Raw genomic sequence first — 60,948 nt, forward strand, 5'->3', positions numbered from 1 at the left:
CCTATTCAGAGAGCAAAAATGGATTTTCTGCAGCTTTGTACCATGAAGAGAGTGCATTTCTGTATCCATTTTTTGGTACAAAGTTATGCTATTTGAAAATCAAAGTAAACAGGCTTATTGCTTTCTCAATTGAGCAAGAGGATAGACGCCGCTCAGGGTTCCACCAACGGTAACTTCTCGTCTTCATCTCTGACCACTGCATGGTCATCGCCGTCCATGACCGACCATCAATATTTTTGAACCGCTTGCTTTTGCAGATCTCCTCCGCTCATCTGATGTGGTATTACTCTTTTACTTTTGCAAATCTCTCCGTCTGTTTCATTGTACTCACCAGTAGAGGCACAGTCCATCTTCTACAGATCGACCATTCACTACTCCCAAATTTGGCCTCCATACATCTATACATCCTCTCATTATTTCTCAACCCGGAACCCAAAGTGGTTGCATTGGCAGTCCATTTCCCTCGTTTTTCTTTATCTGGAATTCAAACATCTGCCCAAACCATTTGCAATTATTCATGTATTTCAGATAAGGGTGTTTGTCTTTTGTAGGATGTAGATCTGTTTTCCATTTGGATGGTTCCTGTCTAAACTCTAAACCTCTTTCATATTATGTATTTGGGATTTCAGTGATTTGTTTGTTTGTTTTTTTTTTTTTATGTGTAGGTTTAGTCAAGGTTTCTATCCGTTCGTTTGCTCACATTACATCATACCAAACACCAACAAATTTGTATACATATTTGCATCAATTGAAACAAATAACAAGAATACAAAATCGGTGAACCCAGATTGCATTCATTAACCAGAAAAAATGCATTTATGTGCTCTACATATTTGCATTCGCGTTGCAACCAAACAAAGTCTAAACATTTTGGGTTGATCAATACAAAGTGGTGAGGGACGTATTGTCACATCATATATGAATATCCCTTGAGCTAGAATAATTGTTGTCATTGCTGTTTCTTCGAGAAATGTCGAAAGAGCCTCTCACATATGCATTTTTAAGGTGTGTTGTTTCAAATATAAACATCTTCAAATAACAGTTGTATCTTGTAAGTAAATTTGTATTGATCAACCCAAAGTGTCAGGTGGAAATAGCAATGGTAGCAAAGACAACCCTACTTACAAGAATCATCTATTACATGGGTAGATCTAGTCACAAGATTTACCTAAAATCATTCCACACTTAAATCTCTATTATTTTACATTCATGCTTATTTTCTATTATTTCCACCTACATGAAAAGGATTCCAAATACAATATCTTGTAGCTCTCAAGGAACCATTCAATCTAATAGCTTAAGCTGTTAGGTGAGGTCCATGACCATGAATAGGTTTTTATTTTCTAACACGTCTTCACACAAAATCCCATTAGACTTGAAGGGTAGACAAGCATAGGCCTATCTATACCTTGTGTTAAAACTTAATTAATTATAATGGAGGCGATGGGGATTAAATATTATACCACTTGATCAAAAAACAAGTTTTGATACCATACCACTTAATCAACCTTGGCCTCATTCATTTTTCAATAAATGGTGGGGGGAATTGGTCAACGGGAAAGTGATTACCATTGACCAATAATCCCATCTCCCAAGTGGATAAATAACTTTCCTACTTAGAGGAAAAATTTATCAAAATGTTATAGGACAAAATTGTTCCTTCTAATAATGATATTTTATGAGTAAAAATAGTCATTGTTTAACTTACATAAGAAATAAAAAACATAGGTAAGTGCACTTGCCTAGGTAAATAATTTTCCAAAAAACAAAGGGTACCCTAATAGCTTAAGCTGTCAAGTGAGATCCGTGATTAGGTTTTTATTCTCTTAATTATGTCTAACATTTTTCCTCATATGACAATCATTGGTCCATCCAAGCAAGCAAAGCAAGAAAGAGTGTTAATAAGCAAAATTAGGGGTGGCAATTTTTCGCCCAACCCACTGAACCCACCCAACCCACCCATTTATTTGGCAGGTTGGAAATGGGTTGATCACCCATTGGGTCAATTTAAATGGGTTGGGTTGTGGATAACCATTGGGTTAACTACTAAAGATATAAATATTAATTCCTTAGCCATTTTTTGAAATTTTCTTCGTTTGAATGAAATAATTTATAATTAATGCATTAATTTTCCATTAATTATTTACTAGAATTATTTGTCTTGAATCAACACACTTCACCCAAATTGACATAAATCCAAATCAACTTGACCCGAGTCTGGACCAGCTTGACTTGGTCTAAATATGAACAGACCCGATTACCTCAGTTTGGTTTGTTTGGGTCGGTCAGTCCAAACCAAACTTGACCGACCCAGGGTAGACCAATCCAAGTCAACCCAAATTTGGAACGGTGATGAGCGGGATGGTTCGGTTCAGTCTGACCCAAAATTTGCCTCGCTTGCTTTGCCCGGTTTGGATCATCCAATCTGACTCGTATCTGTTAACCTAGCCCTGAATCTGAACATGTTTGATTTACTTCTCTTGACCCGCTTTGGGTCAGTCGGTTTGGTCCAAAACCCATGCATAAACTTGATATGGGCCAATCTAAGTCAATCCGCCATTAACTGAACCGGTCTGATCCGATCCAATCGGATTGATTCGGATCTAAATGGTTCAACCACTTTTGATGTGATTAGCTCAAAGACAATCCAATTAGATAGTTCAAGTTGGTTTGACCGGCTTGAACCTAAGTGGTTCGATCAAACCCAAAACCCAAACATAATCAAATGGCTTCGCCGCTTGTGTAAAAATAGCATGCATAATGTGATTTAAACCTTCAACACTTTTGTAAATAGCAACTACTATTACCCCCAAGCTATGACCAACTTATTTATCAAGAGGGAGTTAGTTTTTTGTTTTAAGTACATAAATATAAGATTAATGAGTTTGGACGGGTTGGATTAGGTTAAAGTAGGTTTGGGTTGAACCCAACTCATTTAATTTTATATAATTGGATCAATAATGGGTTGACAGGTTAGATAAATTGGATTGAAGCTCAACCCAAACCAAACCCAACCCAACCCACCTAATTGCCACCACTAAACAAAATACCTCATAAATATTAATTTTCATGAAAAAAATCAGGATGGCTGATTTGTAAATCAAACAGGTCATATGAGATTCATGTGAGTTACTGGACATAGCCATCATATATATCAAGCATTTTTCTCAAAGAAACCTAACCAACATTTAAGTGTGTTCTGGAATTCTTTATCTAAATCCGAATTCCTTCTATTTCTATTTAGGGGTGATCCAAATTCAATCCATGTATAATTGAGTGAAATATTGATCCATCCTATCCAATTCGTGATTCGATCCGATTTAAGTGAATAGGTTTACAGGCTCAGTTGGAAAAGAGTATAAATACAAACATGTAAAGTGCAAAACCTTGGAAATTGTATTGTAAATCTTGTATTTGCACTATATATATTTATATTTATACTCTTCCCAAACTTATTCTTAAATGTTGCATTTTTACTAAAGAATGAATCATTCAAGTTTCATATAATTTATTCTATAAATAATGTATAATATCATTTTCTGCTTAATCCGATTTCGATTTGAAACTGAAAAAAAAAATTAAAAATGAACAAATATGATTCAATTGGAAACAGAATATAAGACTAAGTGAATTAAACTACTTATATCCGATTCCATTTGACCCACTTGCAGCCCTAGAGGATTCTATTATTAATTTGATCGAGTCTCGAGATCTGCAGTCATATGACTGATGACTCTATCCACATTCTTTGCACGACCTCGCACTTACTGCATATATTAAGAATTTAAAATATTGTGGGAGCTGCTATATAATCTGGCTCAGCTGGCTTTCCACTGAATTTCAGCTATAGTTTCTAGGGTGTAACTTGGTCGGGCCCAATCTGAGCCCAGACCGATTCAGCCTGTAATTTTACTTCAGTTGGGTTTAGATTTTCGGTTCTCAGGCTTGGTTTGGATCTAAAAAGTTTGGGTTTTTTAATTTTTTAGGCTGGGTTTGGTTGGAATGTAGATGAATCGGATTAGATTCGAATCAAGGTATATCCAAATTCGATCAGTATGATTGGATCTGATAGATATTCATCTGAATTCGAATCCGATTCAGAAGTTGGATATTTGGATATGATCCGATCAATTTATTTTCTTTAAAACTTAGTAAATTATTAAAAGAAAAGTAAAATGTACCGATTTAAATAGAAAAAAACAAAAAATACAAGTATTTTTTAATTATTTTCATTATATATATACATGTTTTTATAAAAATAAATAATATAACAAATTTTAAAAAATATAATATAAATAATATATTTATAAATAAAAAAATAACATATATATATTATATATATTTACATAAATAAATATATAGCATGTATATATCGGATCGGATAGGGGTGATTCAATTTCTGATCGAATCCTATTATCCAATCTGATACAAATATCCGAACTGGGGTGATCCGAATTTGGACCAAATAGGATATGAGCTCGGATCGGATCATGGTCCATTCCATTTGCATCCCTAGGGTTTGGGTCTAATCCTTAAGTAGTCTGAACCCGATGTGACCTTATCTCAACCAAAGTCCAGCCCAAACCCTAAGGATGTAAATGCTGGTTAGGTTAGCCAATCACTTAGTTAGTATGCACATATGTGCATAATTTTTTAAATAAGTCATGCATTTATGCATACATGTATACCAATTTTTGGTGTAGTGTGATTGACCAACCTAAGCCCACCTAGGCCTAAGCCCAACCTAAGTGCATCAAATTTTAATATGGACTCAGCTCAAGTTGGATAGTTCAGGCTTGACCTCGAGCTTGGTTCAGGCTCAGGCTTTAGGCCCAACCCAAACAGTCAAACCATTAGACCCTGAAACTTGTCACTTATTCAGTTCCATTTTGCATCTAGTTTAGAATTTCCCCCAAAAGCATTGATTTAATTAGCGAACTACTGATCCAAACAGTTAAACCGCTAAACCGTTCAATCCAAACAATGATTTTCTAGGTCATTTTTATTTTTTAAAATTTTAAAAAATCACAGACTAACTGTTTGGAGTGAATTGGTGAACCATTCAACCCAGAAACCAGTGGACCAAGTGGTTCCGATTTTAAGTCGGTTTTTTAAACATTGATTAGTATTTAGTAGCATTAGGGTTCATAATGCTGTTAATTAATAGTGTTAACCGTAAAAAGTGGATTCAAAATCTTTTTTGTCCAAAAAGTAGAAAAATGAGGGATCCGAGACCATAGGAGGTGTTAATAGTTCTATTCTTTTCTAGCGCGGACCCATGCGATGCATGGGCTTTGTCAAAAGAATTTAAAGCAAAAGAAGATAAGAGTTTAATTTGGATGAGCCCTATGGCTCAACCAAAGCTTTTGCTCAGATTGGGCTTGAGTTTTAGAACTTCAAGTTGGTCTTGGGCCAAAATAACTCAAGCTTAAAGCCTAAACTCAGGTTGGGATTGAATTGAGGTCCTGGGTGGCCCAACCCAATCCAACCCAATTTGTACCCACCCAACATTTTGTAATATACATATCTGCATGTTATCAATCTATTCTGCCCAAAAAATTGGGCAACAAAGCTCAACAGGCCTTACCCAAGATGTTGGATTAAGCTCAAATTAGGCCTGGGTTGGTACATTCAAGCTCAACCCTGAGTTGGGCCAAGCCTAAGCTCAAAGTTTGAAAATTAGGGTTGGGCTTGGGTTGACCCTCAACCCAACCCAGCCCGACTCACCCAAGTTGCACCCCAATGAGCATTGCGACTCTCCTAATTGTATTATATTTTATTTTTATATTAAATTGTTTTAACTTTTACTAAATTTTTATTTAGTAGATTAGGGGATTTTAAATTAATAATAATTAAGTTTAAGACTAATAACTTTGTAATTTTTTAAATTTTATTAACAAATTTGCAGTATCATTTTATTTTTTAAGTGAAATATAAATAGATATCAAAATATAAGATTTAATTTTTAAGCTAAATTTTTCTTACTTTTTTATTGTTTTATTAATAAACATGAATTATTTAGTAATTAAGTTAAAATTACTTAACTAATTATATAATTATCTTATTATTTAGTTAATATTTTTAATTATATAATCACTTTCTAAGTGAACTAAATATGTTAAGTTAATTAATAAAAGTAAGTTAACTAAATAAAAGTAGTTATTTGAATAACTTGTATAGGTTAGGCATACACAAATTTAACTAATAACTAATTAATTAATCTTAGTTAATTAATTTAATTTAATTAAGGGTGATTGATTCTCAAGGTTATTCCATTAACTTTATTTTTACATTTTATTAGTCATATATCGAAATTCAACTTAATTTAAAATTATTAGCTTTAATGTTTGTTAAGAGAAACAAATCTTATTTCTTTTATTATTGTTATTCAGTTTTATTTTTATATTTAGTATTTTTTGTACTTTAATTATAATTTTTACTTTTTACTATTTATTTTCATTTTAATTATTATATGATTACAATTTATTGATAAAAAACATTAAAAATAAAAAATTACTAATCAATATTATTTTATCATTTTTTACTCATTTTTTTTATTTTATCAAGAAGCAATTTCATTTTTAATATTAGTTTATAGTGGAAATTTTAATTAATAAACTTTATAATTTAATTAGACTTTATTATGTTTAATTTTACTATTTTATTTTATAATCAGCATTTTTTATATTTTTGGACATTTTCTACAAATTTATGATAATTTTAGAAAAATTGAAACATTATTTTTGCTGATATTTATTAACGATTTTATTAAGTAGTTAATTATTAAGGGTCAATATATTTTGCCATGTCAGCACATCTCTCCTCGCAAGAAACTCCATTCTAATTTTTGGACATTTTCTACAAATTTATGATAATTTTAGAAAAATTGAAACATTATTTTTGCCGATATTTATTAACGATTTTATTAAGTAGTTAATTATTAAGGGTCAATATATTTTGCCATGTCAGCACATCTCTCCTCGCAAGAAACTCCATTCTAATTTTCTGTTTTTTTTTTCTATTTTCTTTTTTGTAATCCACGTAATTTCAAGCTTTTTAGCAACCAACCAAATGAGTTTGCAATTTATTCATTTAAGACGGTGGGAGAACACCAAACGTTTCATCTATGTAACTTTTTCGTTTACAGTCGTGAAGATCAAACTTCTTTCATTGAAGCTTCCTAACACAAGTTCAGCACCTTCAGGAGACAGAGAACACCTTCTCAGTCTTAGACGTCCAGCTCTCACACGCTCTCGGCCTCAGACGTTCAGCTCTCACATCCTCTTAGTCCCCAACAGAGAACACGTTCAGGAGACCAAAAGGTTGAACCATCTCAGCCACTTTTTCTATTCATTTTCATTCTTTTCTTGCTTTCTCTTCTCATCTCACTCTTTTGTTTTTCACACAGGTTTTCTTCCAACTTCTTTGGTTTCATACATTGCGAACATTGCAGGGGTTTCGAACGTTTTCACCTCCTTTTTGGATTGAGCACGTCTTTTTTGGGTTGAGCAGACGTTTCAGAGGTCATGGATGTTTTACCTCTTCCAAACGATTGCAAACAGCAGGTAGGAGGCCAAACGTATTTTTTATTGTGAAAAAAAAACAAGATTTAACCCCAAAAAAATAGTAAAAACACCCAAAAAGCTAATCGGGTCGACTCATGGCCCGCATGACAGTTCGGGCGAAGAAGACGACCTACACGGGTCAGCGATGACCCGCTTTCGAAAAACCCTAATACAAAATGACGAGTCTACCCGATCCGGTCCATACGCAGTACGGGTCAGCTGGACCTGTGCATTGTACAGGTCTAATTTGTGTATTACATACGTTGTTTAATAATAATAATAACAACTTATGTTGTCCGATCCGAGGTGTCCTGAACCAAGATCGTAGTCGGATGATCCTACCAATTAGCGAAGCCGAAGTAGAAGGATGAAGTCACACAATAAGAACTGAAACAAGGAAATAGTCAAAGGCCCGAGGAGTTGTTCCCCGGGTAGGCACTCCAACACTCAAGTTAGTCAAGAACGGTGTGTGGTCCGGCCAAGTAGTTGAGAGCAACGTGCTGGTTCAAGTAGAGGCAGAATAACAATATGGGTCATGAAGAGTCAAAAGTCCCTTATCTTGAGTGAGGATTACCTTCTTATAGCCGATGACTCGTGTCCTATTCGGATGTGGCTTTCGAGATTGTCGAGATGAGGTTATCCGTTGGGGTCTTCGGGATAAGTCCTGATTCTTGGTGGAACTATCCTACTTATCTGTTCGGAGTTCTCCTATCTTGGTGGCGCTTATCCATCTTACGTGGTGCTGACATGGCCGAAGTGATAAGGCATCCGCGAAGGTGACACATGGCCCCGGGGACCAGTTCAACCATAACCCAAACACCACTCCCTTAATTCCAAAGTCAAGGAGTATAGTGCTTGGCCGCGGTGTAGTGTGGAAGAGCTCTGAGGTCTTCAGTTGAGGAACTCAAGCGTATATTTATGAGTTGGGCGGCCCGAGGTGCAACTAGTTTTTTGGGTGAACCGGCCAGTTCGGCCTCTATACCATCACCAAGATGGGTCAATAGGAGTACCATTACGTTTCCTGAGGGCATGAGCATGAGAAGGGTGGCTGCGTCATTTTCGTCTTCCCAAGTTGTCAAAGGGTGGTGTTTGATTTATGCCATTGATTTGCTTCGATCTAGAACGTTGAAAGCCCTATAAAGAGGAGTGGAGAGCATTTCCACTTTGCCATTTGTGAAGGGAGCCCTAGTAGAGCTTGGCAAGAGGTAGTCTTCGGCTCGGTGTTGCTTCAATTTCACGGTGCAGACTTCCATAAAATCTAGTAAGATGTCTTCTTCCTCGTCCACTAACTCCTCCCGCTCATCTTCCTTTCCTTTTTCCTCTTCTTCCCCTAGTAGTGGGTCTGAGCCGAGGTCTCTCGTCAAGGCTGCCGCGCTCGCTATCTGTGAGGCTGACGGCCAAGGGGCCGAGACTGAAGAGTTTGAGGCCTTTGATCTTGAGGGGGCCGCGGATTGGAAGGCTAAGGTTGAGTTGTCAACTAAGGAGGGGGCCGATCTCCCTCTGTGGGCTAGTAGTCGGTTTGGGATCACTTTGTGTTGTCTGACGCTCGGGGACTTGGCCCAATTCAAAGTTCTATAGTACATACCAAAGGAGTATGAACTCAGGTGTTCAAGTGCTGGTGAGAGTGCCACCTCGGCTCGGCCAGGCAAGCTTTGTGTCTACGAGCATAGCCTGATAGCCGGGCTAAGGTTTCCTTTGTGTGAGGGGATCATTGAGGTGTTCAGGTGGTATTGGGTCCTACGTATATAGTTGATGCCGAACTCTTAGGTTTGTGGTTAGTCCCCTCTGTTACTATTCGGTCTACGACCTTGAGATGACTCTGTCAATGTTCACCAACTTCCTTCAACTAAAGCATCACCAGTAGGGGTATTACTATTTCTCAGCCCGACAACGCAGTAAGGTGTTGGTTGGGGCCCATCTTTCAGTGAAGTGTTGGAAGCGTTTATATATATAGTTTATAGTAAATGACATATAATGTGCATATAATTTTATTTTATATATTATATAATATAAAAGTATATATAATACATATTATAAGCAATGTTTTTAAAACCAGACTGAACAGGAAATTATTATGGCTCCAATTCTCGGGTTGAATGGTTCTTAGATTCTTGGTTTTCGATTCAATGGTTTTTGGTCAAAAAGCAATTTTGGGGTAAAACAGAACTGGCCAAGTGACGGTTCCCAATTTTTTCGGTCCGGACCGGGTTTGAAAACCATAATCATAAATATTATATTATAATATTAATATTAGGCCCAAGCGCGACTCTAAATTTTATCAACCTAATACTCGCGTAGGCCCAAGGCCAAAATTTCTGGGTTGGGTTGCCCCTATCCAAACCCATAAAGAAGCAATGCTATTTACAGTTTACTACTGTTTACATTTTTGGCTTCTTCCTACAGACATGACGTTATTACCGAACTGTACCAACTATGAACTACAATTTGAGAGTATGACGTCCGTTGTTGCCACCTACTGAACTTCTAGATTGTCTGAATCTGCATTTGCACCAATTAGCGATATGGACAGTTGGACACTATTGGATGCCCTCACGCGTGAGACCTGGTATAGTGGCATTGCATTGTTTTGTGTTTTTAAATGATTAATATAAATTTGTGAAAAAATTGTGTTACCACATCATATATAAACTAGCGGAGGTTTGCAAAAGTTAAATTATTATATAGTAAAAAAAAGAATCTGCCAAAGGTAACTTTTTTAATTAAAAGTTTTTAGAAAAAAATATTTATTTAAAACAAGTAGAAATTTATGGATAATAATATATTTAATAAAATAAAATAATAATTAAATAAATATTTTAGTTTTGAAGTCAATTTAATATAAATAAATCAAATTTTGGGTTTAGGTCTAGTCGGGCTTTAGACTTTATATGGGTTTAGGCTTGGGCTCAAGATCTAGGCCCGATGGTCTAGTAGATTGGTACTGTTCAGGCTTAGGTTTGAGCTCAACCCCGGGGGTAGAAATAGGGGGGGGGGGGTATACCAATGGTTCATGATGAGGGAAGATTTGGCCTGACCTCTTGACCACCCAACACGTGGAAACAACCGAGGGTGGCCTGGCAGAAGCAACAGCTCGGCACGATAGTAAGCTCAAGGCGCAAGCTCCGAGAGGAGGAACCAGTGGTCTGAGCTCTCCAAAAGGAGCCCGAACTCTCCCAAAAGGAGCCCCAACAACCCGAACTGGCCCACCCCAGGGCAGCTCAGGCCACACTTCTACCCGAACTCAAGACTTCACCTCGCACGCCACTCCAGCACTTCGTCTCCAAGCCGCCGAACTGAACAATCGTACCTAACACCAAAGGAGTCCGTATCCCGAGGCGGCACACCTGACTGACTTAGGATCTGACGCTTGACAGCCGCACTTCAACGGCCACCTGCCACCGCCACCTCCAGTCACAGAGATGGCTCCAACAAAGAGAGAAGTGGTGGTTGTCTGCCCCAGCAGAGGCGATGACACCCAAACTGGTAGAAGTGCAGAGGTAATGATACCCAACCTAACAGGAGCCTGAGAGTGAGTGCGCGAAGTGGTTATAAAAGGCCCTCTTCCCCCCAAGAAGGAAGGTATGTGATAACTTTGCGCCATCTGGTTTTTCATCTTGCCTTTGAGGAAATACTAACTTGAGTTTCGGAGCACTCTCACCGGGCTCCTCCCCGGAGATTACTCACTTTCTTCCCCGTTTTAGGCACCTTTTACTCAAGTCAGAGGCAAGATCGTTGACAGCTAGGACCGACTGGATTGCACTCCATCAATTGACGCCGTCTGTGGGAAACGCTTCTAAAAGCCTCCCTCTAAAACTCTTATAGCACCTATTTTCCAAGAAACCCCAACACCCATGGCTTCTTCCAGCAATGCCGAACGTAGCACGGGGATGAACGCCACTGGGGAACAACCTCAAGCCCCCGTGGTGTGCATCAGACAGTTCACCATCCCCCTTCCGATGGATGGGATCCCCAGTCTGAATGCGCCATGAGCAGTGGCGCCCGTGAATTTTCCCGTCATGAACGTCCCCCTTCCTCCCTCTGTTGGAACCACCTTTGCTGAACCAACCATTGTTCCCCCAGCAACTAGCTAGAACTAGCTTGATGAACTGGTGCATGGCATGCGGGCCATCCAAGCCCAAATGCAGCAGTTTCAACAACATCAAATCTACCAGCAGTAGATGTTGCACCATGTATCCTAATACCACTACCAGCAATAGTTCCCCCAACTGCTTCAAAGTCAGCTCCCACCTCGGCACCCCGCCGTTAGGCGAGCCAAGCCCTCCCCTCAAGGCGGGTGCCCCCACCAGGAGGCTTCCCAAGCTCGGGTCCCCTAGGCTCGAAACCCCTCTAGAAGCCAGGCTTCATCCCCCAGCAAGAGAAAGAGAGCGGCTGCCTCCGCCTCGCCACGCACCGGTGGACCAGGAACCCGATCCATCAAGTCAGGATCACCTCGCTGCTTTCAGGACGGGCCCCTGCACACCAAAAACCGGTTCAGCACCTTAGCCACGGACCACCCCCAGCAGTCCAGGCCCATGGAGCTCGGGAGCACCGAGGCAAGCTATGCCAACGCCGGGCCTTCCAAGCAATAGAGGCGCCGCCGGCGAAGCCGTCGAACTGCAACCCGCATCCTACCCGAGCTCCGAGGTGAAGAAGAATCAAGCTTGGAAGAGGTAAAGGCTGCCCCAATCCTCTCGGTCCCTTCCCCCTATCATCAGAACTCCTTGCAGTTCCTATGCCCAGAGACTTCAAACTCCCCCCACTCGACAAGTATGATGGGTCCTTTGACCCTAGCGACCATGTCGAGGCCTTCCAGTCCCAGATGCACTTGGCTAGGGCCAGCGAGTCCTGTATGTGCGTAGCCTTCACTACCACCTTCAGAGGAGTGGCTTGCACCCGGTACAAGAACCTAGCCTCCAGGTCAGTAAGGAGTTGGGCCTAGTTCATGCACGTCTTCACTGCGCACTTCGTCACCAGCAAGCAGTGCCCCCGGACCGAGAAGAGCCTCATCGGCATGGTCCAGAAGGAAGGAGAGCCCATCCACAGCTACATCAAAATGTTTAATGTCGCATGCCTACAGATCCCACGCATGGACCCTGCAGTTCAGCTCACGGCAGCCAAGATGGGGGTAACACACAAAGAGCTCAAGTGGCACATAGTGGCCAAACAACCCACGACCATTGCTAGGTTCCTTAAGCTCACGGACAAGTTCATGCGAATGGAGGAGGAGATCAACCAAATGACCGGGGGCGGGTTTGAAAAAAGGAAGAGAGAAGAACTCCCCAATCAAGGCGACAGTCGGAAGGATCCAACTCGGGCATCGAAACCAAGCCAGCCATTCCAAGCTCCCATGGCAGGTCGGACATACTACACGCCCTTGAACACGAAGCGGGTTGAGATCTTGATGACGAGAGGAACCCAAACGAGAGGAACAAAAACTTGTACTGCAGTTTCCATAGAGACCACGGTCATAGTACCGAACATTGTAATAAACTACGGAACGTGATAGAGGGACTCGTCCGTTGCAGGTACTTGAGAAATTTTGTACAGCATAATAATAATAATAATAATAATAATAATAATAATAATAATAAGACAAGTCGGCAAAGGGAGCACGGTAAGGATGCCCCCGAGTCCAGCAGCAGGCTGGCCGAACCGTCGCAAAGACAGCCTCCAGAAGAGAGGCCAGTTCGGGGAACCATCCACGTGATAGTGGGAGGTTCGATAGTAGCGGGTTGTACTTTGGCAGCGGCCCGGGCGTCAGTTCGTGAAGCTGCTTGGGAAGAACAGAACCCTCCGGAGAGGCCGAAGACGGAGAAACCGATTTTCTTCATGGAAGACGATGCGCGAGGGGTCCACTACACCCATGATGATGCACTTGTCATAAAACTAAGGATCAACGACTTCGAAGTCAGGCGCGTGCTTGTTGATTCAGGCAGCTTGGTGGACATTCTCTTCAAGTTGGCGTTTGACCAGCTTCAGCTGTAGAGAAGCGAGTTGAAGCCCGCAAACACTCCTCTCGTGGGCTTCAGCGGAGAGGAAGTCAAGCCCCTCGGGAAAATAACAGTACCAGTGGAATCGGCACATGGCTCTGTGCGGTTAGACTCAACCACGATTTCCTGGTGGTCGCAACCCCCTCGCCATACAACGCCATAATAGGGCAGCCAATCACTCATGTCCTACGGGTAGTGGTCTCCACTTACTACTTGGCAATGAAGTTTCCTACAGACTTCGGTGTGGGAGTAGCGCGGGGCGACTAGCTTGAGTCCCGCAAGTGCTATGTTGCCACCCTGAAGGGAAAAACCAAGGTGGCCGACGACCTCGAATAGGAGCGGCCTAAGGAGCAAGGCGAAGAACGAGCTTCACCCATAGAAGAAACGGTCGCAATCCCAACTTCAGATGTAGACCCAGCTCGGACACTACAGATCGGTGCTTTTGTCCAGGAACCTCTACAATTCGAACTGGTGAGTTTCTTACTTTAAAATTTAGATATTTTTGCATGGTTCACGGCCGATACGCCCGGTATTGACCCCAACCTTATAACTCACAAACTTAATACTGACCCTGTAGTTAGACCCATTAGACAGAAGAAACGCAACTTAGCCCCAGAACGCTAGAGGGCGGTTGATGAGGAGGTCGAAAAGCTCCTCGCAGTAGACTTCATAAGTGAAGTTCATTACCCAAAGCCGAGCTCGTACTCCACGACACTCATGAAGGTCTGTGCGGAGGACACTTGGGGGGCAGGGTAATGAAGGCAGAGGCCATCAAGCTCGTTAGAAAATGCGACAAGTGTCAGAATCATGCCAATATCCACCATCAGTCTGCCACCGACCTCATGCATCTCATCAGTTCATGGCCCTTTGCGCAATAGGGCATTGACCTCCTGGGGCCATTCTCGCCAGCAACAGGTGGGAGGAAGTTCCTAGTGGTGGCGGTAGATTACTTCACAAAATGGGTAGAAGTTGAACCTCTCGCAACAGTCATAGCTTGAAACGTACAGAACTTCTTTTGAAAGAACATAGTATGTCGCTTCGGGTTACCTCGGGTACTGATCTCCAACAATGGCAAGCAGTTCAAGGACATCAAATTTCAGGAATGGTGCCAAGATAAGGGGATTCAGTAGAACTTCACATCGGTTGCGCACCCACAGGCAAACGGTCAAACAGAAGTGATGAACAGAGCTATCCTCCGCGGACTGAAAGCGCGACTAAACCGAGCTAAAGGGCTATGGGCGGACGAGCTACCAAGTGTTCTATGGGCTCACCGAACTACGGAAAAAACCACAATGGGAGAGACCCCCTTTAACCTCACCTATGACATTAAAGCAGTAATCCCGGCAGAGATTGAAGTACCTACACTGCGACTAGAATCATACGACGATCAGACAAATGGAGATGAGTTACGTACCAACTTCGACCTACTGGACGAGGTAAAAGACCTCGCGTACATCCGGACCACAGCTTACCAGTAAAGAGTAGCTCGGTACTATAATGCCAAAGTAAAAAAGTGGAACTTTTGCATCAGCGACCTGGTTCTCCGTAAGATCATGGCACTCGAGCCCGACGTGGGCAAACTTGGACCGAATTGGGAAGGGCCCTACCGAGTAAAGAGAGTGGTCGGGGGAGCATATGAGCTCGAAACATTAGAGGACAAACAAGTACCCCGAGCATGGAACATTGTTAACTTAAGACGATACTACCCATAAATCACCTCGGCACCATAAGACTTAGTCACCTCTTCGGCATGGGCACGCAAAGGCAAAATGCTAACACCAAGCGGATAAGGACCTTGGCATCTCATCATCAGAGGCATATAGTTAGTTCGGCAATATAGTCTTTCAAAGAAAAAAAAAGAAAAGAGGGTGATACTCTGTTTACATTCCAATATATATATTCCAGCAGCCCGACAATCTCAGTCCTCATCCTCGGAAGGCACTTCGACGATACCCGAGGGTCCTGCCTCATCCTCAGAATCCGGTTCACCATCAGCTGCATTAGCCATCTCCAAAGTAATGCGCGAAGTAGTTATGGCGTTGATGTCGAGCTCGGGGTACGTATTCCTGATCATCCACCGTTTCAGTTTAAAACCCCTTCTATACGAGCCCACCATCAGGTCGTCAAAGCGTGGCGAGGTGATATAGTCTTCAATGGCCTTCTTCTTGGCATCCTCGATGCCTTGAGAAAAGATCTCTGTCCTCTCCCTAATATCCTCCTGAAGGTATTCGACCTGATGTTGCAAGTCCAGCCTTAGGTCCGCCATGTGCTTCACCACCACTCCTATGGCCTTGGTGTCTCTCTAAGACCTCGTTAGCCTAGTCTGTGCAGCGCGAGAAGCCGCTTCGGCAGCCCGAGAAGCCACTTTGGTAGCTTGTGCCCGCCTCGAGCTCCTTTCCGCTTGGGCCGCTAAGACATGGATGGAGGAGTTCACCTACCAAAAGGAAAAATAACGAGAATGAGCAATAGCGAGAAAGGTAATGACAAGGAGCCCGACAAGAAGTCGCTGACTTACCACCATGGCATAAGAGGCAGCACTCCCGGCTACATGGTTCAAAGGAAGCTCAGTCCAAGCCACAACCTCCTTTGGATAAACGGCCTCTCTACTTTTTTGAAGAGCGTGGTTCGGCAACAGCACGCTCCTGAACTCGCTTTGGCTTCCTGAGCCTGAAGGCCCAGCCCGCGTATAAGCAGCCTCAGTGTAAGGAGCCCCCGTATAAGCACCCTCGGCGTAAGGGGCCCCTGTCGCTTCTTGTACTGGCGGGGCCATCTCGGGCTCCTTTGGCGGATCCACCGGTGGATATCCCGGTACCTCGGGCTCCGCATCTCGGGGCAGTTTGGCACGAGTCCGTTTGGCAACTCGCTTCCTCCTCTTCATGGCATGAAACTGGTTCCCACCGCGAGTCTTTTCTACATCCATCACACCTGCAAAAAGAGCTCGACATCAGGAAAACGAAAGAACGGAAAGCAAAATAAAAAGCAAGCCTTTGAGCAAGGAACCTACCCGAACTAAGGCCAGCCTGGATGAGCTTGGCCTCCGTCAGATAATTGTGGCATTTTAGCCCAAGTCGGGCCCATTCCCCGGAGGCCCTTCGCCGTCTCCCTATCTAGCGTAACACCGGGGTCGGGGGCAACCAACTCCCACCCGGTTTGGAATGGCCACCCCGTTGCACTTCATACCTCGAAGTAGTCTTGTTTCCACGTCGGGACCTTGTTGGGAAGATCGTGTAAAAGCTTGAACCCCGGGCGAGGTGACAGGTAGTACGCCCGCCTACGCTCAGGAAGGGGACCCGCTTGCTTCTTAAGCATTAGAATGGAAGAAAAGATCTCTAGGTCTAAAGGCAAAATATGTTCGCAAAAGAGGGAGATAGTCCCAACCAAATTACGAATAGAATTCGGGTGGAGCTGACCAACGGTGACGCCGAAGTGGTTCATAACCTCAACGATGAGAGGGTGGAAAGGTAGGCACAGCCCAGCGACGAGCTACTCCCAGAATATCACGATCTCGTTAGGACCGTGTTCCCAAGGGAAGTCCCTCGAGGGTATAAAGTAAGTATACTCCCTAGGCAAGTTGAACTGGGTGATAAGGGAGTAAAGCCCCTCAGGCGTCATGGTTGAGGGCCCAAACTTGTCTAACGTCCGGCCTCGACGGGAGGAGGACGCCAAACTACCCGAGGCGACTCGGCCTACGGGTTCGAACTCTTCCTCGAGCTCTACCTTGGGCTCACTAAGGCTGTTAGGGGATGCAACTCGGTTTGTAGAACTTGCATCGGACCCCCTCGAAGAACTGTCTAAGCTGTCCAATCTAGACATCGGGAGGAAAAGAATACCAAGAAGAAGTGCGGACTCACCCGGAAAAAGCAAATGGACTACGGAAGGTTGACGCGAGCTAAAAACATGGATGCGAGCTAAAACTTGGACGCAAGCTCAAGAAGCAAATGCAGGAGAATGGAAATGAAAAGCGACTGGGGGTCCCCACTATTTATACCCACAGTGACCGAAAACCGATGGCTATGATCGAGGCAAATCCAACAGCCCACGATCAAGCTGACTACACGCCTCCTAAGACCGAGATGTGACTAGCTGCACGTCTTTTGAAACTGAAGCAGCGCCAGCGTACGCCTCCCAGCATCGAAGGCAGCAGCGGCGTGCTTTTTCAAATTTGAAATAACGCGCGTTGTCACGTCTCCCAGCATTTAAAGACGGATTGGCGTGTTTCTTGACTTTTTGGCGCTCGAGGAACCTAGAAATCTCCTAACGAATGCACACTTCATGCTATCAGTCAACTGGTTCAAAGTACGGGTCAAATCCACCTGTCACCTCACAAACTCCCCACGCCAGGGCAAGCCCCTTAGTGCAAGGAGTGGGGGGCAATTGACGAGGGAAGATTTGGCCCGACCTCTTGACCACCCAACACGTGGAAACAACTGAGGGTGGCCTGGCAGAAGCAACAGCTTGGCACAGCAGTACGCTCAAGGCCCGAGCTCCGAGAGGAGGAACCAGCGGTCTGAGCTCCCCAAAAGGAGCTCGAACTCTCCCAAAAGGAGCCCCAACAACCCGAACTGGCCCACCCCAGGGCAGCTTGAGCCACACTTCTACCCAAACTCAAGACTTCATCTCGCACTCCACTCCAACACTTTGTCTCCAGGCCGCCGAACTGAACAACCGTACCTAACGCCAAAGGAGTCCATATCCCGAGGCGACGCACTTGACTGACTTAGGATCTAACACTTGACAGCCGCACTTCAACGGCCACCTGCCATTGCCACCTCCAGTCACAGAGACGGCTCTGACAAAGAGAGCATTGGCGGTTGTCTGCCCCAGCAGAGGTGATGACACCCGAATTGGCAGAAGTGCAGAGGTAATGATACCCGACCTGACAGGAGCCTGGGAGTGAGTGCATGAAGTGGTTATAAAAGGCCCTCTTCCCCCCAAGAAGGAAGGTACGTGATAACTTTGTGCCATCTGGTTTTTCATCTTGCCTTTGAGGAAATACTAACTTGAGCTTTGGAGCACTCTCACCAGGCTCCTCCCCGGAGATTACTCGCTTTCTTCCCCATTTCAGGCACCTTTTGCTCTAGCCAGAGGCAAGATCGTTGACAGCTAGGACCAACCGGATTGCGCTCCATCAGTTCCCCCACTCCCCATTCCTCATTCCCCATTCCCCATTCCTAAGGGTGTTCACGGGTCAGGTTGGGTCGATTTATTGGTGTTTTCCCAATCGACCTGACCTGGTCGGGTTACCTGAGGTGGAAACCGAAACCGACCCACTGATAGGCCAAACCAACTTGGTTTGTTTGAGTCGGGTTGGGTCGGTTTGGGTCACTTTCGGTTTTGCTCCTGTACAAAAGGACACCTAATTGAATTCTAATTGTAATTGCCTAATGGGTTGCTTATTTGGTGTAAAAGATTATAGAAAGTTAGAAACTAGGATAGATTGCCTATTCTAATTGTAATTGCCTAATGGGCCTTCTAGTTCTAGTAGAAGACTAGTTATAGTTAAGTAGGAAACTACTCAAACTAGGAACTACCGAACTAGTAGAAGACTAGTTCGGTTTGGGTCGGATTGGTTTCGGTTTTCACACAAGAAAAATGAAACCGACCCGATATATCGGTTTATATATTTGCCCAACCCAAAACCGACCAGTGCTGATGAAAATCCGACCGACTCGGGTTGGGTCGGTCCGGGTTAGTCGGTTTGGTCGGGTTGGGCATTCTTATGAACAACCCTACCCATTCCCCATTCCAATGGTCCCCCCCCCTCTTGGGATACTTTAGGGGGTTGGCTCGGCATAGCCCTCGGCCTGAGCCTATGCAGGCAAGTGTCGCACCATGGGACAGGCTAGTCCACGGGCCAAGTCTCAAGCCAAGTAGGGCAACGAATAGGGCTAATCCATGTTTTTCAAAAAAAAAGTGAAAAAGTTAATATAAATTAAAAAAAAGATAAAAAATTAAATATGATCTTAAAATTTTATTTTATATGAACTTTGATGTATACAATTGTTTATATATGCAATAATAAAATGAAATAATATAATAAAATTGAAAATAAAAATTATATATTATATAATTATTGTATACAATATACAACCTGAGCCCGTGTAGGTCCATGCCGTACCACAGGCTAGGCCACAAACTAGGCTAAGCCATGTTTTTTCAAAAATTAAAAAATAATAATGAAAAAATTAACATAAATTAAAATAAATAGACAAAAAACTAAAATAAGATCTTAAAATTTTATTTTGATGTGAATTTACCATGATACCAGTCTCATGGTAAATTCTACGTGCCAAGATAGGTCTCAAGATAGGGGAAGGGGAGGAGAGAGAGATACAATTGAATATATATATATATATATATAATTATTATCAGGCATGAACCGGGCTAAGCCATGTTTTTATAAATTAAAAAATAGATAAAAATTTAAAAAATATCTTAAAATTTTATTTTATAAGAATTTTGATGTGTACAATTGTTTATATATTCGATAATAAAATGAAATAATATAAAAAAATGAAAATAAAATTATATATTAATATATTATATAATTAGTGTATATAATATACGGCCCTAGCCCACATGGGCCCGTGCCATGCCACGGGTCGGGCTGGTCCGCGGACCAAGACTAAGGCTAGGTCAGGCCATGAACTAAGCTAAGCCATGTTTTTTAAAAATTTTGAAAAATCTAACATAAATTAAAAAATAAACAAAAAAATTAAAGAAGATCTTAAAATTTTATTTAAGCTTGAGCTTGCACAGGCCTGTGCTGTGCCATGGGTTGGGCTGGCCCGCGGGCCAAGTCTTAGGTCAGGCCGGGCCACGAACCGGGCCAAGCCTATTCATGGGCTCAGAAGCCTAATAGTTCAGCCCGACCCATTAGCAACACTAAATTAATTAATTAAATAATTGAGATAGCCTTTACCAATCTTATGTTGATAATACATAATGTTTTATTTATTTATTTACTTATTTTACTAAATTATTTAATTAGTTAATGATTTAATAATCTAACAAATTATTATTGCTAGCAAACTAAGACATAGAATCATGTATATATTTATATATTTGCTCTCTCACTTGATTGTCTATTTATCTTATTTATTTTAGTCATCTCTCCCTCTTTCACTCTATTGCTTGATGGCCCTGATTATTTATTTATTGTTTTATTTTATTAAATTAATTAAATTAAATATATTATTATCCATAAATTTTTAATTATTTTAAATAAATATTTTTTCCAATAAAATTTTAATTAAAAAATTAACTTTTCACAAATTTTTTTCTTATACAATAATTTACCTTTGACAAGCCACTTACCATCATGTTTGGCCCCTACAACGTAGGGCCCCTCCTTCTAGTATTCATAAAAGCTCGATCAATTTGCACAAACCCAAATGATCTAGGCCTAATCCAACACAAGTATGCTTGTATTGAACCTAGGTTGGTAAAATCCCTCACGTTGGGCCAAGCCGGAAGTTGAAATTTGCATCTTTGGCCCAATTTGGAAGGAGGATAAATACAAATATGTAGAGTGCAAAACGACAAAACCTTGTATTTTGTATGTATTTGCACTGTACATATTTGTATTTGTAATTTGAGCACTAAGGTAAGGCCGTGTTGCATCCCTATGAGTCTTCAAATTCAAATGATAAACCAAAAAGCAAACCAAGTCGAACCGTTCGCTTCAGTTAATTTGGGTATTGGTTCAGTTTGGTTTTGTTTTTTTTTTTTGTTTTGTTTTGTTTTTTTTTTTGTTTTTTTTTTATAATTTGGTTATTGGTTTTGATTCAATTTGGCTGAGGTTTTCAACTGAACCGAACGAACCAAAAATAAAATTAATGTTTTTATTTAATTAAGTATATTAAATTTTTAGGGTTCGTTTGGTTTGCAGTTGGAATCGGAATCGGAATCGAAATCTTTTGGAATCGGAATGATCCATTCCCATAATCTATTCGATTGAAAAATGAATGAGAATGGGAATTAGAATTAACAAGAACGGAATTTCATTCTGAAGGGAGGGGTAGGGAATGGCAATTTCAGTAGGAATATGAATGAGATTCCGATTCTACCCAACCAAATAGAATTGGAATAGTCCATTCCAAGGTTCAAAGTATCGATACGATACGAGTTTCGGCCATATTATATTGGTACTTAGAAACGACCGAAACACTTTTTTTTTCAAATTGTGGTTTTTTGGAAAAATTATAGGCTGTTTTTTATTATTAAAAAAATAGAGTAACAGGCATTTCAAACCGTATCATTTATAAAAGATACGATATGATAATCCGGTACGGGGCGTATCGTATCTTTACATTGAACTATGGTCCATTCCGATTCCGATTCCAAACCCCTATTCCTACGAATCAAACTCAGCCTTAATGTTCTATTTAATACTTTACTTATTAATTATTATCTTTCCCAATAACTAAATTGACAATTTCATTGAGATTTGGGTATAATGGTCAATTCGACAATTCACCATTGCCTTAGACTTTAAGTATATTCTAATTTTTAATTAATAACACATTAATTATTCATTAATTATGAAATGTTTACCATTTATATGAAACCAAGCCATCATCCAACCGAACCAAATCAAACTGAATTGAATTAATATCAATTTGATTCAATTAAACCGAATAATACCAAACTGAATTCAGTTAAGATCAATTTGATTCAATTAAACCGAATAATTGATCAGGTATTCGATACTAACGAAAACATATATTGAAATGAGAGTGATAAAAAGGGTTTAACTTAGCCAGGTTTTCTACGTGTAGATAGCTCCTTTGACCCTCTCTCTCTCTCTCTCTCCAAACTTGGATGACATAGAATTCAACATTAACCGGGTAGGTGGGTAGATGCTTCTCAGAGAGTCAGAATTGGCCTTAAGTGGGGCCCATCTTACATGGGCCTAGACCTCCTGATTGTCCAAAACGTGGCTTGTTATTGGGTCTCACGTGGCTTCATCGAGCAGCCTGAAGCCTCACATCGCATCGCCAAACGCCCAAACCTTTTCTCTTCAGTCTTCACCGGTGAAAGTCGTCAGAAAACAAGTAGGAATATAAATGGAATTAATAGTTTTAATTAATTTTTAGGGCTTGATAAATGATAAATGATTCCTCTCTTTTTTATTATTATTCCCCTTTCCACCTTCGGCCCCGACCCCGAGAGAGATCGGAACCGGACCCAACACAACCAGGCCTCGTGCTTCCTTCCCCATCTCTCTCTCTCTCCTCTTTCTTTTTCTTTATCGATTACGAGAGGGTCAGAGCTTTCCGGTTCGTAATCATTCGGAGGCAAAACGCTTCGGCAGTTTGGTCACGAAATCCATGCTCGAAAATCCAATCATTTTCTGTAAGTACTTTTCTCGCAAAAAAAAATAAAAAAAGACATTCGAATGAACCAAACCAGATTTTCAACGAGCCTTCAATTCAAACGTTTCTAGCTCAATTTCTTTTTTTTTTTTTTGTTTTTAGGTAAAAGTTTATTTTAAGTTTAGTTCTTCGGCTTTCTCGTTCACCTGAGATCTATTGCACTGTTTACACTTTCTGTGTTGGAGACGTAATTCTATAGATTATAGATCTATGTGTCGTTTTGCTTTCCGCCATTAAAGCTCGTTTCTCGTACTGAGCTCTCATTTTTTGAGACCAAAAGACCAGAACTGATCTTCCGCGTTCTTTCGTTTTACCATAAAGTATTCCCTTCCCTTTTTCAGTTTTTTCGGATCTTGCACAGGAGCTTATCGAACAGAAAAGATTCCTTGGATGAGGTCAAAGTATTCGTGACAAAAAACAAAAAAACCTAGAAAATAGAGCAAAAGAATTTTTGAATTTTTGTTCCTGTATTAGGCTTAAAATCTAAGCTAGAAGTTCGATTCTTGAAATTTTCGGTCACTTCGGATTTTAAGTCGAGAGCAGAAAGATTGAAATCCTTGCCGTTGTAACAGGAAAATTTGGATTAGCACTCCGGGAAATAGACGTCGGCAGTTGGGCTGCAGAAAATAGGGATTTCGGTCTTCCATCACGAGAAGAAAAGAAGAATAAAGAAGCTTAGAGATCAAAGTTTATCAGTGGTTGAAGTGGGTGAGTTGCAGAGATGGGATCATTCAAGGGTCACGTTCTGCCAGGGACGTTGTTTCTTCTGGTTGGAGTCTGGCACATATGGAGCTCGATGGTAAGGTACGTGAAGAACCCTAAAGGTTTCAGGGTTAGGGTTTGGAACCCTGTACCGGGATTCGACGGGAGGCTCAAGTATACGGAGCTTTATGTGGTTGCAATCGGAGCTTTCATCGACATGTGCATCGAGCTCCTGTACTCGACCCACCTCAAGTTCTTTGTTAATGGCGTCCTGAATCCTTCTCACATGAACGATTTCGAGCACTCTGGGATGCTTCTAATGTTCTTCATCTTTGGCGTCGTCGCTCTGCTTTCTGAAAAGACCAGGTCAGTCCCTTCTAACCTCCTTCTTCTTCTTCTTCGTACTGTATGATCGGGATTTGGAATTGGTAGCTAATCGTGGCCGTTAATCGAATGCAACGCGAAGATATCATCATATCAATGATGATGACTTTCTGAGTAGGGACTGCCGTACTTTTCTCTGTGATCATGTCAAAAATACAAAAGGAGTGTATTACGTCGGCTCAATCAATGGGTAATGGGTAATGGGACACCATCCATCAATGGTGCTTCTGAGTTCTGTTGTAAAGGGTATAGACTACCATTGTATTGGGAATCGGGATCACATAAACCTTTCTCCTCCGGGGATGTGGGTAGGGGAAAATGGGTTGGGTTGAGCTTCCTCAGGTCACTTAGATTCGTCATCTTCCAACTTAGGGACGATCTTAACTGGAGCGGGTATACCCTACAGGGACCCGAACCCGGATTATACAGTCGGATTGGTGTTAGACACTGTTGGACCGAACTTGTTCATTCAAATACTAAGTTGGATGGATATTGTTCTTTGTTCAAGCCCTCTGCACTATATTATATCCTTTTTAAAAGCACCTTTCCTAGAATTGATTAAGGTGTCTAAGAATAGGCCATCCCAAAAGCTTGTAGTTCATGTTCATTATGACAATGTTGGAAGAAAACTGAGAGTTGTGGACCAAAAGAACATTTACGTGGACATCAATTTCTTTATGAATTGAATACAATAAGCTAATGGGTCCATGAAGTTTTTTACTTCAGGATAGTCCTCCTGGTAGCATTTTTAATGCATCTGATCATATCATAAAGTCTGTACTGATGATTGCTTGCACCTAATTCTGATGACAGTGCTGCATGAACAATATTTTGATTAGCCCCACCCATTTCTTTTGTCCATCAGATTTCTCCCATTGCCAGAAGGAGCTCTATGCTTGATCGTTGCCACAGCATTCTCTGCAGAGTATCTTCTGTTCTACTTCCACTCAACTAATCATAAGGGCCTTGAGGGATACTACCACCTCCTCCTAGTCATCCTTATAGGCCTCTGCATTTTGTCCACAGTGTTTGGGGCCCTTGCGCCGACTAGTTTCCCTGTGGACTTGTCCTCTGGTATTGCTATCACCCTGCAAGGCCTTTGGTTCTATCAGACTGCCTTCACTCTCTACGGACCCATGATGCCAGATGGTTGTATGCTGAAAGGTAATACCATCTCATGCCGATCAATGGATAATCAAGTCAGAGGAGAGTTGCTTGCCAATTGTCAATTCTTTGGTCTGGTTCTTGGTGTTATTGCCTTTACCCTGGGGTTATACAAAGCTGCAGCTTCAAGATATGGGCATTCTGAATTAAGGAGCTTCCATGCTGCTGAAAATGGTTTTGTCAGAGATTAAGGAGGTAATTTTATTTATTTCTCTTGCACGTATCTCTTTTGAGAACAGTATAGAGGAACAGTTTGAGAAGTTGTGCATATAGGTGACCTCTCAAATTGAGGGTCACATCTGATTGATCTCCAAACCATAAATGAATGTGGTAGGATGATCTCAGATGCTCATTTTGTTTTCTTTTATTCATGAGGTACCCTTCTGTAGCATTGAGTAAGCTACGAACATACAAATTCTTGGAGTTGGAGCACTCCTAGCTTGTGCTTGGGTGTGCATTAGGTTGAGAAGGTCTAGAATGTTTTTTTGGTAATGTCATTACCATCTACTGATTCGTCCAATACAGAATCAGTGACATTCTTGTTCTTCATTTTCATCTTTCCTTTTTCAAGACAAGAAAGCAATGGTTAATCACATGTCAGTTGTGCCAACAGCCAAAGGATTCACATAACTCAGGCTTAAACTATCTTTACATTTATTTATGATGCCTATTTTAGATTTTCAGGTTGATCTTACCTGTCCATGGCCCAGTAGTCGAAATGGTCACTCAGCACCCCTCCAAATGAGGCATGGGATCAAACATTGAAACTGCAGGCTCTCCATGGCATGGCCAGTGGGCCTTACGTGCACCCTGTTATGCCCCACCCCTGATTCCCCTATAATGTGGAGTATGTAATACAAAAAAAAAGTTGATCTTACCTAATTAAGTTGGAACTTTGTTGACTATACAACTAATGGTTAAAAAAAAGAAAAAGAAGAAACCCATATTTGGGTGGTTTAGTCCATCTATTGACATTTGAACCCTTCCCTGCAACTTGATCATACTTTAGCATTTGTTACTATATAAGATATTCTTATATCGTTATCTTCCAAGTTCCATACACTGTATTCGCCAAATCTGGTTAGGTTTAGAATATCTTTTAGCATCCCCGACAACTTTGCTATGGTCAGCACCTCAGCATGGGAATCAAAATGATATTTTCTAGGCAAGGTTGTGCGTTGGATTAGTAATTGTCAGCTTTATGTAGGATTATATTGATGATAATCTAGTTTTTGTCCCTTTTTTCTGTGTATGTTACAGGTTTTAATGTATGAACAGGAGAGTAGGCATGCTGAACCGCATTGAAGTTGGGCTAAGAAATCCTTGAGTCGTAAGTGGGCAATAATGTTCAAAGAGACATTCTGTGTGGAACACTTGTTCCTGGCCTAACCATTCTGTAGATACTAAGTTGTTCCTCAGTACAGTTTGTAACCAGAAGAGTGTTTTAGAGGAGATCAACTTCAACCATCTCAAAGCCATGTGAAGCACTCAAAAACATTTGAAATTCTTTATGAAGTACTTTTCCTTGCAGATGTTCATGTATGGTTTATAGGGGTACCCGGAGTTGGATTTTACACAGCGGAGGTAGTTTTATTGGTCAAAGACATGGGCCACACACCCTAGCCCCAGGTGGAATGTCTAGTGTCTACTACAAAGTGGGTTCAATGTCAAGTGTGATGAAAGATGTGCTTTTTTCCAGCATAAGTAATCAATAAAGGTGTTGAAGTAGATGGGCGATTTGTTTTAGTAGGTGCCAAAAGTTGTAGGTTCTCTTGCATGGAAGTTGCTTATTTTGAACGGAACCAAAGAGTTGTAGTGGGTAAGTTTGGTATATATATCATAAATGGTTGACAGATATTGAGACTTGAAATTTCCCAAAATAAAATGATGTATTTAGACTAACTGCTATGAAAAGAAACGAATAAAATGAAGATGCCTTTGAATGCACTCTTCCTAAACCAAGACCTAGCTAGTTTGCCTTGGGTGGACAATGTAATGAGTCATTTTCCAAGGTCTAGAAGCCTTTGATGATAGTCTGTCTGGTTAGACTTTCCATGTTTTTGCGATAGTTTCTTATTTAGAGGATACCTGCCTACCTGGTGATTTTCAGATTGAGGAAGGGTGTATGCTAAATCATTTTATGGGGAGACAATGGAGTCCGTATCTGCTGCAGAGACCACAGTCGCATCCCATTGTTGCGACTCCTTCGAATGAAAAGAGGAAACGGTCCGATTCACGGTGATTAGGGCACGCGGCCCACGCCTCCTTGTTTCTCCGTTATCATGTCTTTTTCGAAATAATAGTTAAACTCATTTGTATCTCTTCGCTCTCTGTGTCTCTAAAAGGGGAAGACGTTCACTGATTCAAATGGTCGTGCCCGTGCGGCCGTGCCTCAGATTTTCTCTTCCCGTCTCCAATCAGCGACGACAAACAACATTATAGTAAAAAAAGCGGGATTTGACTTCACAGCCCCATCGCACCGTGTGTTGGGAATACTTCAGGTGTTATAAGGTTGGTGTGACCGTGTGACTTGTGAGTACTTTGGGATGGTAATAGATAGGTATCCTCAACTTTTAATTGCAACATTTAAGTACTTTAGACTCTAAAAAATAGACAATTAGGTCCATCTTATTCATAATGCATACACTTTTTATATATTTTTGAGGTCATTCTCATGTAACCGAATGTCTCTCTATGATAACATTCTCACATAGACAGCAAATGACATATTCAAATTTTCCTACGATGACAATCTCAAAATCTTCGTACTAATACAGTTTTTTATGTAAATTTTCCTCTCCCTTCACAATGGTTGCCCCCCCCCCCTACGGATTCATCCATATTTCATTTAGGTTTTAGCCCTCCTAATAAAAATTTTCTGGCTCTGCCCCTGCCATCCCCCAACCCATGGGCAAGCGGATTTGATCCCAAATCTCCGTTATCACCAACAGAAAGCCTTACCAACCACTTGGTTTGCACCTTATAGGAGATCTGGACTTTTTTTTTTTAATTAAAAGTAAGGGTTTGACTATGATGCCACAAAGATGCTAGAAAAAAATTATAACCAGTCAATCAATATAATAAAAATGGTAAGCAAGTAAGTGGGTTTTCATCAGAATTTACATGGGTTTTGATTGATCAAATCTATTTTTCCTATAATGTCTGTTCGGCATCATGGATTTTCCCTAAAAATGTATAAGTTCTCTTGATATACATTTGATTAATTGTGAAAGTAGACAGCTTAAAGCCACAAAGAATGAACAAAGGACTGCCAATGCCTTTCTAATTGTCTACCCTACTCGAATTTGAACCAATCATTGGTCGAGTCATTGGTTACATGGCCTCTAGGACAACAAAGTGAAATGTAATTTGAGGAATCCATTTTATTTCATGAAAATTATGTCATACAGTAGGATAAAAATTCCTTATCATCATTTGACCAGGCAAATTGTTATTCAGGTAAGACACGAGAATTCATGTGATTTGAGTTTTCAGTGGATAGGTAACTTACCATTTACTCCCCTCCAAAGAGAGTATTGGTTACCTATTGTCTCCATTATAGCGGTGACCACCGGCCAAACATGAGATTACTGCAATTCCGTCCTAATAGCCATCTTCCATTACCAACAAAACCCTAAGACTGTATTTGGTTTGAAAGAAAAGATAGGAAAAGGTAGGGAAAGAGGATTCAATAGGAAAATATTCATGTTATCTGGTAAGTGTATTACCTTTGTTGTTGAGGAACTCAGTTGCAAATTGCAATTAAATGTTATGTTCTCTCGCCCTAATAGAGTAATACGGCTTGGGTGGGGTGGCTAGGGGTGCACGTAGGATCCAAGTTGAGGTCAATCCTAACCTAACCCGACAACCCGAGTCGTTGAACCAGACAGTGAGATTGTAAAAACTGGGGACAGATTGTTATTATGATTTTAGATCATATATTTATAAAATCTTGAGAAACTTATGAGAATTGGGTTTCAACTTGAGCAACCCACTCTGGTCAGTGCTCACTGTTAAAAAGACAATAGTAGGTCAGTAAGATTTGAAGCTATAACACTTCTGTTTGTTTTATTTTTTTTTATATGTAGATTTTTAAATATTATTATATTTTTTAAACCAGGGTGCTTTGGCTACTGAACCGAAAATCAAATTGAACCAAACTAAATGAACTAATTTGGCTGGATTTATTTGGTTTTTAGTTTTGGTTCGGTTTGATATATTTTTTTAAGGAAAATTGGTTTTCAGTTTCGGTTTAGTTTGGTAAAATTTTTAACTCAATTGAACCGAATTGAATTATAAATATCAATATATAAAAAATTCAAAATATATGTATATTAATTATAAATGGTAAAAGCAGTTGACCCTGAACACCCCCAGGCCCCAACCAAACTCCAATTTCCCTTTGGCCCTTTGCCCTCTTCCCATATTTCCATTTGGGCTTGGATTGTACTTTGAATTTGCTTCTTTTAGGCCTGTAATTCCAAAGACAATGAATGTGGGCTTTGGGCTTAGTGCTGGGTTTGGGTGGTTTGAATTTGATTCGGTAAGATTCGGTTTATGAAAATAGAATGACAACTGGCAAGCCATTGGATTCTATTGGAGATTTTTTTTTGCTGAAAATTGGTATGCTTTATTATAGTTTACAAGGAATGGATCAACAATCCCAAGAACAAAGATTCCAAATTCACGGTTCTGATAGTCAACAACTCCCGCGAGTTGGCCGAAAAAAAAAGTAAAATAAAACAACTCCCGCGAGTTAACGCGAGAAAGAGCCGTTGCAAACTAGCCGTTAGAACTAAAATTTAAATGTTTATAATCGCCATTTCTTGTGACCTCGTACTATCTCAACATCTACCTCTCTAAGCGCTCAGTCAAAGATAACGAACGCCATCATTGATCATTTCGTTGTTGTTCTGTTTATTCCTGTTTCTTCATAGTTTCTTTTCACTAATACTGCATCTGAATTTACCTGTTTTGCAGGCTTCATTTACTTCTGTTTTTGTGTGTCTGATCCTTTGTTTTGCAGATTTTCATTTTCATTTTCTCTTCTTTCTTTTTTTTTTTTTTCTTTTTTCTTGTTTGTTTTTTGCTAACCCTATGGATGCAGGATCTTTCACCTCTTCGAACAAAACCCAATCTAGAAACCCTCTTCAAGAGCAGAACCCTACAGAGAAGAAATTCAAGGGAAAATGTAAGTTGGCCGTTCAGCATATGATAATGGAAATTTTCTGATGCCCATTTGTTTCGTCTACGATTCAACAAAGAATCAGATTTAATGTATTTTTCTCTTTCTCAATGTCTCATATTCTGGGTTTTCCTTTAGACCTTCCCTAGAGACTAACTCAAATCTTTCTCATTCGTTTTCATCTGTGGAATTGGCAGTTGGACAGATTCATTCCGAATCGTTCTGCCATGGATTTCGACTTTGCCCATTACATGCTAACGGAAGGGAGAGTGGAGAAAGAGAACCAGGCAACGATCTCTCCATCAAAAGAGGCTTACAGGAAGCAGCTTGCTGAGACTTTGAACTTGAACAGAACTCGCATTCTCGCTTTCAAGAACAAGCCCCCCGCCTCGGTTGAGGCAAACTTCCCAGAATCTGCCATATCTGTTCACCAAGCAAAGCCCACGAAGCCGAGAAGGCACATTCCTTAAGTGGGTTTTCTTTCTTTCTTGATTCTTTGTTGTGTGGGTGGTTCTGCTTTCCATGGTGTCTTCAGTATTCTAGAGCTTCTGATTTTGTTTGGTGGGTTACAGTCTTCGGAGAAGACATTAGATGCTCCAGAACTTGTAGATGATTATTACTTGAATCTACTTGATTGGGGTAGCAGCAACGTTCTAGCCATTGCCCTTGGTAACACACATATTTGTGGGATGCTTCCGATGGGTCTACCTCTGAACTTGTCACCATTGACGACGAGAATGGTCCTGTAACAAGCGTCAGTTGGGCTCCCGACGGACGACACATTGCAGTTGGCTTGAACAATTCCGAAGTCCAACTGTGGGACTCTCTGGCCAATAGACAGGTCAGTGGTTTCTCTGAAATCTTGGATTTATGGATACACATATACACCCATTGTTGTCAACATTTCTTACCTGGGTGGATATGTTTCTACAGCTGAGAACTCTGCGTGGCGGGCACCGATCTCGAGTGGGTTCCCTCGATTGGAACAACCATATTCTAACTACTGGAGGAATGGATGGACTGATCATCAACAATGATGTTAGAGTAAGGTCTCACATTGTGGAAACCTACAGAGGACACCATCAAGAGGTCTGAGGCCTAAAGTGGTCAGCCTCTGGGCAGCAATTAGCAACTTCATGGTTGCTGTTTATCTAGTAAAGCTGGATGTAGAGTTGATTGATTTTTACTGGCTTACTACTAATCACTTCCCTCCTCCCAATTCCCAAATACTTTCAGAGCCCTGATGGGTGTACGGTAGCATCTGCAGCCGCAGATGAAACTCTGAGGTTTTGGAATGTCTTTGGAGCTCCTGAAGCAGCTAAGCCAACACCAAAAGCAAACACTGAGCCATTTGGCAACTTAACTCGCATCAGATAAACAAGGTACAATACTAAAATTGTCCTACTAACTCAATTGGGATTTTAATTAGTCTGTCGGTAATTGTTTACTGATGAACAGGTTGAACTCTTGATGAACAGGTTGCAGCCTTTATCGGTGTAAATGAATGTTGCCATCTGGCATTCGACAAACTAATAACAAGATTGAACAAAAAATATTGGGTTATTTTGCATATTCTGTGTATAATGCCCTCCACCTCGGAGGAGTTGTCCACTTATTCCATGTCAAAGACCCATATTGTATCCCTCCATTGTGTATCTTTCCCTCCTTGGGGTTATATAACATTAATTAAGAGAAGTGCCTTCTCTTGCTTCCTTAATTTGTGATTTATCTTCATTGAAAGAGCCATTATCTTTGCAAGACCCATTTTATTAAAAAATGTCCTTTTATTTAAAGTAATTAAAACTTGCGTTATTAAAACATCATTTAAGGTACCCCATGCGATCAATGAGTTTTATTAAGAAAAATTGAGGAAGGAGATTTATGACATTTCCAATTAAATGGTGCTTATCTAAGCCCAATTCGATGTTTTTAGGTTAATATATATTTTTTTGGGTTATGTCTAGTTTGCATCACACTATTCAACTTTAGTGTGAGAGTGGCTGATTTCCTATGAGATAGATAAAATTGTATTATTTTTTTTGTATCTTAATATTAATTTTTTATTAATTTTTAAAATGGTTTGTAATATGTAAACAATAAGGGTACACAGTTTGTCAATTTCGTGAAAAAATTTACCCTTTGAAAAAAGGTACAAATAGAAAAATAAAATGTCAAATTTACTCTTTCCTAATGAAAAATCAAATTTTCAAAATAAAACCCAACTGATAAAAAACTCTGATTTCCAAATGCAATCTCTAAAACCCAAAACCGTATTTGAGACATCTCCCTCATGCATCTAATTTCAGATTTGAAAATCTCGTGGTTTCTGCAACGAATCTTAGACCTAAAAGTACCGAATCTCACCGCCACCAGCTTTGATTGAGAATTTGAGGTCAAGTGATTCCCATGGAGCTATAGACGGCAACAAGACCTCTCCTCTGGTTCTAAATGGTGGAAATCAACATTTGTCCAAGACAATTCAATTGCACAAGAACCAGAGAACTCAGAAGAAGAACAGGAACCCCGATAAGAAAAGAAAAGCAAGCTTGTATGTAATTATTGTTGATTGCAGAAAAGTGAGTATTATTTGTAATTTCTATTTCTCTTCCTTTTTCAGTCCTACTCATTTGTATAGAAATTGTTTTATTTTTATGATTTGCTTTATAATTTAATCACCAAGACGGTGAATCTAAATTTGGGTGTGACGGTTAGACTTCTTTGCGAGCTTCAAATTTTGAGCTTTTCCGTGAAATCTGAAGATGGGGTTTCGGTTGTTCTTCTGTTTTTTTTTAATCCATTGATGCAATGACTTAGAAATTAGAAAACAGGTCACGTTTTCTTCTTTTAGATTAGTTTTCTTCTCCTGGTATTAACCCTGCTTCTTCGTTCCGTCCCTGAATCATTAAGGCTATGTTTGGTTTCAAGGAAAAGGTAGGAAAAGGAAGAGAAAAGTAATGAAACTATACAAGATTTGTAGAGGTCCCTTCCTTTCCCTGCTTTTTCCTTCAAACCAAAATCGCAAAGCAGACGGAAGTATTCCATATTTATTCCTTCTGTTTTGGCTGTTGCTACAATGTTGCATGTTGTCGAGGAAGTTGAGCCCTGTAATCCGATCGAATATCAAAACTAGCTCATGGGAGTCCTGAAAATCAGCAAGGTTGATAGTCTCTTACAACATTGTGGATGGATTAGTTTGTACTCCTCCATCTTTCAGCATCCACCAACCATGATTACCCATTAACAATGTATTATCAATTCTGGTCGTACTCAAATAGGACATGGTGGATGAGTGCTATACTCATCCGGGAATTGACATTGGGCTGCCAGTGTCTCAACCACAGTCGCAAATGCGAGTATCAATTCGTACCGGGAAGTCCAAACGGCGTCATTGATGTGGCTTTCAGCTGTGACAGTTCCAACGATTCATGGGCAGTGGCATCATCAGTTTCGTCTTCACCGGAGCCTTTGCTTAAGAAGAGCAGAGCCCAGGAGCAGCAGATGGGTTTGCCTCCTTTCAGCCGAGTTATCGTGGACGTGCTTAGCAGCCCTAGTTAGAATTTAGAAATTAGAAAGCTGGTCGCGTTGTCTCTTTAGATTAATTTCTTCTTCTCCTGGATGTCAAAAAACTGAATTAGATTATGGTTGATTGTAAATTGGTATAAACCCTGCTTCTTCGTTCCGTCCCTAAATCATTAAAGGAAGAGAAAATCGCGAAGCAGACGGAAGGGATGTGATTCCATAGCAGAGAGACTCGCCAAGTGGAAAAACTTGACACCGCAGGTGATGGAGCAAAAATGAATCGAAAAGCCCCTGCCAAAGGCTCGAGGAAAGGTTGTATGAGAGGCAAAGGAGGACTGAGAACTAGCGCCGTAACTACAGAGGCGTCAAGCAGTGGACATGGGGAAAGTGGGTCGCCGAGATTCGAGAACCAAACAGAGGAAGCTGGCTTTGGCTGGGAACCTTCTCCACCGCTCTCGAAGCTGCTCTTGCTTACGATGAGGCCAAAAGCCATGTATGATCGTTGTGCACACATCTCAACTTTCCTGAAAGCTCTGCAGCGATGGAATCTTCATACTCAGAGGCGGTGTTGAAGCTGAGTGTCGGGGCCGGTGCCATTTCGAATGGGGGCGGTGAACAACGAAGGGTTTTAGACATTTTTCAGAAAACTTAAGATAGTTTAACATAATATGTAAATAGTAAGGGTATAGTTTATAGTTTATGAGATTTATCCTTTTTCAGAGGTTTTTTTCAAACAATATGAGAAGTTTTTGTTAAGGTCAAAACATATATAGGGTGATTGTTAGAAAACCCAAGGTTTTTATAATTTTCCTATTTTTCTAATGTAATTTAAGTTAATTGGTAAATATTAATTATAAATGGATATTAGTTTTATATTTATTTTAGATACATATTATTTTTATTATATTAATAAAAATATATTTATCAAGAATAATAATAAATAATTATTTTTATCTTATTTAAGTAATCTAATAAATTATTTTTACTATGATTAATTAATTTTTATTATTTCAAATGATACAAATGGATTATGATTTTTATGATGTTTCAACTTGCTTGACTTAAAACCTATTATTTTGTCAAAAATGATCCTTTTGGTTAAAAAACCCATGATCTAGTCATGGGTTAATGTACAATGTATTGAAAACTTCTAGTGAATTTAACTGTGTATAGGGTGTTATTTTTATTTTGGGTAGCTCTTCATGATCTTTGCAACCCCACTATACCAAAAATACATAAAAAGCACTCACTTCGTCATCAAATTTCAAAATTTGGCTCTTCTTTATAAAAAATAGGGTAAACTATAAGGACCCCCTCTACTATGGGGTCAATGACAAAGACCACTTTGTACTTTTTTTTTTGTGATAAAGACCCCTATATTATGGGGTCAATGACAAAGACCCCCTTGCAGTTTTTTTTTGTAACAAAGACCCCTTGGACTTCAGTCGTTAAGTTAAATGACGAAAGGCATTAAATTACTAAAATACCCCACTAAACTGTTTGAATTTTCTTTTTCTTGCCGTACTTTCTTAAAACCTATCTGACCCAAAAATACTTTTATTCATCATGGGAAAAAGGAAAAAACATTTGACTTTGTTTGATGAGAAATCTGACTATCATCACTTATGCAAAATGTCCTCCAGCTTTCAATGGCAAAACATCACCTATGCTCTACTTTCAAACAAAACCCTAGCCTTTTTCTTCTTCCCACTACCCTGTTGAAATAGTCTTTTTTTTCAAACGTCTGAATTTGATCCGCCAAAGTAGCAATGGTAGATGTTTAGATTGGAGATGTGGAGCCTAGAAAGATACTTTCCTCTCAGGCCTCGTTCGCTTTTCGGTAAGTTACTTACCTAGGTAAATGCAATTATCTGGGTAAGATTTTCCTGGGAAACACTTATCCGGGTAAGTGCATTTGTTCATGTTCTTTTATTTCCTAGGTAAATAAGGCAATGAGCATTTTAGCCACAGAAATCCATTATTAAAAGGGGCATTTTTGTCCCATTCAAGTGTTGGTAACTTCCCCCTATTCGGGGAAGTTACTTACCCACCTAGAAGACGGGTATCACTTTCTTGGGTAAATGATACCCAAAAAAATATACTTTCCCTAGTCTCGACATAAAGCTGAAGAAGAAAACATGGGATTATTGGTTAATGGGAACCAAAATCCCATTGACCAGCTTTCCCCCCTCTCAAAATCCGAAAAAAAGAGCGCCCCCTTAAAGACATGCTTATTATCCATTTCTTTCATCACATAAAGACACACATGCACATAAAATATAGAACAAGTTATGTTATTTTTGTGTTAAAAATATAGTTGGATAATATTAATTATCCTTGCCTTTCTTAGGGATTTCTGCATTTTTGGTAAGACCTATCCAAAAATATGTGCTTGAAGGAAACCTCATTTCTTCTTCACCAGACCCTGTTGGGTGTTATTTATTTTTTAGTCAATTGTAGATTATTATCTTGTACTTTGAGACTAGTCTCACTTTAATACTTTCGACTATGATATGAAAAAGATATAATATCCGAAAAACAACTGACCAATAAACCAGAATCATAAATGTGGTAAAGAACATGGTATTATTTATCAAAATTCATAGATAGATTTTGATTGGTCAAAACTCTTTTCATACCACATCTTTCCATTCCATATCTTTGCTATGCACAAATATGTCCTATATTGCAGCGTGGTGCGAAGCTTATATGCATGAGTGACTTGCTTTAGGTGGTATACATGCTGCAATTGTTGGGTCATTGCACCCAACATCTGTTGCTGCACTTCCCTTTCTCTCTCCCCACCCAAGTGTTGTGACATTCCATGAAGGAATATTAAACTACTAAAGCATGCTACTACATGGGAGGCACTGAGAGAAGATGGAGCAGCACAAAATGCTGCACTAACAATCAAGGACGAAGTGAAAGAAAAGGATGCGATCTGTGCTCTCACTCATGACTATTACTGATGAAGGAAGATTTGGCCCGACCTCACAGTTATGCGACACGTGGCAAAGACAACAGCTCGGCACAAAAGCAAGCCTAAAGCGCGAACACCAAAGGGACACCAACGGCCCTAACTCCCTACCGGGGGCCCGAACTCACCCTCGGCCCCAAACCAGAAAGTAATCCGAGTTGGCCTACCTTGTAACAGTTCAGGATACACCGTCGAACTGGCCAATCTTGTAACAGTTCGGGATACACCTCGCCGAACTAGCCAATCTTGTAACAGTTTGGAATACACCTCATCGAACTGGCCAACCTTGTAACAGTTCGGGATACACGCCGAACTGGCCTACCTTATCAGTTCGGGATATACCTCGCCGAATTGGCCAACCTCGTAGCAGTTCGGGATACACCTTGCCGAACTGGCCCACCCTATACATACCTCCGAACTCAAGGCTTTGCCTCGTTCACCACTCCGCATCACCGTCTGGGCACCAAAACCAAACAAGTCGTACCATGCCTGACACTGAGGAAGTCCATACCCGAGGGCGCCGCACCCAACTGACTTGGGATCTGACGCTTGACGGCCGCACTCTAAAACAGCCATCTGCCACAGCCACCTGACACTGCCATCTCCAGTTAGAAAGACGGTTAGGCAGTGGCGGTTCTGTCCCAGCAGAAAGGACGACAGCCAAGTTGATAGATGCAAGAGTAATCATACCCGACCTGACAAGGGCCTCGGAGCGAGTGCGCGAAGTGATTATAAGAACCCCTGCCCCCAACAGACAAGGTATGTGAACTTTGCGCTATCTGGTCTACACTCTGCCTTTGAGAGATTACTGACTTGAGCTTCAGAGTTATCACACCGGGTTCCCCCCGGAGCTCTCTTCTTTCCCGTTTCAGACTACCCGACGCTCCAGCTCAGATGCGAGTTCGCTAATAGCTAAGACCGGCCGGATTGCACTCCATCAATTGGCTCCCCGAGGCAGAGTACGAAGCACTGATAGCCGGGATGAACTTAGCGCGAAAGGTAAAGGCAAAGCACTTGGTCATCTGCAGCGATTCCCAGCTCGTAGTCAACCAAGTTACGGGCAAGTATGAAGCACGTGAGCTCTCCATGATCACATATTTGGCGAAAGTAAAAGAGGCCCTGCTCAACTTCCACTCACACTTCATCAGACAAATCCCGAGGTCAGAGAACACTGAGGTCGACGCTCTGTCCCAGTTAGCCAGCACAAGTCACAACAACGTGAAAACCGTGTACATAGAGGATTTACCTTGGCCTAATATTCTCGGGGGGGGGGGGGGGGGGGGGGGCAGAGGAGGTCGCTCCCGTCATCGAAGCAGAGCCGAGCTGGATCTACCCACTCGCGAGCTTCCTGATAGATGGAACCCTCCCTGCAGAACGCAATGCGGCCAAGAGGGTGCAGCGCCAGGCAGCCAAATACGTCATAATAGACGAACGGTTATACCGACGGTCCTACACGCTCCCTTAATTGCGTTGCGTGCGACCTGCCGAAGCCGAGTTCGTACTCCGCGACACTCACGAAGGCCTGTGCAGCGGACACTTGGGGGGCAGAGCAGTCACCCAAAAAGCACTTCGACAAGGATACTACTGGCCAACGATGAAGGCAGAAGCCGTCGAGCTCGTCAAAAAATGCGACAAGTGTCAGAAACACGCCAATATCCACCATCAGCCTGCTTCTGACCTAAAATACCTCGCCAGCCCGTGGCCCTTTGTACAATGGGGCATCGACCTCCTGGGACCATTCCCGCCAGCAACAGACGGAAGAAAATTCTTAGTTGTTGCAGTAGATTACTTCACGAAGTGGATAGAAGCCAAATCTCTGGCAACTGTTACGGCCTGGAACATATAGAACTTCTTTTGGAAGAACATAGTATGTCGTTTCAGGTTACCTCGGGTACTAATTTCCGACAATGACAAACAGTTCGAGGATATCAAGTTCCAAGAGTGGTGCCAGAACATGGGGATTCGACAAAACTTCACATCAGTCGCGCACTCGCAGGCAAATGGTCAGACGGAAGTAATGAACAAAGCCATCTGGGCCGAAGAGCTACCAAGTGTCCTGTGGGCCCACCGAACTACAGAAAAAACCGCTACGAGAGAAACCCCCTTCAACCTCACCTACGGCATTGAAGCAGTGATCCCGGCGGAAATCGAAGTACCAACATTGCGACTAGAAACGTAAGACGATCGGACAAACGGAGATGAGTTACGTACCAACCTTGACCTACTGGACGAGGTAAGGGACCTCGCGCATATCCGGACAGCGGCCTACCAGCAGCAGGTAGCTCTCTACTACAACGCCAGAGTAAAGCAACGAAGCTTCTGAGTCGGCGACCTGGTCCTTCGTAAGATTATGGTGCCCGAACCCGGGTGGGCAAACTTGGACCAAACTGGGAAGGGCCCTATAAAGTAAAGAGAGCGCTCGGGGGTGCATACGAGCTCGAAACCTTGGAAGGCAAACAAGTACCTCGAGCGTGGAACATCGTGAACTTAAGGCGATACTACCTATAAACCGCCAAACGAAGTGGACGAAATCAGGTCCTATGGGCCACAATACAGAGCCAAGAGGAACATCGGCGTAAACAAGCAAAGAAAAGGACATATTATCAGCTCGACAAAAAATCAGTTCGCTACAAAAGACTCGCGGCAAAACGGGTCGCGGAAGTATAATAACCCGGATAAGTGGCATATTATCAACTCGACAAAGAAACAGTTCGGGAAAAAGGAACACGGGCAAAATGATTATCTATTCCGTTGCAAGAAACAATACATTGGCCATCAGAAGGCACTTAAAAAAAATTGCTACATGCCCGAAGCTACTTCTTCGCCATCAGAAGGCACTTCAACAACACCCGAAGGCCCTGCCTCTCCTTTAGAGTCCGGCTCGCCATCGGCAGCATTGGCCATCTCCTGAGTTATACGCGAAGTGGATATGGCACTAACATCAAGGTCGGGGTATGTGTTCTGTATCATCCACCGGCTCAGTTTGAACCCCCTCCTATAAGAATCCACCATCAGATCGTCAAAATGCGGAGAGGCAATGTAGTCTTCAACGGCCTTCTTCTTGGCGTCTTCAATGCCTTGGGAAAAAATTTGCGTTTTCTCCCTGATGTTCTCCTGAAGATATTCGACTTGATGCTGCAAATCCAACTTCAAGTCTGCCATGTGCTTGATAACGACCCCCATGGCCTCGGCATCACGCTGAGACCTCGCCTGCCTGGCCATTGCGACGCGAGCAACCTCTTCGGTAGCATAAGCGGCCGCCTCAGCAGCTCGGTTATTCGCCTTTGCAGCACAGAAAGCCTCTTCAGCAGCATGAGTGGCAGCCTCAGTAGCTCGCACCTGTCGCGAGCTCCTCTCCACTTGGGCTGCTAAGGCATGAATTGAAGAATTCACCTACCAAAAGAAACAAGTGAGCAATGACAGCAAAAGCGACAGAAAATGAAAAAGGCAGACGAAATCTGACTTACCACCATAGCATGAGTTAAGGTGCGACAGGCGACCTGGTTCAAAGGAAGATCGGTCCACGCCGCGATCTCTTCAGGGAAAGTAGCCTCCCTACTCTTCTGAAGAGCGTAGTTTGGCGTAAACACGCTCCTGAACTCCCCTTGAGCTCCCGAACCCAAGGGCCCAGCCCGCGTATGAGCGGACCCAGAGTGAGCAGGCACCCCGGCAGCTTCATGCATCAGTGGAGTCACCTCGGGCTCCCTGGGCAGATCCTCCGGCGTGTTGTCTGGAACTTGAGGCTCCTCTTCTGGGGGCAGCTCGGTACGATTTCGCTTGGCGACCCGCTTCCTCCTCTTCATACCTTGGAACAGACGCCCCCCGCGAGTTCTCTCCGTGTCCATCACACCTGCAGAAACGAGTTCGACATCAGAAAAAATAAAGGAACAAAGCAACAAGAAACCACAGAACTAGAAACCTACCCGAACTCAGGCCGGCCGCAATAAGCTTGGCCTCCGTTAAGTAGTAATGGCACTTCAAACCTAGTCGTGCCCATTGCCGGAGGCCCTTCACCGTCTCTTTGTCGAGAGTAACACCTGAATCAGGAGCGGCCTCACCCCACCCAGTCTGAAAGGGCCATCCTTGTGCACTTCGCACACCGAAGTAGTATCGCTTCCACGTCGGGACTTAATTAGGAAGATCGTGCAGAAGCTTAAAGGGAAATTCTGCTCTAAAAAAAGGGAGACTGTCCTCACCAGGTTCCGAATAGAGTTCGGATGAAGTTGGCCAATGGTGACACCGAAGTGGTTTATGACTTCGACGAGAAGGGGGTGGAAAGGAAGTCGCAACCCCGCAGCGAGCTGCTCTCGAAAAATCACGATCTCATCAGGACCGTGTTCCCAAGGAAAGCTACCTGAAGGAATAAAATATGTATATCCCCCAGGCAGATTGTAAGACACAAGTATAGATTGAAGCCTCTCAGGCGTCATGGTCGAGGGACCAAACCTGTCTAGCATCCAACCTCGGCGAGAGGTAGATGCCAAACTGCCCGAAGCGGCTCGACCTACTGGTTCATAGTCCTCGGGTTCCACCTCAGGATCACTGAGGCAGTCGGGGGATACGGCTCAGTTTGTAGAACCTACGTCAGTCCTACTTGAAGAGTCGTCTGAGCTATCAAAGCTAGATATTGAGGAAAGGAGGTGGATTCAGGAAAGTACTCACCGGAAGAAAGTTTTGCAGGCTCTGGAGACGGGAACAAGCCAAAAACCTTGGAGGCTATGTAACCAGCCTAGACGCGAGCTGAAAAAACTTGGACGCGAGCTGAAAAGTTGGACGCGAGCTCAATAGGCAAACCGCAGAAGTGACAAATCGACTGGGGTCCCCCACTATTTATAGCTATAGTAACCAAGAACCGACCGTGCAGATCAAAGATGACCCGACGACCCACATTTGCGCTGACCGCACGTCCCTTGAGATCAAGACGTGATTGGCGCACGTCTTTCCAAAAAAAGTGAAACGTCAGCGCACGTCTTTTTGAAACCGACGTCGCGCTAATGCACGTCTTTCTGAAACTGACCGTGCCGCACGTCTCCCTGGCAAATGCCAGCGCACGTCCAGTAGTGGCGCGCCTTTTCCTGACCCGCTGTCACGTCTCAGCGGCGCAAATTTTTGAAATTCAAAACGCGCCGTTAGTTTCCCGCCTTCTCGAAAACCGAAGAACCCTCGCAAAAGCAACTCGCGTAGTCAAGATTCAAAGGACGGGACAAATCCACCTACCACCTCGCAAAACTCCCCGCACCAGGGCAAGACCCTTGGCACGAGGAGTGGGGGGCAATTGATGAAGGAAGATTTGGCCCGACCTCACAGTTATGCGACACGTGGCAAAGACAACAGCTTGGCACAAAAGCAAGCCTAAAGTGTGAACACCAAAGGGACACCAACGGACCGAACTCCCTACTGGGGGCCCGAACTCACCCTCGGCCCCAAACCAGAAAGTAATCTGAGCTGGCCTACCTTGTAACAGTTTGGGATACACCGTCGAACTGGCCAATCTTGTAACAGTTCGGGATACTCCTCGCCGAACTGGCCAATATTGTAACAGTTCGGAATACACCTCGCCGAACTGGCCAACCTTGTAACAGTTCGGGATACACGCCGAACTGGCCTACCTTATCAGTTCGAGATATACCTTGCCGAACTGGCCAACCTCGTAGCAGTTCGCGATACACCTCGCCGAACTGGCCCGCCTTATACATACCTCCGAACTCAAGGCTTCGCCTCGTTCACCACTCCGCATCACCGTCTGGGCATCAAAACCAAACAAGTCGTACCATGCCTGACACTGAGGAAGTCCATACCCGAGGGCGGTGCACCCGATTGACTTGGGATCTGACGCTTGACGGCCGCACTCTAAAACAACCACCTGCCACCGCCACCTAACACCGCCATCTCCAGTTAGAGAGACGGTTAGGCAGTGGCGGTTCTGTCCCAACAGAAAGGACGACGGCCTAGTTGACGGACGCAAGAGTAATCATACCCGACCTGACAAGGGCCTCGAAGCGAGTGCGCGAAGTGATTATAAGAACCCTCTACCCCCAACAGACAAGGTATGTGAACTTTGCGCTATCTGGTCTACACTCTGCCTTTGAGAGATTACTGACTTCAGCTTCGGAGTTATCACATCGGGTTCCCCCCGGAGCTCTCTTCTTTCCCGTTTCAGGCTCCCTGACGCTCCAGCACAGAGACGAATTCGTTGACAGCTAAGACCGGCCGGATTGCACTCCATCAATTACACATTTTCCAATCCCCAAGAATCCTCAAGCTGTTATCTTTGTTGCAGCTACCGTATTCCCACATCTTAACTATAAATGGGAAAAATGTAATCAAATGCCTTTCTCGACCTTTCAACTTATACCGTGATCTGTTTCTACACAATTTAGTTTTTTTCTTTTTAATTGATTAAAACTATAGCTTTAAATGCTATCCATTGTTTGGTTGCGAAAAAGGAAAATAGTGGGAAAATCAATCCTGTTAACAATTAATAATTAATAATATTTTTATTATTTTATATTTTATTATTTTTATTAATTATTAATATTGTAATGAAATAATTTTATAATTAATGTTGATAATTATCTAATTAGTTATTAATTAAGGATTATTATTTTAAATTTTATTTTATTAGTGTTTGCTATGAAATAATTAATAAATTTACTTTTATTATTAATTGTTTTTATTGAATCATTAATTAAATTAATAATAAAATCCTTATTTATTTATTCATTATTTCATAATACTTTTTTATTGTTTAGTAATTATTATTAATTAGATTTTATTATTTAAAATCCACACTTAGTTAATTAGTATTTTACATTTGATTAGATTATAAGTTAGTATTAACATTATATTCTATTAATATCATGACTTAACTAATAATTTTAATATTAATTATTCATAATCTTAACTAATTAATAATATTTGTATGATTTAGTATTTGATTTTTATTATTAATTATTAGCATTAATTAATATTATAATTTCTACTACTTTATATTTTACTGTTAATATTTTATTTTATTAATACTTGTGACTTAATTAAGTAATTAGTAAATTATTTTATGAATATGTTATTAAATAATTAGTAATTTATTTATGCATCATGGATCTAGTACTAACGCTTAGAAATACTGCGTTTTTTTTTAAATAAGTTCCCCCCTACATTCCCAACAAAATGGTGGGACTCCACATCCCAAGAATTGGAATCTATAATTCCACCTTTTCCCCATCTCATCTCATGACTTCCCATAAGCCAAACATGAGAAAAAATGTATATTCCAAAATATTCCACATTTTCCTTTCCCATCGTACAAACCAAACAAAGCCTTAAGGTAAGCCAAATTTGATTTATTTACAATTGAATGACATATGGTCTAGCCCAATCTAGAGGTGTTAAAGGGGCTGGCAGGGCCCGCGTGCAGCCCGCACAAAATGCAGGCCGAGCTATGCCACGGGCCAGGCTGGTCTGTGGTTCAAGCCTTAGGCCCGGTCGGGCCAAAACTATTTATTTAAAAAATTGAAAAAAATCTTAAAATTTTTATTTTATATGAATTTTAATGTATACAATTATTAAATAAAATAGCAAAATAAAATTGTAGATGCCATGGGCATATATTGCAGTGAAAATAAAAGGGGAAAAAACTATCTCCATGTAACACATTAGCATCATTTCTATTTGTGCAAATAGATAGCATCCGTAAATCCAACCCAGCGTCATTTCTATTTGGAATGTAGTGGAAACGGCGATTAACTATTATCGAAACAAGATAGTTATTGTAACAACCAATCAGCATCATTTCTATTTGGATTTGATTATTGAAACTTCAAATCCAAATCTGCCCTGTCATCCAAGTTCAATACAATATAGTGTCGCAAGAAGACGGTTAAATTATTTTCTTTCGAAGGGTAATTTTGATATTTTCAAAATTTTCAAGTGTTAGATATAACTGACAGTACGAACTAAACCGACAGCTGTTGAGGGATTTGCATTGTGTGCACCCGTGGTGCACTGAACGCGTGAACTTACAAATAAAAATTGAACACGTCACCTTAATAAATTTAACAAGATTTAACGGGGTTGCAATGTTAACGGTGGTCCAATTAATTGAACCGGCCACTAAAAGACAAAACAATAAAAAGACAAGGGGAAAATAGGTAAAGAGAAGTGATGAAACCGGAGGAAATGAAGTGAGACGACACCAGAGAAACTGAGAAAGTAAGGTGTGACAGCCTTAAAACAAAGGATTGCAATGATACCGGTGACCCGTTTTATCTACAAATGCACCACTGAATATTGTAAGGCAAATTAGAGATTGAGGAAAAAAACACTAGTATCAAAACGTAGATCAACAGGTGATCTAACAACTTAAATAGAAAAAACTTAAAAATAAAGAAAAGCAGAGAACTAGATCTAAGGTTAAACTAATCAATAACCATTGATCGAAGAATAGATTGGGAACTGGAGGGCATTGACGAATACAAGAAAATCAAATACTTGAAATTGCAGAACGAACACAACAAAATCAGAAAACAATAAGAGAGAGAGAGAGAGATGAGGAGACCATACCCAACACTCGCTCCTATTGTTCTGACCGTATCACGCAAATGGAGTTTGAGTGGAGATTGGAGAGGGAAGGGAAAAAGAAGTATATATTTTTGTCTGCAAACACCATCTCTGTTACTAGCAGATCAGTTTGCCGAAGTGGAGTCAAGAATCACTAGGGAACAGCCTCATGAAACTACATAAAAAAAAAAAACGAAAAAGAAAAAGAAAAGGTGGGATAGAGTGGTGAATTGGTTGTCCCCATTGCTTGAAATTGTGGGGAGGCCAACGCATGTGGGCGAGGCTGGATGTGGGCAGAGTTGTAAGCTTATAACCAGATAAAGATTAATTCGATGTTACCCGAATTGAGAGAAGGATTGGTGTTAACTGAACAAGCAGTTCTCAATTTGAGGCTATTCTTGGAATCAATAAGGGGGGAGCAGCAAGGTCTAAGGTGTAGGAAATATTTCGGGAGAGGATGGTTGAGAGGGATTTCAATTCAAGTGTTTTTGTAGAATATATGTTAAAGACAAGGGAAAAATCTAATTTCACATCGGCAATGGCATGACCGAGGCCTCGATTCGCTCCGGGCTGCTTCACGCAAGAGAAGGCGTAACAGCTCCAGATGGAGACAATGGAGACCGCCAACTTCCACGACATCATGTACCACTTGGCGGTCGCATCCCAACTGGCTTTGGATGTTCGGAATCACTTTGATCGGTGAAGCTCCCCGGACTCCTCCAGTAAGTCACCGTTGCCGGTGTGCGGTGAGATCATCTAGTAGATGCATCTACAGATGACATGGTTACTTGTGTTTTAAGTTTTTTTGTCCTTTTGTGTCCGATTCAATCAAACACCTTCAACTAACTTACCATATGGGCGGCAGTTCCTAATAATCCAAGATAAATTAAGAATTTAAGAATGCAAGATAATTCAAGAATTCAAGATAAATCAAGATCCAAGATTCAAGTAAGTTCAAGATCCAAGGGAATTCCAAGAAGACAGGATAACTCATGCGCCCAGGGAGATCGGACGGTGGAGATCAAGACAAGATCAAAAAAGAGTTCGAACCTATCTAGAAGATTAGATGTTTGAGATCTATCATCATTTTTCTTTCTTAGTTATTCTACAATTTCCAGATGTATTATAAATATTGTTATTTTTCAAGCTAATAGACAACTTCAGTTTTTCGCCATCTTTTCTCTCTCCTCTAGAGATTTACTTTTAGCTTCGTCACTGCCGGGTAAAAATTTTTTAATACGCTGACATGGTTACTTGTGATTTTCAAGTAAAAATGTGTTGCACGTCCAATGCATCTACAGATGCACAGAATGCGCACTCGTTTTTGAGAGTTTAAGTATTGAAGTGAACGTTTTGAAATTCGGGTATTCATTTGAGATTAGGTCCAACAGATGCTAACCTGCAATTTACACTATTTAGATTGTGTTTGGTTTGAGACTTGGGAGAAAAGGTAAGGAAAGGATGTAAAAAGGTAAGGTTTTGATCTTTTTCTTCTTCTTGAATTTTGCTATTAATCTTCGTTACTTTTACAAGACCTCACACGTCGTCTTGTCTCAGATTCTTCCATTTTTTTATATAAATACTCGGTGCATCTTCATTGCATCGTCATCAGAAATTAAATTCTTGTTAAAGGACCGAAGGAGAAAGCTTCTTCCCGGTTTCACTAATCTATTCATAGCACCTTAGTTCACCGAAAAACCCACATCACAATTTTCTCTGAAAACTAAAATTCTCTTTCTCTAAGAGATAGATATCTACTGCTTCTTTCTTGGGTTTATCGCACAACACTGGCTTGTTCTGGAATTCGTTCTTAATTCTGTTTCTAAAAACCCATTATCTCAGAACACAGTTCTCTTTACATTCAAAACGTGGTTATTGTTCTTCGGTTCCCAGGTCATGTCGTGCTGTGGTCGGTATCAAGCAACCTCTGATGAAGATACCGCAGACGTGCGAGAAGTTGGGCCGCATTATAGCAACAACTTCCATGTTCAATGGAACCACGGTCACATACTCACAGGGAGGCTGTTGGAATTCGCCTCCATGCCTTCCCAAAAGTTCCAATTAGAGTATTCAGTGCTCACTCAGCGGGGCTACCAGCCCCGTAGGCCTGGTAAAGAGAATCAAGATAGTTTCTGCATCAAGACTCAGGTCCAAGGTGACCCAAACCTCCATTTCTTTGGGGTCTTTGATGGACACGGCAAGTTTGGCGCCAGGTGTTCGACTTTTGTATGGAATAGGCTGATAGAGATCCTCTCAGCCGATCCCTCGTTGGCAGAGGATCCTGTAGAAGCATACAATTCTGCTTTCGGGGCCACAAATTCTCAACTTAAAGAGAGCGAGATAGACGATTCAAGTAGCGGTACAACTGCAATTACCGCCCTGGTCAGTGGTGACAAACTTTTCGTGGCAAATGTGGGTGACTCGAGAGCAATAATCGCTGTCAAGAGTGGGAGTCGTGTTGTTGCAGAAGACCTATCACACGATCATAAACCATTTAGGAGGGATGAATATGATAGGTTGAAGGATTGCGGGGCAACGGTTTTGAATTGGAGTCAGTTTAATGGATTCGAAGATCCAGATATTCAGTCTTGGGGAGAAGAAAGTGATCCCTATGATCCCCCAAGGGTGTGGGTGTATGAGAATGGGATGTGTACGGGTTGGACTGCATTTACAAGGAGCCTGGGTAATGGTATAGCTGAGAAGAATGGAGTGATTGCAGTTCCTGAAATAACCACGGTTCAGCTCACATCTAATCACTTGTTCTTTGTTATTGCAAGTGATGTGTATTCGGTTACCTCTCCAGCCAAGCCGTCGTCAATATGGTAAGCCTTCTTTTTCTTTTTCTTTTCTGGCTATTGTTTTGTTAGGCCTTCTTCTTGTATTTTGATTATATGCATTTCTCTATTTTTCATCTTATCTGGATTGAGGTCATTAGCCTGTTATCACATTTTATTTCTCCACATCCTCTAGTGAACTTTGTACTCATCACCAAACATTAATGGAAATAGACAATTCACTTAATGGGTAGCGGCGGCTGTTTGGTAAGTCTTTTTAAGTACATCTTTCAATAGCACTTTTTTTAAGTACATCTTTCAATAGCCCTGCAGACCATAGGAGTATTGAGACCATTTGGTAAGCGTTGTTATACCAGCACCACATAGGCATTGACGTTTATTACATATGAAGCAAAATGAAACAATTGTTTGGTTTCACCGTTTATCAATAAATGGTAAAAAACTAAAACGTTTTGATTTTTGTGCATGGGGCATTTGGGAAAATGTCAAATTCTTGTTTCCCCCAACATCCCAACATTTCTTGAAACCAAGTGCTCATGTGTCACACTTTAATGAGTATTAATCTGGTAGAAGAATAAAAAATGTTTAAAGTGAATTCCAACCAAACAACAAAAACATGGAACATTTAAAGTGGAAAAGTATAAATAAATGTTTAAAGTGAAAAAACACAAATAAATAACCACCCATAAACATAAACGGAACCAAACACTCTCATAGATGGGTGTTTTTTAGATAAACTTTTAATTGAAAAGTGTTACTTTAAATGTTTATTGTTTTTGTTGTTTGATTGTGTACACCCCATAACAGTATCTTCCACCTGAGCTTACAATTAATGCTCAACGTAAGAATTTCATTTCAATAAACGTAGGGGCATTGGAAGTCTCATGCACATAAATCCAAGCATTTCTGTTTTTTAATGTTTACTTGATGAATTTGAAACCAACCAATGGTTTCATGCACAATAAATCAACGTCTAAGTGGCATTGATGTGGTGGTGTTTTTCAATAAGCGTCCATAGAACCAAATATAGCACTAGTCTACTGTGGTCTACTAGGCTGTTAAGCATAACATTTTACCCACAAAAATGAGATTAATTGATATCAGCATAATATCAACAAAAAAATTACTCCATACAAGCATGGTATGGTATCTATATGAATATATTAAGCTGAAATGTGTACGCAAGAAGGCTTGAGGATGAGCGAAATGGAATCTAACAATATTTTTTGCATTTTTTTCATAAAAATTACAAGAATGCCACTCTTTACCAACTCTCTCTTCTACTTTTTTTTCTTTCAAATTACAAGAATGCCACTCTCCTACCAACTCTCTCTCTCTCTCTCTCTCACTTTCTCTTTCTCTCTCTTGCTTTTTTTTCTTTCAAATTATAATAATGCCACACTCTCTCTCGTTTTCTTACAAATTACAAGAATGACATCTCTCTTTCCTGCCATCTCTCTCCTTATAAATTACAAGAATGCCACTATCTCTAATTGAGGGAGACCTCAGCTCAGCATCTCAATTGCTAGAGGACATGCAATCAAAGGTAGTCGAGTTCAAGCCGAGCCGAGCTTGAACTTTTGAGCTCAATCTCAAGTCTCTAATTTGAATCAAGCTCGAGCTAGACGACACCTCAACCATTGAGGGAGACCTCAACTCGGCACCTCGATCACTAAGGGAGATCTTGGCTCAACACCTCGACAACTGAGGGAGACCTCAACTTGGCACCTTGTCAACTAATGGAGACCTTAGCTCGACACTCGCCTGCTAGGGAAACCTCAACTTGACACTTTAGTAGTTGAGGGAGACCTTGATTTGGCACCTCGGCAATTGAGGGAGACCTCAGCTTGGCACCTCAACCGCTTGAGAGACCAACAATCAAAGGTAACTGAACTCGAACTTCCGAGCTTTTGACTCGAGTCGAGCTTGAACTCGAGCTCAAGTCTCCAATTCGAATTGAGCTCGAAGCTGATAGTTTATGACCGAGCCCCTACAACGCAGGGCCCCCTCCACTAGTTAACTATTAACATGAAACCTAGACATTGACCATTTGCATCAACAAAAGTAGTTATTGTTATAATTGCCCGTTAACACTAATTTGCATTCCTATTATATACAAAACTTGTCTTATTTGTCTCATTTGCACTCACCAACAATATAAAACTGATGCAAGTTTTGCATTCTGACCTGATTATAGCCCCAATTTCATGCTTCACAAACTAGAAAGTGGTCAAATAAAAAACAAAAATAAACAGAATTTACAGTCCACCCATTTGTACTCCCATGCATTTATACCAGTGTAAATAAAACATATCTTTAGGGCTTTGTTTGGATTTGGTATAAAACGTCATCGGTGTAAAAATACATAGATGATGATTTACACTGAACCGTATATATAGGTGACTGTTACATTTTGAAAACTATGATAAAAAATTGTAAAGTCTTACATTGATAAGATCGATATAATATTTACATCGATTATCAATGTAAAACTTTATGCTTGATGAGGTTTTACATCGATTCACGATATAAAACTCCACTCCATCCAAACACCAATAAATCTAAACCGGAGTGGAATTTTATGTCGGTCATAATTACACGCTCCTTCCAAACACCTACAAAACCAAACCAATGTAAATTTTACATCAATTCTTGATTTACATTGCTTCAAAATGCAGCATTAGTTTCTTGCATTCTTCCTATCAATGTTTTCAAAATCAAACCGGACTGGATGGTTGGACCAGAAAAATCGGGAACCGGTCACCTGACTGGTTCCGCTTAACCCCAAAACTGCTTTTTGGGACTGGAAGATTCACTAGTTCTTGCCAGGTGCATCTGGGACTGGAAGGCGTCCACATGATCATGATCCATCATACTTTTCCAGTGGAGGGAGCTTGAAGTCCCTTGGCATGGGGACAGCAAGGAGTTCTAGAGATAATGGGGAAGAAACTAAGAGGAGAGGGGTAACTTTTACTTCACCTGAGCATACCTCCTCTTTTCCTCTAAGCTCGGGAGAGACTCGGGTAGCAGTTCTGCAAGCTCATCGGCGTCTTCGCTGCTACTTTGCTGGATCGGTGTTGATGCTTGATGTTTCAGTGTCGCCGAGCTCGACGGGCTGAAACTACTGGTGGTGGCTCTGAACCGAAGGGCCCTGCCTATAGTCTGCGGTCAGGACCTCGAACGGATTCTCTACGAGCGGGAGCTCGAACTGCGAAGGCCGGGGTGATATGGGCTTGGTTGGCTGGGAGGCCCCCGACCTGCCCACAGGCTGTGAGGCAAGGGTGGCCGGCCTCTCCTTTTGTCTATGGGAAGAGGCTTGGCTCTTGGCGGGATCCTGGGTCTAGGAGGCCTCTCCCCAGCGAGGTCACTTACTCCGGCGGGAGGGCTTGGTTTGCTTTGTGCCTGGGTGCCAAGGGAGAAGTGGTGGCTGGGCCTAAGGCAAAGAGGGAAACTGCTGCTGATACTGGTACTGGTAAACCTGGTGTAGCACTTGTTGCTGATAGAGTTGGAATTGTTGAAATTGTTGCATTTGAGCTTGCATGGCTCGCATGCACTACATTAAGTCCTCCAACTAGTTTGGGTTGGTCGTTGGGGGCACAACCGAGGGTTCAGCAAAGGTTCTTCCAACTGTGGAAGGGAGTGGAGCGACTGCGGGTGCCACTATAAGAGGCATGTTCAAACAAGGAACTCCGTCCACGGAGAGGGGGATGGTGAACTGCCTGATACAGACAGTAGGAAGTTGGGGCTGCTCCTCAGATGCATTCTGGCTGGCACCACGTCCGGCGTTGCTGGAGGAAGCCATGAATGTTGAGTTTTCAGAAAAAGGAAACTGTGAAACCTTAGAGGGAGGCTTCTTGAAGTGTTTCCCACAGATGGCGTCAAATGATGCGGCACAATCCAGGCACTCCTAGTTGGCTACTGACTGGCTCCTAACTGGCAACGGACGACACTAGAGAAGAAGAAGGTGAGGGATTCCCGGGGGATTTGCCCTGCGGGAATACTCCGAAGCTTAAGTTAGAACACTAGGGGAGAAAGTAAAGAGTGTAAAGAGGCTAAGAGTGTAGGTCGCGCTAGATCACTGAGTTCTCAATATTAGCTCGAGAGCAAGTAAAATGACTCAAAATCAGTTTCGATTAGAGATCCCTCTCCCCTTCGGCTAAGAGGCTTTTATAGGGGCGTTCTTGTCAAATCGGGCATAACTGCCATTGGGCTTCTGTCGCAACCGTTACCTGCCAGGGCTGCACAGGTAACCGTTGCAGGGTACTACCCAATTGGATGGGTGACACGTCCTGGGAGGACAGACACAGCACCATCTGTCGAGAGACATGGATACAGTCTGTCGAATGGGCAGGGACTGCACCATCAGTCAAGAGACGTGGCGTAGTCTGACAGGTACGGTCTTGTTAGATAGAAGCTTCCTGAGAGCATTGCGTCGCTTACTTGCGAGCTACCTTGTAGCGAGCCACCCTATCGCACAGCAAGCTATCTTGTCGCGAGCTCCCAGGGGTACTTCGAGGTGACCTTCATCGAGATTGTCTTTGGGGCAGTCTTTTTGCCTAAGTGTTGGAGCGAGCTGGTTACCCTAGCTCGCAAGCTGGGATAATCTTGGAGTATTCCCTTTCAGTAGCTCGGGGGACCTCGAGCTCGCGTTGTAGCGAGCTCTTCCTATAGCGAGCTATGACGGAGCGAGCTATCCTGCAGGTTCGTTACTTAGTCGCAATCAGACTGTGGTGCTGAACTGTTGCTCGTGTTAAGTCAGTTCCACGTGTCATTGTCTTAATGGTTCGGGTCAAATCATCATCCATCAGTTTCAATAAGAGAGAGTGCATTCCCCGATCATTTACTTTGTCTGACAAAGGGATGATCCTGTCACTGTGATCACCCACTCAGGTCAATTCTCGGACTGCCCCAACATACCTAGGTTTTGACCCCTTCTAAGAATTGGAATTTGGTCTAGTTTAGGGTTTCAAGAAAACCCACACTACATGTACCTCAGGTTTCACCCTAACAAATGAGATAAGCCACCCTAACCAACTTGGCAGCACATTAGTGTTAACCTTGGTAGGATAAATCTCCACAAATCTATCCAACGGCTGTGAACATTTTAAACTAACACGAGTCTCATATGTGTCAAATTTAAGAATATTACATGGAAACACACCAATATAACATGAATCAAATATGCACTTTATTCATTTACAATAAATGCCATAATGTACATTAAGCTGATTAGAACTAAAAATGTTGAATATGAAAAAGTTAAGCTTTGTGAGGCAGCGGTTTTGAATTGCAGTCAATTGGCAAGGGTCTCAATCATGGGGTGAAGAAAGTGAATGCAATGATCCCCCAAAGCTGTGGGTGGAGCAGGATGAGGAGGAGTGGATAGGTGGGACTGCATTTACAAGGAGCCTGGGTGATAGTATGGTTGAGAAGATTGGAGTGATTGCTGATCCAGAAGTAACCACGGTTCATATCACATCTAATCACTTATTTTTTGTTATTGCAAGTGATGGTGTATTCCAATTCTTCTCCAGCCAAGCCGTCGCCAATATGGTAAGGCATTTTCCTTTTCTTTCTTTTAATTTTCTGTACATGCGGAAATGTATGTAACGTTAAAAATATATGGATGTTATGCATTCTAAGTTTGATCAGTTTGTGATCATGTAAAAAAAATTAAACAAAATTATTTTCTTCATTAAAAAAATTCTCATCTTTAGAAAGTAGATTGATTATTAAGTACTCAATCAATAATCAATCCCCAGATTGTTAAAGTCCAAAACTTAGGTGAATTTGAATTTAAGGTCTTCAAATCTTATCAGATTTCGGAAAGTGGAAAAATAATTAATTCTTTATTTTTTTTACTTTAAAAAATTAAAGCTGAGTTAGATTAATTTAATCCGAATTGAATTTGAGGCTGATCTGTCATTCATTTCGATTATCTTGGATTGGATGATGTAATTATGTAATGGGATAAGATTGGATTTGACTCCATCCAATCCGATTATAAAATAATGTTTATTGATATTAATATATAAAATTTATATAATTATGTTTAAAATTTATATAGTAAATAGATATACGGATTTATATATTTAACAAATTTAATATGTTATATCTGTATTAATTTATCACGTATAAAAGTTGAAAAGTAATTAATTTTTTTTTTATATTTTAAAAAATTAAACGAGAGTGGGTTTAAATCCGAATATGATCCAAATCTGCTAAGGTTCAAGTTCGAATATGAGATCTTCAATTCCAATCGGATTAACGGATTTCATAAAGTTTAAAAGTAGTTAACTTTTTAATTTTTTATCTATTTAAAAAATACAATGGAGCTGGATCAAGTTCGTTAGGATTTAATTTGAATTTTAGATCTTCAAATCCAATTGGATTTTGGAAATCTGAAAAGTAATAAACTTTTTTTGTGTACCCTTTAATTTGATTCTACTTCAATTTTTTAAACTACAAAAAAAGTTAATTACTTTTTAGCTTTTGAAATCCAATTGAATTTGATAACCCACAAGTAGAATTCAAATCCTAATGGATTTAGATTGGAATCAGATTTATTTTGACTGCTTCAATTTTTTAAAATACAAAAAAAAAAGTTAATTACTTTTCAGCTTTTCAAATCCTATTGGATTTGATTACCCACAAGTAGAATTCAAACCCTAACTGATTTAGATTGGAATCAGATTTAATTGGACTCTGCTTCAATTTTTTAAAACACAAAAAAAAAAATAATTACTTTTCAGCTTTTTGAAATCCAATTGGATTTGATAACCCACAAGTAGAATTCAAATCCTAACGGATTTAGATTGGAATCAGATTTTTGACTCTGCTTTAATTTTTATATTATATCTGAAAAACAACTGACCAATAAAATTCATGGATGGATTTTGATTGGTAAAAACTCTTTCTATATCATATCTTTTCTGTATCATAGATTTCCCCAAATTAAATCCAAATCCAATCTAAATCCATTAGGGTTTGAATTCGAATTGTGGGTCATCAAATCCAATTGGATTTCAAAAAGACAAATAGTAACTAATTTTTTTCTTTTTTGCATTTTAAAAATTTGAAGCATAGTTAAATTAAATCTGAATCCATTCCGAATCCATTAATCAGATCGGATTCAGATTTTGCTGGACTCGGTACAAATCCAAATCCAAAACCAGTCCGTTACGAAGTGGGGTATTAATAAATTATGAAGGGCACTTTAAGGAAATGAAAAAGTTGACAGAAAAACTTTTTATTATTTTGTACTGTAAAAGTTAAAGCAGAGTTAGGTTAAATCCAAACCCCATCCAAGTATTTTAGGATTTGAATTCAAATTTGAGTTATTCAAATTCAATTGGATTTCGGAATGTTGAAAAATAATTATTTTTTTAATTTTTTTTAAGTAGAATTAAATTAAATCCGAATCCGATCCAAGTTCGTTAAGATTCAAATTCAAATTTTAGATCTTCAAATTCAATCGAATTTTGGAAAGTTAAAAAGTAATTAACTCTTTTATTTATTTTTTGTATTTAAAAAAAAATTAAAGCAGAGTTAGATTGAATTCAGATTTTGCTGAATTTAATCCAAATCCGGTCCATTTAGAATCTTAAAAAAAAAAAGTAGGGTATTAACAAATTCAGAAGGGTGGTTTAACGTCAAACATTTACGAAAAGATAGAGATTGGAGAGCATTAAAATCCCTCAACAAAAAACATAAGATTCTCATTTATCCACATAGGCTCGTTCCTAGATCCATAAATGAAACCTCAAGTAAAGTTGGGTGTAATTCAAATGTGCCATAGGCTCATATCTACGCCCCACATTAAGGCTGCAACTTGGGCCGGGTTGGCCCGAACTTAATTAAAAAAGTTGGGTTGGGTTGGGTCGGGTTGATGTGCAAGTTAGGGTTAGGGTTGACCCCTTAGCTATTCAACCCAATCCAAACCCGACTCTATAGTACATATCATATATAAATATATGTTATATGTAATATACTAGCAAGGACCCGTGCGAAGCACGAGATTTATTAAGCGAAAGTTAAATAATAGAAATGGTCATTTACTAAAATACCCCTTATAGTTTCACAGATTTATTAAAATCTATCATGTATTTAGCATTTTATTAAAACACCACTTATAATTTGCAATGGATTTAATCAATCTTCCATTAGATGACAGTGGAAAATGGCATTTTTGACCCTAATGTTCATTTGAATAAATTTAGTCAAAAGAAAATAAAAATAAAAATACATTTTTTGCCCTTAATAAGACACGGGCAACCAATCTATTGGCTATATTTGGTCAGTTTTGTTTTTTATACTAATAAAGTGTTAGGGTATTTTTTTGAATAAAAAAATATGGGCGTAATGACAAAACAAAGACTCTTTAATGAAAGATTGATTAAGTAAATAAGTTGTAAAATATATGGGATGTTTTAGTAAAGCGAAAACTATAAGGTAGTTTAAGTAAATATGTAAAGCTATAAGGTGTGTAGGAATGGCGATGGGCGGGTGTGTGTGTGTGTGTGTATATATATATATATATATATATATATATATAATTAAGGTCAGGGTGGGGTGGGGACCCCAATCCCCATCCCCGCCCCCACCCGCCAAAACAATCCCCATCCCTGACTCCATTGGGTTGGGAAATTCAAGTCCCCGTTAGTAAATGACCCTAATAGAAACACACAAGAGTATAATACAAAAATAACAACAATTAATTTTAGTTAGGTTTATGATAATTATGTATTTTGATGCCTTAAAGGCATCATTTTAGGGGTATTTTAGACCTTAGACTGACTAATTTGTACCCTTTTCTGGATAAATTCAATGTTATAACATTTGAGGATCTCAATACAAATTCTAGGTAAAAATCGGGAAATTTATAGAGTTTTCTGCGGATTTGGGGAAATTTGTGAGAATTCCAGCCAAGAGAGGGAGTGTTTCTGTGAAAAACTGAGCACAGGAGGTTGCCTCCTATCTCTAAACCCAGAAAGGTGCCCCTCCTACTGATTATCATACTCCCCACTCCTTAACAAACCCTAGGGCACCTTGTCACTCATTTTTTTCACCTCTAACAAACCCTAACCGCCCCTAACTGCTAAACTCCCTAACATATAATCTCAACCATCCAAGCCTTAGCAACCTCTCATTCCCTTAGATCTTTACCTTACAATCTCCACCCTCCATTCTAGGGTGCCACTTAACTCCTAATCTCCACCTTTCAACCCTAGGTGCCCAAATCTCCACCATTCAATCCTAAGAGCTTAAACCCCAGCCCTCCATACTTATAGGCGCCCTCTCCTTTTCACTCTAGTCGTAGGATCCCTCTAGTTTAATCTTAACCCTCAATTCTTAAATCCTAGGGGCGCCCATTTTCTGCATAAACCCACTAACCGCCCCTCTCTTTCTCTATAATCCAAGTTTTGTCCACCCTTCTCTATAAAAAGGACCCCAAGGGCCCTAGAGAAGGGGTTGGTCAATTCGCACAGTTCACAAGGCTAAGGTTTCTTGAGAAGTTCAAGGGTTGTAGAAAGGAATGACGCCCAGATCTTATCAAAATGGGTTCCTACAAGCAGTCTAGCAAATTTGCAACTACCGCCACTAGATTTGATCAGCCATCCCTTTCGTTTTCTTTATTTTCTTTCATATTATTTTTGTTCTGGCAATCTTTTAGATGTAATTTCAGTTTGTTTGTGTGTTTCGCAGATCTGAATTCGTTCGATTCAAGGCTAAGGTGTCTCGAGGGGTTCGAGGGCTGAACGGAGAGAGAAAGCATGTATTTCGTCTTCCCGGAGAGCTACCACCACTGGATCCGAATTTTGGATCATTTTTATTTATTATTTTTGTTGATTTCAATGTTCTTTAATTTCTGAATTTTAATTATTGCCTTGTTCAATTTAGAACATTTAATTTCAGCATTAATAAATTTTTTGTTCTTATTTTTTGCAAATCCCATATATGTTTTTCTTTTATTTCTCAGGAACAAAAATAATAATTTTTATTCTTGCTTCCCTATGGGGTTCAACCCCTTCCTCACCACGTACTATGTTGTTTAAGGTTGCGTGAGGATTGGAAAAATTTACAAATCTCTAAACTGGTGCTACGGGTGTTTAACGATGCATCCTGAGTGCACCAGTTTATTAATCAAACTGATGAAACCGACCAACCCGATTAACTCGACCCGAGTTGGTCGGTTTTCTAGTATTTCAAGTTGGCTTTGGTTCAAAAATTTTCCGATTCAACCAAGTTGGATCAGTTTCACTTCGGCCATTTGTAAACCGACCAAAATCGAACAACCTAACCATGGATATATATTAATATTTTATATTTTAAATATAATTTTTAATATGAAAAAATGGAAATTTTCCCATCTTTCTTAATCTAAAATGTTTTATATCATAAATCTAATTTCTAAATTTAATTTTAACAATTGCGTTGTAATTTTTAAAATTAAATTAAATTTTTAAGTTTAAATCTTTTGAACTGACTGACCAAACCAAAAAATTGACCCAAGCTGATACAACTTGAGTCGGTCGGTTAATCGGTTTCAGCTGACGAACTCCCTAACTTGACCAAGTCAATTTGTTTGGCCAAATATCCTACGACCGAACCAAACCAACTCATGAACACTCATAATTTCAACTAAATTAATAGTCTCATCTCTGATAAAAAAAACAATAGTTTAATCTCCAATAATTATTGAAAATTTATAGCAAAAACACACAATTATTGAAAATATATTGACAATAAAAAATACAATAATTATAGAAATAACAAAAATACAATAAGTACTAAAAATATATTAACTTAGTCAATAAATAGTATAATTTCAAATAACAGTTTAATCTCTAATAATTATTAATCAATAGCTTATAACGAAAATACTATAAATACAATAAGTACAATAAATTAAATTTAAAATTCAATAATAGTAATTTAATATCCAATAATTATTGAAAGTTTTCTATTAAATAAAAAAACAAAATAAATTTATACATAATTATTGAAAATACATTTACCAAAAAAACAAGAAATAATTACTTAAAATACAATAAATATTAATTTTAGCATATATAATTATATAATAAATACAGATTAAGAGTTTAAAATTATTATTAATAAATATTAAATTTTTTGAAAGTTATTTTCTAGAATTATTACTTGATATACGTGAAATTGAATATTTACAATATTATGTAAAAATATTAAATTATGATTAATTTAAATATTTTGTTATAATTATTTTTCTACTCTTTCGAAATTTTTTTCGTTTATTACATAATTTCTTTATTTTAACTGTTTAAAGTTTAGTTATGTTAAATATTTTGATATTTAAAACAACTAGTGGTTTAAATACTTAAATATTATGCAAAATATTTAAATTTTAAAATATTAATTATTTATTGAATTTAATTATCCATAAAATCATAATTTATACTATTATTACATAATTTCATTATTAGCTTTGTAATATATTAAATTATTATAAATTTCAATGTTATGTTATAATTATTTTTCTACTTTGAAGATATTTTTAATTTATTACATAATTTTGTTATTTGAACTATTTAAAATCTAGTTATGATAACTATTTAAATAATCTATAAATTATTTAATTTTTTTGTAATTTTAATTTTATTTATTTAAAGCTTTTGCATATTATTAAATATTTGGAAAACATTTAAATTTATAATCTGAAAGAAAAAAAAAACTTAATTTAAATTGTTTGTACATAATTTCATGATATATTTTGTAAAAATATAAAATTACTTTGTGTTTTAATAAATATTTTAAAGATATTATATAATTTTGTTAGAATATTTAAATAATTTATAAATTTTTTACTCCAAACTTTCTTTAGACAGATATAGATAAAGAATAGGGGAGAGGATAAATTGGAATTATAGATAGTTTAGGAGAAAAAATTCCTACTAAATTAGGGATAATTTTGGAGATAAATAGGAATTAGAGATAATTTTTGAGAAATCAGGGAATAGTGGGGGAGGTAGTTTAGGAGATATTTTAGGAGAAGAGATTATTTAGGTTATAGGGAAAATGCATCTCATTGATTGTTTCAAAAATGACATGGAATAAAAAAATAAAAAATTCAAAAAAAGGAGAAAATTTCTTGACCGATAGATAGATAGATAGATAGATATCATACATTGATTTGTTGAGATGCATGATATTTACATATCTTCCACCACATAGTATCATGTATTTCTTTTAAGACAATCACTTCACTTAATCCTAACCAGAAAGACTAAAACTTTAATAACATTATTTTATGTATTTTGAAAATTTTATTCTTCATCTCCTCTATGTTGTTTGCTGCCCAAGAAAGATCTATCATAACTACTCATAATAAACTATAGTCATTTCTAACAACTGTTCTTTTGAATTTTGTACTAAAAGAACAAAAAAATAACGTAAACAAACAAATACTATTGAAACATGGGATTAATATATGCAGCGAAAGTTGAGTTAAGATCTAAAATCGAGAAATTCTATGAGGTTTTAAAGGATGGGAAGAAGGTTGGGTTGGGCCCAACCCGAGCCCAACCCAACCCATAATTGGCTTCGGGTTGGGTTGGGTTGGGTTAGGGTTGAAGGAATTTAGTTTGGGTTAGGGTTAGGATTGGGTTGGTGGGGTTGAAGGTTGGGTTGGGTTAGGGTTAGGGTTGGGGTTTAGAAGTTAGGGTTGGGCTAAGGTTGGCCTCAACCCGACCCGA

General features: G+C 40.2%; 1 protein-coding gene and 2 pseudogenes across 3 annotated transcripts; all 3 read left to right on the forward strand.

The window, feature by feature from the left end:
- The first annotated feature begins 22,599 nt into the window (after positions 1-22,599).
- On the forward strand, positions 22,600-27,129 carry LOC148867259 (plant viral-response family protein). Of its 2 annotated transcripts, none has more exons than XM_088979845.1 (4): positions 22,600-22,912; positions 23,505-24,000; positions 24,884-25,377; positions 26,443-27,129. In XM_088979845.1, the coding sequence occupies exons 2-3, from the start codon at positions 23,654-23,656 to the stop codon at positions 25,371-25,373; spliced, it is 837 nt and encodes a 278-aa protein (XP_088835971.1). In that variant the 5' UTR covers positions 22,600-22,912; positions 23,505-23,653; the 3' UTR covers positions 25,374-25,377; positions 26,443-27,129. The 2 variants fall into 2 exon arrangements, with proteins under 2 accessions (XP_088835971.1, XP_088835972.1); XM_088979846.1 differs by lacking the exon at positions 26,443-27,129 and adding an exon at positions 25,867-26,146.
- A 2,895-nt stretch (positions 27,130-30,024) lies between these two features.
- LOC148867260 (cell division cycle 20.2, cofactor of APC complex-like) lies at positions 30,025-31,593 on the forward strand (annotated as a pseudogene). Its single transcript, XR_016108964.1, has 4 exons — positions 30,025-30,373; positions 30,565-30,837; positions 30,940-31,208; positions 31,301-31,593. The product of XR_016108964.1 is annotated as a cell division cycle 20.2, cofactor of APC complex-like (transcript).
- A 15,725-nt stretch (positions 31,594-47,318) lies between these two features.
- On the forward strand, positions 47,319-57,928 carry LOC148867261 (putative protein phosphatase 2C 35; annotated as a pseudogene).
- The last annotated feature ends 3,020 nt before the right edge of the window (positions 57,929-60,948 follow it).

This window comes from Nelumbo lutea, chromosome 3 (assembly GCF_056320005.1).
Source record: "Nelumbo lutea isolate HS-2025 chromosome 3, American lotus-T2T, whole genome shotgun sequence".
NCBI classification, from domain to species: domain Eukaryota; kingdom Viridiplantae; phylum Streptophyta; class Magnoliopsida; order Proteales; family Nelumbonaceae; genus Nelumbo; species Nelumbo lutea.

Excerpts from the sequence above, each read along its gene's own strand:
- LOC148867259 (XM_088979845.1), top strand. The coding sequence starts at position 23,654 with ATGGGATCATTCAAGGGTCACGTTCTGCCAGGGACGTTGTTTCTTCTG. Across the intron at positions 24,001-24,883 it reads CTGCTTTCTGAAAAGACCAG|ATTTCTCCCATTGCCAGAAG; the intron begins GTCAGTCCCTTC and ends TTTGTCCATCAG.